Source organism: Rhinatrema bivittatum, chromosome 2 (genome assembly GCF_901001135.1).
Source record: "Rhinatrema bivittatum chromosome 2, aRhiBiv1.1, whole genome shotgun sequence".
In the NCBI taxonomy this organism is placed as follows: Eukaryota; Metazoa; Chordata; class Amphibia; order Gymnophiona; family Rhinatrematidae; genus Rhinatrema; species Rhinatrema bivittatum.
In genome coordinates this window covers 787,569,626-787,641,714 of record NC_042616.1, presented here as the reverse complement: position 1 = coordinate 787,641,714, position 72,089 = coordinate 787,569,626, and the positions used below count along the sequence as shown (strand labels likewise).

Below are 72,089 nucleotides of genomic sequence, written 5' to 3'. Positions count from 1 at the left end.
TAGCCAGCCTCAACCTGGTTCTAAACACCAACAAAACGGAAATCCTTATAATAGCACCGGAACAAGCTGCCCCGCCTACCTCCAGCAATCCTCCAGACACCTCAGGATACACCACCTCACCTCAAGTCAGAGATCTGGGTGTACTCCTAGACAACAGACTCAGCCTCAATAAATTCGTAAATAACACTACAAAAGAATGCTTCTTTAAATTACAAGTTTTAAAGAAACTAAAGCCACTTCTACTCTACAGGGATTTCCGCACAGTACTCCAAGCCATCATTCTCCAGAAATTAGACTACTGCAATTCACTTCTGCTGGGCCTTCCCGCCTGCACCACCAAACCCCTCCAGATGGTCCTGAATGCCACTGCAAGAATTCTCACCAACGCCAAAAAAAAGGACCATATCACCCCGATCCTCCAGCATCTCCACTGGCTCCCCATTAAATACAGGATACAGTTCAAAACCAGCATGATGATTCATAAGGCCTTACATAGCATCTCTCCACTCAACTTAACTTTCCAGCTTCAACTACACACTTCTAAAAAGCCAACTAGAAGGGCATACCAGAACAGAATGGTCACCCAACCAGCAAAATCCTCCCTGAGGAAACGCGCACTATCCACAGCGGGCCCGTCTCTCTGGAACTCTCTACCACCAGACCTCCGCCTTGAGCCGTGCCATACTACTTTTAAAGTGAAACTCAAAACTTGGCTCTTCCTTCAAGCTTTCCCTGAGAGCTAAGAGCAAGAAGAGCAACAACCCTCCTGTTACTACAACAATAATGTAAAGTTCATTTGCTTTAGTTATGTGTTCTAAGTTGATCTTAGTTTGTATTTTACTCTATAATAGATTAATCGTTTGATATGTTCCATGTAAACCGCCATCCCAGCGATAGTTATCTCTGTTACCTGTGAACCGGAGTGATATGTATTGTATACAGGAACTTCCGGTATATAAAAACCAAAAATAAATAAATAAATAAATATTTTCTGGAATGCCCATGCTCTGCCCTTAAAAGAGCAAGGCCCCCGAGGAGCGGGTACCTCTGGTAAGTCCGAGGAGGCAGAGTAGCTTGGAGGAAACGTAGCTGAATCCGTATCCTTATCCTCTCCTTGCTAACTTAGTTTGTTAGCAATAACAGAGACCTTTAAATATTGGAAGCGGATGACGTCATCTCAGGGGGACGCCCCTGAAGTTCGCGACCTTGCTGATACTTCAATCAGAGCGCGCACGCGCGCCCTAAGTCTTCAGGCCACATGACGGATCTGCAAAGTCTAGCCGGTCCAGGGACGCCGGAGGGGCTGGATCGTGGTCCATGGTCTAGCCCTGGACCGGCTAGACCATGCCGCTGGCTGCCGCAGCATGGAGATGCCGTGGTAGCCAGCCGTCCATCACACCCGGAGGGAGTCTCCACAGAGGTAAAGAGGGCGGAGTGAGGGCATCGAGCAGCGACGGATGCAACACCTACAGAACCTCAATCCTGCAAACCAAAAAAGATTACTACTCTCAAAAAATCCACCACTATCAATATGATGCCCAGGCCCTCTTCGCCTACGTCTCACTCCTCACAAAGTCAACCCCCCCTCCATTCACAGACAACGATGCAAAAAACAAATGCAATGAACTAGCAACCTTTTTCCACACCAAAATCAGTGACCTCATCGCAAAGTTCCCTCCCCCTCTTTATACCAGACACAAAAACTCTTTCTTTGCCCTAGACTCCTTCGACACTACCTCCATTTCTGAGATATCAACACTACTAAAGAAAATGAAACCCTCTACTCACCCCGAGGACTTTATCCCTACGAAAGCTCTCCTTACCATTCCCGACACAATAGCCAAACCCTTATCTGAAATTATTAACTGTTCACTTACCATAGGACAGGTCCCCTCTGCTCTGAAACAAGCCATCCTCAAACCTATCTTAAAGAAACTGAACCTAGACACTTTGGACCCAGCTAACTTTAGACCAATATCTAACCTCCCATTCCTGGCTAAACCTTTGGAGAGAGTAGTCAACTTACAGCTTATAGATCACCTTGAAAAACATAACCTCCTTTACCCATCTCAATTTGGCTTCAGGAAATTCTTCAATACAGAAACCCTTTTATTATCCCTAACTGATACCATCCTTAAAGGTATGGACAAGGGCCAATCATTTATCCTCGCCATGCTAGACATTTCCTCAGCGTTTGACACCGTCAGCCATAATATCCTTATTGATCGCCTTACCGACATAGGTATCTCAGGAATAGCCCTGAGTTGGTTTGCATCCTTCCTAAACAATCGTCATTACAAAGTCAAAATTGGTAACCATGAATTGAACCCCATTAATCTAACACATGGCGTACCTCAAGGATCCTCCCTCTTCCCTACTCTTTTCAATATTTACCTTCTGCTCTTATGCCAACTTCTTGCCGACCTTGGACTTACTCATTTTATCTATGCTGATGATGTACAGAAACTCATCCCTGTCACAGATTCACGGGTAGATTTTCAAACAGCGCGATTTGGCGTACTTTTGTTGGCGCATCAGGCGCCAACAAAAGTACACCGGATTTTAGTAGATACGTGCATAGCCGCGCGTATCCGCTAAAATCCTGGATCGGCGTGCGCAAGGCTACCGATTCCGTATAGCCGGCGCGCGCCGAGCCGCGCAGCCTACCTCCGTTCCCTCCGAGGCCGCTCCGAAATCGGAGCGGCCTCGGAGGGAACTTTCTTTTGCCCTCCCCTCACCTTCCCCTCCCTTACCCTACCTAACCCACCCCCCCCCGGCCCTGTCTAAACCCCCCCTTACCTTTGTCGGGGGATTTACGCCTCCCGGAGGGAGACGTAAATCCCCGCGCGCCAGCGGGCTGCTAGCGCGCCGGGACGCGACCTGGGGGCGGGTCCAGAGGGCGCGGCCATGCCCCCGGACTGCCCCAGGCCGTAACCATGCCCCCGGACCCACCCCCGAAACGTTACGTACCGCCCTGAAAACGCCACGCGGATCGGGCCCGCCCCCCGACACGCCCCCCTCGGAAAATCCCGGGACTTACGCGAGTCCCGGGGCTCTGCGCGCGCCGGTAGGCCTATGTAAAATAGGCGCACCGGCTCGCAGGGCTCTTAAAATCCGCCCCTCAGTGTCCAATGCTCTTAAAACCTGGAACAACTGCCTTTCCTCAATCAACTCCCTCCTCAACAACCTCAAGCTGGCCTTAAATACATCAAAACAGATCTCCTTTTCATCTCCCCAGCTCGCCTTAACCAACCTACCTCAGTGCACCCCTTCTCTTTCTCCCAACATGTCAGAGATTTAGGCATCACTCTCGATAACCATCTCAGTTTTCAAAAACACATCAACAACATGACCAAAGACTGTTTTTACAAATTGCAGGTACTAAAGAAACTAAGACCTTTACTACATCATAATGACTGACGAACAGTCCTCCATGCCACCCTTTTCACGAAGATCGACTACTGCAACTCTCTTCTCTTAGGCCTCCCAGCAACCTCAATCAAACCACTCCAAATGCTGCAAAATGCAGCAGCGAGAATTCTAACTAACTCACGCAGATCAGACCACATCACTCCGATCCTCAAAGACCTCCATTGGCTCCCGATCCCATCCAGAATCCTCCATAAGAACCTTACAATTATCCACAAAACCTTGCACAACCAAAACATTCATTGGCTTAATGACTCCCTCCAATACCACACCTCCAATAGACCCTCCAGAACCGCTTACAAAGGATCCTTAGCCACTCCCGCTCACAATCTCTCCCAACTCATATCCACCAAAAAACATGTGCTATCCTTAGCGGGACCAACATTATGGAACTCTAAGCCATCTGAACTCTGCCAGGAACACTGCACTGCCACCTTCAAAAAAAAAGCTAAAGACTTGGCTGTTTGAACAATCCTACACTTGAATTATCTCCCTCCGCCAGGTCACATTCCCCTTCTAATTCCTCCTCCCCCCAAAATCTACAAGCAATTGTAATATAGTTATTGTTCTCTTGCTTGAAAAATCCTCTCCTAGGTCACTTGACCCTTTATTTTCTCCTACTCTCCCAAGTTCATCTATATCCCTGTTACATGTAACTTTATCTTTCCCTCTCAGTTCAAATATTACTCCCCTGTTACCTGTAAACTGATGTGATATGTTTATGAATGTCGATATATAAAAGTTTTTTAAATAAATAAACAAACAACTAAATGACGGACTTCTGAGAGATCCAGTTGAAAGTTTCTCCTGAAGTGTTATGGTGTGGAGAGTACATTTTCAATTCAAGGCTGAAGCAGTGAGCTGATAAACAATCTGCTTTTCCAAATAAGTGTATTTATATTTTTAAAGTAAACAAATATGATTTGGATTTTCAAAAATTGCATTTTCTATATTATTAAATGGGACTGATGAATGATACATCTTTGAACAGAAATCTGTGACTGTGTATATTCTGAAGGTTCCTATAAAACATTGATATGAGTGATGTTTCAAAGTGTTTTACTGACTCTTTTGATTATCCTTTGATAAAGAAAAATAATTGTAATAAATAGGTGTAGTGGATTGACTTCTTTGATCACATGAATAAATAAATACAATTTGGCAACCCTAATTGAATGAAATGAATTATGGAGCCAAATGAACCAAAATAGTGAACAAAACCTACATTTCTTTCCACGCACATCACTACTCTCTCCATCTTGAAGTGTGATGCTTTCAGAAACGTGTTCATTTCTTTTAGGTTAAATATGGCTCTAAACCCTGAAGTTTTTGTCTTCCTTTAGAACTCTAGTCATGACACAGACACAATCCTAGATGCATAGATTCATCCACTGACTTTTTTCAGGACATCTTGGAATTGGAGATGAAATAAAGTGATCCCTTTTCGATACCTGAGTAAAATTCTATTCAATATTTGTCCATCTAAGAACAATTCTACCTATGTAAAAACTGTTTCCCATTATTCTAAGGTTCAATCCATCCACTTCAGAAAAAAAAAATACTGTTCTACACCATATCTCATATTTTGGTCAATTGAGCTGAAAATCTCCTAATTAGGAAAAATATTAAACTCCTGCGACTTCTTTGAACTGGTTCTTGTGAAAATGAATAATCTTCCAACCCTTTCTCTTTAGCTTCTGAAATATCTTACTCATCAAGAATCACATAAAGTACTTCTAAATGTGAAAGAAGATGTAGAAACATGTTTTTTTACTCTTCTTTGACTCTACGAACTCTTTCAAAGAACTTCTAGACCTTCACCAAAAATGAACCCCTTAAATGGAAGATTGAGCAGAAAAGGTTAGGATGTGTTATCTATGGTCATTATCATCACAAAGATAACTTGTTGCAGTGACTATGACTGAAAAACTTTATTTACACCCTTTCTAAAATTCCTGCCAATAACTCTGATTGCAGAGAACATATTTACATTCCTAGAATTCTAGAAACAAACAGTCTGGAAATAACGTTGATAGCACCACAGCTTGTTTCAAAAGACTTCATTCTGGCCAGGTGTGCCTTGTCACTGGTAAAGTCTCTTTGCTTGAGCCAGTGAAAGGGAAATTAGTGTGTCTGGTCACCTCTGAGAATGCTGCATTCCCTTTCAGACCTGACCCCAGTTTCTAGATTCTTCTTGCCCAATTAGGCAAAAGAAAGATAAGACTTCATCTGGGTAATATTTTTTTTATCTGCATTATTTTTATTCTTCTTTTCTCCCAATTCCTTTCTGTGGGCTTGGGCCATGTTAATATTTAAGTGAATCACTGTAGAATTTGTTGTGTAAGTAGGTATTTTGAGCTTCTTGCCCTTAGTTCAACATGGCAGTCCGTGCATGCTCACTGTGCTTTCTCTATCCTTTTCCAGATGTTGCTGACATATTAGAGTGTCTTCAAGAGTGATAGAAGGGTATCCATGTTTTAATGATGCTGAGAGCGCACTGACCTAGTCTGAGCAAGGATCTTCTAGCAAAGCACCTAGAGAGAATTTATACGTTGGGTTTTTTAAGTAAAGGAATTGATCATTTTTATTTGAAGTTGTCAGTGAATAACTTTCTAAAATAAATGTGTCTAAGTGCCAAAGTTGGGAAGAGTCAAGCCCATAATAAATAAAATATATGTGTATAAAAATAAAGAAACATGAAATCAAGAGCAACAAAGGGCAGAACAGAAACAGAACTAGGAAAGTTGATTATTTGAGGAATGTATAAAAACTGTAACTTGAATAATGTGTCCAACACCACTCCCTAGGATCACAGATCACAAATCAGTCACATATGTAAATTACTGCAGCAAATGCAAATTATTGAAATAATAGGTATTATTTAGATAACACTGTGTACAATTTGCATATATAGCAGTTGCCCTTCTTGCTATACCTAAAAAAGGAGTTGAAAGAACCCGATGTATTCAAACTGAATGAAGAAACTGACATTAACTTATATTATGCTGAACTATATCATTCACCACATTTTCTATCTGTTCTGCTGTGGTCTCGTTACATCGATGACATTTTTTTCATTTGGACGCAGTCAGAAACACAATTACTTCAGTTTCACCAATGGCTCAATCAGATTGATCCACACCTTAAATTCACCATATCATATCACCAGGATCAACTTTCATTTCTGGACATTCAAATCAACAAATATCAGTCTGGTATTACTACGACTCTCTTTAGAAAACCTACGGATCGCAACAACTACCTACGCTTTGAGAGTCACCACCCCAGGAAATTTAAGGAGGGACTGCCAGTTGGCCAATTTTTTCGGTTGCGAAGACTCTGTTCAGATAATAGTGACTTCCATTTGCAAGCGCGCCTCCTTTCGGATAGATTTACAGAAAGAGGATATCCATCCTCTGTCATCCGCAAGGCATACAAGAGAGCCTCATTTTCGGATAGAACTCAATTATTACAATATAAGCAACGGAATGAGACGCCGAGTCTAATTTGTGTTCTCCGACACACAGAGCTCACATCTCATATCAAGCAGGCTATCATTTCCAACTGGCATGTTCTGAGTCCGCACTCGGTTTTTCATGAACTTCCCATGTTCGCCTATTCACGAGGCACTAATATTAAGCAAAGAGTTGTCAGAGCTGCATTACAACCCCATCTCACGATTACATCTGGTGAATTTACAGTATGTGGCAGATGTACTTTATGCTCCTTAGCCATCGTTGGTTCTCATTGGACAGATCCCCAAACAGGATATCGTATCACACATAAACACACAGTAAATTGCAACACTGATTTTGTGATTTATGCACTTTTGTGTCCCTGCAACAAAATATATGTTGGACGTACAAGGCGCAAGATCCGGATACGCTTAATAGAACATCGCAGCAGAATTAATAACAGAGATGTTAAATCTCCGGTTGTTTCACATTGTATATCACAAATGCACACTTTTGAAGATCTCAAGTGGCTTATTTTGGAACACGTGCCTCCACATTGGAGAGGAGGGGACAGAGTCTCACAATTGAATTATAAAGAAAACCGCTGGATTTTTCAATTACATTCCACTGAACCTCGAGGTCTCAATGAAAAGGTTGAATGGTTTTCTCTGATCTGACTGACACAGTTCATATTTCAACCCTATCATTAAAATGACAGATTGCAGAGTTGTTACATTGATTGTAGGGCTGATACATTGAATCCCTATCCCTATTATTAGAATCACACGTTGTAAAGATTGTTTCTGCTATGCATAGTTTCTTTGTACTAGGCATAGTTCCTTTGAACATCGATAGTTTTATTTTAAATTCAAAACATCCTTACACGTCAGTATTCACATTCAGCCAGCCCACATTCACATATTAATTTTCCCCGGTGAGTTTTTTTTCAAGATGGCCGTCTGTCAGACGTCATCACCCATATAAGGTGAGTTATTCAAATCACAGCATCCCCAACAGGCATCCCCCTCAAAATGGCCGTTCTCTGACGTCATTTCCCTTATATGGATTTCAAAGTTTTTTTCTGCAATCAGCCCTTCGGCGTCATTTCCGTTCTCTGTCATTACTACACGGAGGATTTTCCTTTAAATACCGGCGTTTTTCTCAGCGCTTTGCCTGTCATCCTGCAGCACAGCCGCCGCGAGGTTTCACTTCTTCAAGTGCCTGTAAGTACTTCTTTGGAGGCTTATTGAGTGCATTTAAGCAAGAATCTTTTGTTTTAAAGTTGGTTTGTTTTCCAGCACATTTTTTGAAGCTTTTTTAGCTCATACAAGTTTACTTTTCTTTGCAAGTTGCTTTAACCTCGAGCACAGTGTCAGCAGATAGCTCAACTAACTGACATATGCCTTTTGCATTTCCATTGAGTTCATTTGGTTGAATGTTAGGCACAACATCAGCACCAGTCTCTGGACACTTATTGCATTTATATTTTGTGTCCTCAGTGAAATTCTACGAGCGTGCGTATTGACTGCAACCAAAAGGCTCAGTAAGTTTTCCTCACCAGCCTGATATTGTTTCATTGTCTCTTTTAGCCCCGTAGGCATATTTAAGAACTGTTTTTTGTTTCCACACAGTATCATAAGCATATCCTGAAGGATCCCTGAGGAAGGAGTCTAACACTCCGAAACACCGCAGTGTTGGAGCAGCCCTTCAGGGTTATATGCATAAATCTTCTACATGTGGAATCAGATAAGTGCTCACACGGTAGTTGTTTGGCACCTAGTGGTAGCACTTTCTAAGATTCTCAGCAACCGATGATTATTCAAGCCCAGTAGCCATACGAGCTTGCATATATAAGCCACTCAGCTTACTGTGGCCATGTATGATGGTTGCTAGAGAACACATATAGAGTTCTCTTTAGCCAAATCTTTCTTTGAACTATAACTCAAGCATAAACCTGTTTCTGCCACAGAGTCAGTGTGGTACCAAGGGGGAGAGGTGCCATAGCCCTTGGGTGCCTGGTGAGAGCACAGGCACCCAGGGGCTGATCATAGGCAGCACAATGAGGGAGAGGCAGAGGTAGTGCTTACATCTCATCAGTGCCAGAACACGGAGCTTCTCTCCTCGACCTCCCTGGTTCCCTCTTCCTCATGCCCTGCAGCCCAATCCCAACCAGCAGCAGGAAAGCAGAGCCAGCAGCTGCACTGTGAGCCGGCTCTTTCTCTAACATAATCTTTATGCTGCAGGCACCTATCCCAACCATGTGGTTCACAGCTGTTTAAACCATGTGGGGTCCCATGGAAACCTACAGAGCACTGCACCATTCAACTAGCTCTTCTGTTCCAGACCTCCTGGATTTGTTGCTTATACATAGGGACTTCTGTGGGTTAATGCAGGTGCAAATTTCATGGACACCTTTTGCAACTCAGCTGTGAATGCTGGAGCATTTTCAAAGGGAAACTCCATAGGGACTTTCCCTTTAAAAATGAGCTTGCAGATGTTTAGGTATGAATGTAATCCACTTTGAAGTGCTGCGAAAAGTGGAATATAAATCTAAATAAATAAATACACTAAATAAATAAGGTATAATATGTTCAGGGTTATGGATTAGTTTTTAAACCAAATGAAAAAATGCAATCTAACACATTTCTTTCCATTTCCTTTAAAAATGAAATGAAAAGAAAACCCCCTGAAATTAGTTTTTAATTCTTCTACTTTCATTTGACAAAATGAAGGAAAAAACCTTAAGATGCAAAATCATGCACATCCATCCCCTCCAGCTTCCAGACCACATGAATTTCTCCCATGGAGGTCTCTGATGTGGAAAAGAGCAGGAGTAATCTCCGTCTTCTGCCTCGCTGGCTCCATTTTGAAAATGGCAGCAGCTGGTCATAAAGCCGGCACCATTTTGTTTTATGGTTGAACAGCCTACGACCATAAAACAAAATGGCAGCAGCCTCAGGGCCAGCTGGCACCATTTTTGAATCAGAAACTGGCAGGGCAGAAGTGACTGGAGATCGCTCCTGCCCTTTTCCACATCAGAAACACCCACAGAATCCTTTTTCATTGTTTCTTTTTTTTTTTAGGGGGGGGGATGGGGGGAGGGTAGTGGTGGTAAAATGTGGATGTCCGTATTTAAAAAGATTATTTTGGACTTAGCCAGATAAATCTGGGGATTAAATATCTGCCCCCGCTGACCAGATAATCTTAGCCAGGAGATCATTACCCAGATATAGGCAGTTAACAAAAATAAAAATCCTAGCAGTTAAGCAGACCTGATCACCCTCCCCCTTTGTTCCCCAAAATAATCCTAAAAAGTTAGGGCTTATCATCTGATCCTCCCGCCCCTAAAAGAAGATGCAAACTCCACCAGAAATTAAAATCAAAGTCCCGACGCAGGGCAACTTCCTGCCCCCCTCCCCCATCCTAGAGCAATGTAGGACACGGTAGGAAGTGTGGGCAGACTTTACTGCCTCCCGGCTTGTCCTTGGGGGCTTGGAGAGAGCCAGGTGGGGCAGGAGGATGAAGTAGGGGTTCGGAGAGGAAAAGGAAGGCGGGAAAGTTTGGAGGGGCAAAAAAGAACCAGAGAAGCAAGCCATTGATTTTAATGTTTATTTATGTATTTATTTATTTAAAGTTTTTGTATTCCGACATTCGTTTAGAAAACATCACATCGGTTTCCATAGAACAAAAAGTGGCCAACAGGGCTTTACATAAAAACAAGGGGATGTACGAGGGGAACAGGTCTCTGGTTGCCATGAGCTGACTTTCTTTTAATTATTTTGGAGGGGGTGATCAGGTTACCCCCAGATAACCTTAGCAGTGTACATTCAGCGCCATATTAAAAAAAAATTATCCAGGTAAAGTTATCCAGATAACGTTAGCCAAGTATATTCGGTGGGAAACTTGAGCTGCTTAATATTCAGTTAAAGCTAACTGGGCAACTTTACTTGGAGACTGCTCGCAATGGGCTTCATAATGTTTATTTCATTTAAGTAAATGAAACAAACCAAAACATACATTAAAAAAAAAAAATCCTCAAAGAACAAACAAAACGACTCCTGTTTTCCCTTGCACATCCCTACAAATTACCAGCAGAGCTGCAAACTGCCCAGAGATTGAAAGTTACCTCCTTAATGAAGTGGATTTCTTGTTTTCCCGTATTGTGATCTGCAATAACATTCATCCACTGTTACTTTGAAATTATCTGCTGACCTAAGTCCACCACTGCTCTTACGCCGTGAGAATCTAAGCCAACCTATTTCATTTATTCGTTAATCGTTTTACTTTGTGCTCTGCATTTTCATTAAAATATCCGGGACTGAAAGCAGGCCCTGCCAGGAGTCTTGCTCGTATTTTCCTGCTCACCAAGTATTTCTTATTGATGACTGCAATGTCAGTGCAATAATTTACTGCTGCATCATCAGGGCTGTATGTTATAATAACTTAATGGAGCAGAAATGCATCACAGATGGACAGATAATTCAGAGCTGGAAAAAAATTAGAGAAAAAGGGATCTCTTTGTATAAATAATGTGTTGTGTTTTTTACTGGAATTAGACTGGATAGGAATGTGATCATAAAATAGTCAACAAGTGCCAAGACATTTTTTTTTTCACAGCAGAATGATCATTATTATCATGCTATGAGTTGTCAATCTCCAGCAGACATTCAATATATAATTATGAATCTGGCATGAGTGGAATATGACTTTTCTTTTCTTTCCTCGTTTTAGTCAGAGGTACATAGCAAAAGATTCCAAATTCCTTTTTAATTTTAGCTCAATACCGGTTTTTTTATTTCAGAGCTTGTTGATATTTATGCCAGACTCCACTTTATTAGGGAGGTGCATTTAAAACAACACATAAGTCATTATTAGTTGTATTTGTTGACCAAAGAAATGAATGGAAGAGTCCCATGAATGAAAAAAAAAATTGTGTCTTTAGTTTATTTTTCCCATTAATTTCTATGACCCATTGAAATCAATGCCTGTGTACTGCTGAGCAAAAAAAAAACCAAAAAAAAAAAACTAGGGATGTACATTTGTTTTAAACAAAATAGACAATGGCAACAAAATTGTCTATTTCATCTTGGTTCAGGAGCACCAAGAAATGAACAAAATAAAAGACAAAATTCCGCAAAAATTAGTATTTTGTGTTAGTGTGAACTAAGGGGACTTAGTGCTCACTAAATGTATGTTAGCATTATCCTTAGTTAGTGCACACTAACTGAGAATGTTACCAATAAGTTAAAAAGTATCAATTGGGGGAGCAGTTTGTTAGCTAGAAGTATGGTTCTGCATTCTCACTGGCTGTCTCCTTAGTTACTTATTTGTGTTGCCAAGGTTGCAAGATGGTGTTTGTGGGGGGTTGGTCAGTGCCTAGTAACAAATGTAAACAAACAATTGATTATAATAATACCATTAAGTTCTAGTCAGCAAAAACAAAAGAAAGTAAAGCAAATGCATATTTTCAATTTGCCAATCACTTTGCATTTTAGGATATGCATATTTTGAATTCCCATGTGTGTGTCTGTGTGTTTGGGTGGGGGGGGGGGGGTGGCTGGTGAGAGGGGACGTAACTGAGGTGAATGTATGATGTGTCAGGTGGGGGAGAGATTGGTTGAGGTGGTAACTGGTAAAATAGAGGCAGCCTGGTACTTGGGGGGGGGGGAGATTGGTGAGAGGGGGAATGAATGGGGGGGCTGTAAGGAGTGGCAGGTGAGAGAGAGATTTATTGAGGTGGTGACTGGTGAGAGAGAAGCAGCCTGGTATGTGGGGGTAAATGGTGAAAGGGGGAATGACTGGGGTGACTGTATGGGGCAATATGAGAGAGAGACTGGTTGCCTTGGTGACTGATGAGAAAGAGGCAGCCTGGTACTTGGGGGAGTGACAGGTGAGAGAGGGAGTGACTGAGGTGACTGTATGGGGTGACAGGTGGGAGAGATTGTTTGGAGTGGTGACTGGTGAGAGAGAGGCTGCAATGTACTCTTGCCCTGCTATCAAGCTAGGGCAAGAGTACATTGTACAAATCTCATCTTTGTGTATCTTACTGTGCATCTAAAACTGCCCCCCAAACCCTAGACCACCATCAAAACCTCGAGTTACTAGTTGGCCTTCCAACAGTGGTATAAATAGATGACAAATATGGGTGTCATCGCAGAGGCTGGCTTTCTCTTTCTCTTTACCTCTACTTCTACTCCACTCTCCCTCTCCTGCCCAAAACAGAATTTGTGATAAATATCACAAATCCCAGTTCAGGCATATCATACATCATAACTCCAAGACAAAAGGTGTAGTTATTTCAAGAGTTAAAACACATGATAACATGCATTATGCTATTGCACGCAATGCTAAACACCCTTCATTTTCATAAACTCCTCCCCTTCAACTAAATTTTCAAAATTTGTATATGTAGCTCATCCTAATGTGATTTGAAAAATGACCCTGTAAGTCATGTGAGTGCAAACTCCAAAATTAGGGAAAACCAAAATAAACATCCCCAAACCATTTTAAAAACAAAATCAGATAACAACCCAAAACAAAAAGGATACAAATTAAATTAGTGCACATCCCTAAAAACACCTGGTAGTTATAGCAACCAGATCTTGCCTCTATGACCTCACCACCATGTCAGAATCCTATCAGAGCTGAGGAAGACTAGCCAGAAGGCAAATCAGAGTGTGGCATCTGTTTAATTAGCATATAGCTGCTATATGGATCAAGCTGCTATATGGATAAAGCTACTCCTTCTGTAAAGTCTGAGGCTGTTAAAAAAAACAAAACAGTCTGAATTTCCTCTTCACAGAGAAGGTTGTAATTGTAGAAGCTCATAGAATTTTAAAAACTTAACTTTTGGATTTGGCACCGGTAAGGAGATGCATTTAATCTTCTCTGGACAAGAGTGGTCTCACCTACTATTCCAGAAAGAAAGACAATGCATTGCTGCTGATTTTGATTTTTCTCTTCACCTAGCTTGGGTCAAGGTGGGAGGCAATGTAGAACTATCAATTGCAGAAGTACTAGTGATTTTTTTTAATCTCTTTCATGTTCATCAATAAGATGAACAGTGATCACTTAGAGAATGAAGAGGAAAGACTTACTAGACTGCCAGTCTTTTTTGTCTGATAGTGTTTTGTTTTTGTGAGTGGAGTCAGTCAGAGCTAGTTCACACAACCCAGCACATATACACTATATATATATAGATGTGTATATGTGTGTATGACAGACATTTTGCAATACAGTGAATGGTACTGAAAATGATGGTACAGTTACAATATCAATAAATTAATTTGGAATATCCAAATCCTCAATAGTACTTCAAAAAATGCCATCAAGTCAGGAAAATGGAGAGGAGGGGATATTGTCAAGATTGGCAGCTTTGGAAGGTGCAGCAATAAAAAGGCATTCCTGCACCTAAATTAAAGAGATATTTTTATTAGGTCCAGAATGGAAGAAAATGAAGGCAGGTTAATGTAGAATAAATTCAAATTTGGAAAGCATATGTCACTCTGCCTATTTCTCTCTTTCATGTTTTGAAGCAGAAGGAAACCGTGGGGCAGTCATCCAAGATAGGCAGTGGCAGGGAAAGAGCACAGACACAGGCAGGAAAAGTGAAAGAGCCAAAACCAGCTGTACACTTCTGTACATTATTTACTGCTTCTGAAGCAATAGAAGCAGTATTTTCAACAACTGATTCTGAGGAAGAAGTTTTCCTGGGATTCCCTGAATCAGTACTTAAAGAGCTTATAGCTGAAAAACATTTGGAAGAATAAGTTATTAGCATCAGCCCCCAGTTCATTGATAGGGGAGATAGATGATGAAAGCAACTCCCATCAAGAGCAGGCATGAGAGGTAAAGAATATGAGCAATTCGCCTGGCATTTTTTCTTAGGGTCCACCCTCTAACTCAACTCTAGTGCTAGCATCAGCCTCCAAGGATGTAGAGAAGGGTTTGAGGAAGAAATCAATAATCTGGAGGTACTTTAAAGTAAGGGAGGATTTGTATTTTGCACAGTGTATTCACTGCAGGAAGGAAATCAGTTGATGGAAGAAAATAGCACATCTCACAAATAAAGGTATAATAGTATCACCTGCAGAAGCAGTTCTTGTTAGCATTGGCATTAGGGGAGAGTGGCAATACTATCCTGGGGACTTCTTCTGCCACTCCAAGTAAAGCCCAGAGGAAAGGGGTTGAAAAGGGGAACAGTTTTATTCAAGCTTATCCCATAGCCCTTTCCACTAGTCCAGTGGCATGCCAGCAGTTCCCAGCCATTCTTCTGAAGCAGAAATCTATTGTAAGAAAAATAGGGTGGTGCTCCTTGGACTATTCTGTGGCAAGTAGAAGGCAGGTTCTTAAATAGTAATTAGGAACATCAAGGAAATGACTGCCCTTGATGACCAGTTCCTGCAGGTAATGGAGAACATGAGCTTTAAGCATCTACTGAATGTGTTAGCCCCCAATTGCCCTCAGTATTACATTTAGTAGGAAGGTCATCTCCATCATGTACAGCAAGTACTGTAGTAACATGCAGGCACAGCTGTCTAAAGTAGAGGGTATGCATTTCACTAGCAATATCTGGACCAATAGATACATGCTTACATCTCCCTGATGGCATACTGGTGGAAATTGGCTGAGGCAGGGGCTGGCAGCAGCTCTAGCATGGATGGAGCCTCAGGGTGCAGGTGGACTTTCCTGTATACCCAGGTGATGCATATCCTTATCCCCTATACTTATGCAATATTCTGTCAGCCATAAGAAAAATCCTAGATGGTTGGAAGCTATACCAGAGAGGCAGGAATTTTCAGGCAAGTTTCTTTGTGACATACAGTGGTATAAATATGGTAAAGGCAATAGAAGATTTGGTCTTTCAGGATATCCATTGTTTTATACAATTGTTGCACCTGGCAGTGAGGGATTTTCTGGAGTTGGGGCCCAACAATGATGGGAAAACATTCCTGAAGAACCTGATAGAAAGGTGCTGGAAAATAGCAGGACACCTACTATGTGAGAAGCAGGAAGAATTCAGGATGCCTTACAAGCATCTAATTCAAGATGTTTGCACCCATTGGAATTCCACCTATATGATGCTGCAGAGGTTAGTGGAGCAGCAGACACCCATTCTTGAGCTGTCACGGGAAACAGAAATAGGTATGTAGTGCCCCCTGGGATATCATGATTGGGTAGTGATGAGGCAGCTGGAACAAATCCTGAAGCTCTTCAAGGATGCCACTGAGGATTTGAGTTCCATAAATACCACACTGAGCAGGGTCATCCCTATAGTAAATATTCTGGAGCAAATGTGAGATGGTTTCCATAGGCAAGAGGAAATAGAAGTAGAGGTATTGCACTTTCTGGACTCCGCAGCAGTAAAATCCACTGTGAGGGGCTGCTTTGTCCTTCTCGTTGTGCCTTGGTGTATTGATGCCACTCTTTATGCTGCTTTGTCCCTTCATCAGTGCCTAGAGTTTTTTTACTGCCACTTTTTATACTTTTTTCATCCTTCGTAGTGCCTTAGGATATTTATACCACTTTTGGTTTTAATTTGCATCTCGTGCTGCATGTGAGGGTTCATGCCACTGTTGTTGGTGCCCTCTTTTGACGCCTAGGAGTGTTCTTCCAACTCTTGGTTCTTCTTTGTTCCTTTCACAGTGCCTTGGAGAATTTCTGCCATTGCTAGGGAGAAACAAAATATGAAATGATTCAAAATTTCCTATTTTGTTTCATTTCATTCTCAAAGCAAAATGATTAAAAATCCAACAAAATTTTATTGGTTTTCAAGTTTTGCTTTGAAAACAAAAAAAGTTAATTCAAAAAACCTAGGCCCCGGCCCAAAGCCGGGCCTCACCTAGGGAAAAAGCTGAGGCACAAAGCGGGAAACTTGGTCTTTGCCTGAACATGATGCCAAGGCTGGGGCCAGTGCCTGAAGATAGGCCCAAGGCTGGGGCCTCGCCTAGGAATAAGCCATGGCCCAAAACAGTAGCTATGGCCTTGGTCTGAGTGCAATGCTGGGGTCTTGGCTGAATCCAATGCCAGGGCCCAGTGCAAAGGCTGGGTCCTAACACTGGGGTCTCAGCCCTGACCCAGGCCTGATGCCAGAGCCCAGCCTGGATGCTTGGTCCCATTACCAGACCCAGAGTCAGGCCCAGGCCTAGCACCCAGGCTTTGGAGATCTTCTTTCTTCTTCAATGAAATGATGCCATTTGCTTGAGAGACACCGGAATTAACTCTGGCACATATTCCCCAGGGGAGGGCTTCATTTTAATGTATGGATCAGGCCCCAGCATCGGGTCTGATTTCAAGCTGAGGCCATGGAGTCAAGACCAGATCTCTGGACCAGGCTGTGGCATTGGACTTGGATCTGGCACCTGACCTAGGCTAAGGCCAAGACATTGGGATCCAGCCACTGGGTCAGACCCTGGCATCAGGACCCAGCTTCTGGGTCAGACGATGGTGTTAGGCCAGGGAATGGATAAAGGAGAACCTTGTGTAGGGGCTTGGCCGAGGTCGCAGTGACCTACCGCTCCCTAGGCCTACACAAGACTGAGGCTTCAGCCTGGGCCTAGGCATCAGGAACAGGACTCAAAGCCTGGTACTGATGCCTAGCCCAGGCTGAAGCCTCAAAGTTGCATAGGCCTAGGATGCAGTAGGTCGTCACGACCTCAGCCTAAGCCTTAGGCAAAGCCCTGGTTTCAGCCTGGGCCTAGGCCTTGGTGTTGAATCCCCCCAGACTAGGTAAATGGGAGCCAGGGAGGATCCTCGCTCCAGCATTTTTTCAGGTGGCAGGGTTGGGGGGGCTGGGTATGGGAAGCCCCGTTTCTTTTTTGTTGTTGTTGCCGTATTCAGGAAAGGGAAGTTTAATGTTTATTTCATTTTTAGTGAAATAAATAAAATAAACATTAGACAAAATGAAATTTGTGTGGTACCACCCCACAAAAACAAAACAAAAAATGAAACAAAAATGTGTCTTCTTCCCACCCCTACCCTTTGCCTTTACAGTGCCTTAGGCTATACCTGCCAGTTTTGCTACCACTTTGCTACATTCTTGGTTCCTTGACAATCTTTCCCCCTTCTGATGAGATCTCCCCACATGTTTCATTAACATTTTTTGAGAAAATCCCAATTTTTGGAACCTAAAATCAGCTGCAGTCCTTCCCCTTTATCTTTAATAGTAAACAAATGAAGAATGACATGAAGAAACGATTTATTTTTTATGAGAAACTAATGAACCGAATGGAAGTGCCCTGCAAAATGAATGAAGAAACCGAAACAAATTTTTTTTCTCTATACAGAGCCTACAATTTATGGCAGGGGTGGCCAGCTCCAGTCCTCGAGAGCCACAAGCAGCTCTGGTTCTCAGGGTATCCGCAATGAATATGCATGAGATGGATTTGCATGCACTGCCTCCATTGTATGTAAATCTATCCCATGCATATTGAAAACTTGGCTGGTTTGCAGCTTTCAAGGGCTGGAGTTGCCCTCCCATCCCCGCTTTACTATATTCTAGTCAATTGAAAAGCCATAAGGGGTCTCAGAATCATTTAGGCTTTATTTACCAGAGTTTTGCTATAGATACCACAGGAAGCATCATCTTTGCATTTCAGTACAGAAAAATGACTTGTCTATCCTATTGCAGTGCTCACAGTGAATTCATTTAGTTCATACTCAGTAGGTGAAACATTACAAGCATGACTGGGGGTCACATTGATTGAGCCACAGAAGAAAAAGTGTTCAGTTCTTCCTTACTTCCTTCCCAAAATATCAACACATCATCAATATAACGTTCCCACAGCCTGATATGTGTATCAAAAGCAGGCCCAGAACCACTAGGTGTGCAAACCGTGCAACTGCAGTGGGCGGCACACTCGGTGGGGTGACGCCGGAGACAGGGAGAGGCCCGTGCTGCCAGCAGTGGACCCGATCCCACCAGCAGCAGAACAAGGTGGTCAGTGGTGCTGCCAGTAGACCTGATCCCACTGGCAGCAGAAGAAGAGCGTCCTTGGTGCTGCCGGTAGACCCAATCCCACCGGCAGCAGAAAAAGAGGAGGTCCGTGGTGCCGCCGGTGGATCCAGTCCCATTGGAAGCAGAAAAGGAGGAGGCCCATGGAAGAAAGAGGTCTGTGCTGCCAAGAAAAAGCCGCAAGGCTCCGCAAAATCAATGGCATGCTCACTCTCACTTTCCCACACACAGGTACACATGTTTTCTCACTCTCCCACACACAAGCACACATGTTTTCTCACTCTCCCACACACAAGCACACATGCTCACTCTCACTCTCACTCTCCCACACAAATGCACACATGCTCTCTCTCACTCACTTTCCTTGACTTAGCAGGCAGCAGCAGCAGAGCCTCCTTCAACCCCCGTGGCCAAGGGAACATCTTCCAGCCACAGGGCATTGCATTATGTCCTGCAGGGTGCGCTCCTCTTCTTCCTCAGCAGCACGGCCCCACCAAAATCAATGGCTTGGTCAGCACTGCCTTAGTAAGTGGAGAAGCAGCACAGCCCCACCTGAATCAGCAATGTTGCCAGCAGGGCTGTGCTGCTTCTCCACTTACTATGGCAGTGCTGACCACGCCGTTGATTTTGGTGGGGCCGTGCAGCAATCAGACCAAACTGTGTCCTATCTGCTAGAGAAGAAGTAAACCTAGGGTCTTTCGTTAATTCAACTAGGTGTCCAAGCAACAGATTGTGATGAATTGTATCAACCACAGAACTTAGATCCAAGAGATCAGAATCCTGTCTGACCCTAACCCAAGAATCCTGTCTGACCCTAACCCAAGGGACTATCATAAATCTGACCCTATAGGGTCAGATTTATGATAGTTCCTTGGGCAATTTATGATAGTCCCTTGGGTTAGGTAACCCAAGGGACTATCATAAATTGCCATCTCCCAATTAAAAAAGAAAAAAAAAACAAAAAACCAGGGATGGGTTCATTGGCTATAGGTATTACCAATTATTAGGCTTATTCAATTACCAATTATTAGGCTTTTCAATATTTGATAGTTAATGTGACTTTCAAGGCATACTTCACTTTCAATGCATATCCAGCATAGCTCCCTGCTTCAACGGCAGGGGAGAAGAAAAACTAATACTTCACACATATCTCTGCTTCAACGGCAGAGAGCTATGCTGCCGCTTACCCAACTAATCAAACTTAACATTTCACTTGGAAGCAGCTCCATCACTGCTCTCTACATTAATAGTGGGGGTGAAAGGGAAATAGAACCTAAGGTTACTAAGAGCCAAGAGAAACAGATACGTATGAGAAAAAAGAAGTGTGAAGCTTGCTGGGCAGACTGGATGGACCGATTGGTCTTCTTCTGCTGTCATTTCTATGTTTCTATGTTTCTATATGTAAATCATCAATCACTGAGACTAATGCGGTCTCCACATTTTGATGGGCCCTAAATTTCACCTGAATGTCATCCAATAGATCAATATCTTCACAAAATTCCTGAAACTGTGCCAATAGCACTTTCTTTCTCATTTTAGCTAGAAAAGACAAGTTTGACACCAGTCAGTCATTCTGTAATTCAGTAACAGCCAGTCATGGTTTCTTAAAAAGTAGGGATGTGAATCGTTTTCCATATCGTCTTAACGATAGAAATCGTGTGGCAGGGCAAGAAAATCGTCTTAGGCACGATTTTTTAGTTAAAAAATCGTTAAAAATCGTTTTTTCCGATTAGTGCGCACTAACTCGAGTTAGTGCGCACTAACGGGAGTTAGTGCGCACTAACTGGGAGTTAGTGCGCACTAACTGAAAATGATACAATTTGACACTTTTCAGGTCAGTTAAGGTCAGTTTAGGAATGAATATGTATTCCTATTGGCTGCCCTCTTATTTATTCATGTTACCAAGTTTCCTACTGACAGTATATGGGGGATGGGAAATGGAAACAGTTGGTAGCTTGACAAAACAAGTAATGTGATCAGTCAATGTGACTAGAACTTGTGCCCTAACCCTGATACCAGGGGTATTGTGATCTTCCTGCACACAGTGCCCTATCCCTATTAATACCAGGAGTGTTGTGATCTTCCTGCACACAGTGCCCTATTCCTAATACCAGGGGTGTTGTGATCTTCCTGCACACAGTGCCCTATTCCTGATACTGGGGGTGTTGTGATCTTCCTGCACGCAGTGCCCTATTCCTGATACCGGGGGTGTTGTGATCTTCTTGCACACATCCCGGTATCAGGGATAGGGCACTGCATGCAGGAAGATCACAACACTCCTGGTATTAATAGGGATAGGGCACTGCATGCAGGAAGATCACAACACCCCTGGTATCAGGGATAGGGCACTGTGTGCAGGAAGATCACAATACCCCGGAGGAGTGAGGGGTCAGGCAGCTCCCCCCTGTCTGTGAAGCCAGCCTCTCACTAGTAATGCAGGGAGGGAGCTGTCTCAGACTTCACCATCCCCCCCCCCCCCCCCCTTACCCACACACCATTCACTAGCTGGGACATGGGGGAAGTCAGGAGTGAGGGTCAGGCAGCTCCCCCCTGTCTGTGAAGCCAGCCTCTCACTAGTAATGCAGGGAGGGAGCTGTCTCAGACTTCACCATCCACCCCCCCCCCCTCACCCACACACCATTCACTAGCTGGGATATGGGGAAAGTCAGGAGTGAGGGACAGGCAGCTCCCCCCTGTCTGTGAAGCCAGCCTCTCACTAGTAATGCAGGGAGGGAGCTGTCTCAGACTTCACCATCCTCCCCCCCCCCTCACCCACACACCATTCACTAGCTGGGACATGGGGGAAGTCAGGAGGGAGGGTCAGGCAGCTCCCCCCTGTCTGTGAAGCCAGCCTCTCACTAGTAATGCAGGGAGGGAGCTGTCTCAGACTTCACCATCCTCCCCCCCCCTCACCCACACACCATTCACTAGCTGGGACATGGGGGAAGTCAGGAGTGAGGGTCAGGCAGCTCCCCCCTGTCTGTGAAGCCAGCCTCTCACTAGTAATGCAGGGAGGGAGCTGTCTCAGACTGGTATCAGGGTTAGGGCACTGTGTGCAGGAAGATCACAACACTCCTGGTATTAATAGGGATAGGGCACTGTAAGAGATGACTGTAGTAGATTGAATAAAGATCTGATGTTTCTGCTCTCCTCACACCAAACAAAAACAACACACAAGCAGAGAAGCCCTTCTTACAAAGCTGAGCTAGTGAGTTAAGTAGGAGGAAAAGTAAACATACTGGTGCCAGTGTGGCTACTTAAAAAATACACTTACCAACAATCAATTACATATATTTGAACTGTGTACAGTTCCAGCCAGGACCACCTTTCTAAAATGCACAGTGATTGGTAAATTCAACATGCACTAGCATTTCAGGTGCCTGCTAACAAAAATAATAAACAAACAAGTTCTAGTCACGTGAGTGCTGATCATTACATTACTTTTTTTGTCAAGCTTCCAACTGTTTCCATTTCACATCCCCCCAACCATATTGGTAACATCAATAGATAAGAGCACAGCCAGCCAATAGGAATACATACATACATATTCATTCCTAAGTGACCTTTACTGACCTGGGAAGTGTGAACACTTTGTTTCATTTTCTGTTGGTGTTCGTTAGTTTCCAGTTCCATTTCCCATCCCCCCAACCATCACCTCAGTGGTAACCTTGGTAACATCAATAGATAAGAGGGCAGCCAGCCAATAGGAACACATATTCATTCTTAACTGACCTTCAGTGACCTGGAAAGTGTTTATTTGTATCATTTTCAGTTAGTGCGCACTAAATCGAGTTAGTGCGCACTAACGGGGAGTTAGTGCGCACTAACTCGAGTTAGTGCGCACTAACACGATTTAACGATTTTTAACGATAAATCGTTAGAATTTCTATTGTATCGTGTTCTATAACGATTTAAGACGATATAAACATTATCGGACGATAATTTTAATCGTTGAAAAACGATTCACATCCCTATTAAAAAGTGGACTGTGAGCTGTTCTTTACATCAATGAGGGGGTGATTACTATTCCTCAATGACCTATTCACAAGCAACTTAAATGTTTTTATGCACTTCTCAATTCTTAATTTAATCAAACGAGATGGGCAAAGGTCTAATTGTGACATTATAGCTTGCAAGTAAGGTATAATATCTGCCAAACCAACCTCAATAAATAAGAACCAAGACTTTTCAACAAGAAAAGCATACACCTCTTTCTAACCAGTCAAAAGAGTAGGGGATAAACTCTTCCTCTCGATCTGAATAGTTAACTCTTTCTAAACCTTTTTCATTTTCAGTACAAAATACTAAGCAAAATTCTCACAATCTAACCTAGGTCCCCACTGCCCTCTCTGGGTGTTACGGTCGTGGACCCTTGGGCCAGCTGGGACGGTGGATGGTATGCTGTGAAGGACCACAGCAAGCGTCACAGCCGGGAGGCGGCACAGAAGAGGCTTCACCACTGGAAGTCCGAGGTCCCCCCAGGAGTAACCCATAGGGACCCTGACCTTGGACTTAGGTGGGATCCTATGCAACCAAGGATCCGGGCAGCGGCTGAAGAGATGGACTGCTGGGCCCCAGTAGCTGGAGAGTCTTCACCCTCGGAAGCCCACGGCTCCCCCGGGAGGAGCCCATGAGAGCCCGAGCTGCTGGGACTTAGGAGAATCCTCTGGGCCAGCAAGTACCGGATACCTGAGGTGATGAAGAAGCCAAAGTCAGTGTCCAAGAGCGAAGTTGGGTCGGAAGCCAGAAGTCATAGATCCAAACCAAAGCCAGGGACAAAAGCAGAAGACGGAGTCGTGGGATGGAGCCGGGTCGGGAGCTTGAGGTCAGAAGACAATACCAAGCCAGGAACGGAAGCTGGAGACAAAGTCATGGGACGGAACCGGGTCAGAAGCCAGAAGTCAGATGTCAATACCAAAACCAGGGACGGAGGCTGAAGAGTAGTCAGGAGACACAGCAGGATCAAAGCCAGAAGACACAAGAGACGATCCAGGATCTGAAGCGGCAACTAGAGACTCAGATAAACTGAGGAACCTCATTGCAAGGCGAGGTATTGCTGCAGCTGCCGGTTTTAAATGGCCCAGCAGCGTCTGACATCAGCAGAGGAGCTGTCCACGTTTCCCGCGCTGGCCCCTTTAAATCTGCAGCCCCAGTGCATGTGCGCGTGTGCGCCTAGGGGGCATGGCCAGCCGCTGATTGGCGTCTCCCTCGCAGGGAGAACGCCGCGGAGGACCGCTCCTTGGGTCTAGGAGACCAAAGTGACGGTGTTCCTGCGGCTGGACCGGGCCGCCTGGTGAGTGCAGGTCCCGGGCAGTGCCCCGGGGCCATAACAGTACCCCTCCCTCCTACGCCCCATCCCTTGAGGCCGGGGTTTACCAGGATGATCCAGATGAAACTGGTGGAGAAGGCCTTTGTCCAAGATGTTGGCGGCTGGCTCCCAGGAATTCTCTTCGGGGCCGTAGCCCTCCCAGGAGAGAAGGTACTCCCAGCACCTGAGGCGGAACCGTACATCAAGTACCTCTTTAACCTGATAGATGGCGTCTTCCTGTGCCTCGGGAGTGGCTGGTGCAGGCAACTTCTTGTGGAAGGGAGAGAGAACCAGAGGCTTCAACAGGGAAACGTGGAAGACGTTATGGACCCTGAGCGTGTGCGGGAGACGGAGGCGGTAGGAGACAGCCCCTATCCTATCTTTGACAGTGAAGGGCCCAATGTACCTTGGGGCCAAACGCATCGAAGGGAGCTGTAAGCGGAGGTGTTTGGTGCTTAACCATACCTTCTCCCCAGGAAGGAACACGTCGCAAATGGTACACAACCTTTTTCATAATAACTGCCGTGCGCTGGAGTCTCTCCCAAGTGGATTTCCAGATCTGGTTGCAACTGTCGGGCGGTGATCTGTACAGCTGGAGACGGCACATCTAACGGTACTGGCAAAGGAGGCCATAGACGTCTGTCATAGACCGTGTAAAAGGGGGACCTTCCAGTGGCGGAGTGCTTGTGGTGGTTGTAAGAGAACTCCACCCACGGGAGCAAGGCCACCCAGTCATTTTGCAGGTCTCCCACGAAGGAACGGAGGAACGTCTTCAAGGTCCAGTTTGTGCATTCTACCTGGCCGTTGGCTTGGGGATGGAAGGCGGTAGTGAAGTCGAGCTGGACCCCAAACCTTTCACAGAGCGCCCTCCAATACTTTGCCATAAACTGGGAGCCCCTGTCCGAGGCGAAATATATGCTGCATAAACAAGTTCACCAGTTCAGGTGCGGAGTGCAGTTTGGCGAGGGGCACAAAGTGAGCCATTTTAGAGAACCTGTCTATAGTAACACAGATCACTGTTTTCCCTTCTGGAACAGGCAGATCTACAATGAAGTCCATTGACAAGTGGGTCCACGGTTCTGTGGGCACAGGTAGAGGCTGAAGGAGATCCCAGGGACGACCGGTGGGAGTCTTCTGTCGGGCGCAGGTCGGGCAAGAGTTAACGTAGAGTCGGACATCCCTCTTAAACTGAGGCCACCAGTAATACTCAGAGTAACTCCTGGGTCCTGGCTACTCCCGGATGGCCAGTGGTTAGGGAGTCATGGGCCCAGGAGAGGACCTTTTTCCGCAGTCGGAGGGGCACCACAGTCTTCCCCATCGGGACCATGTCAGAGGCCGCGAGGAGCATCTTGGCGGCGCGCACAAGCCCCGGGACGTGCGTATGTCCCAGGGCTTTCCAAAATGGGCTGGCCGGGGGTGGAGCCAGGGGCATGGCAGAAGTCCGCAGGTGGTCCCGAGTGCTCCGGCAGCTGGCCGGTGCGCACAAGTTACTCCTGCCTCGGGCAGGCATAACTCCTGAAAAAAAGGTAGGGGGGGATTTAGTTAGGTCTGAGGGGTGGATTAGATAGGGGAAGGGAGGGAAAGGTGGGGGGGATAAAAAAAAAAAAGTTCCCTCCAAGGCCGATCCAATTTCGGAGCGGCCTTTGATGGAACATGGAAAGCCATCAGGGCTCCCCTTAGGCTCGGCGCGCGCAAGGTGCACAAGTGTGCACCCCCTTGCGCGCGCCGACCCCGGATTTTATAACATGCGCATGGCAGCACGTGCATGTTATAAAATCGGATGTACATTTGTGCGCGCCAGGTAGCGCACACAAATGTACCCCGCGCACGCTTCTTTAAAAATCTACCCCTGGATATATAAATTGCTTTGTATTCAACTGTGAGCATATGGTTGATTGTTGATATAAATTAGTATAGAAGTTGTTTAAATTAATAAAAAAATGTAATGTCTGTATTTAGGTATATTTGAAAATTGATTATATACTTACCTTTATTGTGCTGATGAGATACTTTTTTAGGGAAGTATTTTAGCCAATACACGTTCTCACTGTGAAAATACCACATTCCAATTCCATAAACTATATCAATCCTGGACAACATCCTGAGAGAAAATCACATCTAAAGTGTTATCCTAGATATGTGTTTGCATATATATGTTCTGGGAAAAAAACTTGAATTAATCAATTCAGTGCTGACTGCCTTGAGCAGGCTGTTTGGTTTATGCACAACCTCTAACAGTTTAATTAGACGATGGCGGACAATAGTTCAAAGGTCATATTCTGCATTTGTGAAAGAAATTTGCTGAGGCACACTTATTGGTCTCCAGCCATTGTTATGGTGATCCGAGGGCAAGTTGAAACCATGGTATCATTATGCTGTAACACCAAGAAGAGTAACTCTTTTGGTTGTCTCTGAGAAATCCTCTGCTCTTTCCCCTCACATGGCTGAGGTGTTTATTAACAGAATCAAGGAACCAAGACAAGTGTATTTACAGCCTAAGCCAATGCAAAGGGAAGAGGGAACAGCCTGATGGAAAATAAAATTGAAAGTTTTCAATCTAGCAGGCTGAAAAGCACCTGCCAGAACCAAATACTGTTGGTCAGATGATGGTCTGCTGTCAACTATATTGAGAAAATATGATTTAAAAATACTCATAAAAATAACAAATGGACTGGCAAACAAAAAGCTCTTCCATCTTTGCCAGTGAAGAGCGGAATTGCACAGATGGTTTGTCAGAGATTACAATGGCGCGCACACATTTATTTTGGCCCTCTCTGTTGTGGAGGACAAAGCTAATTAGGGTGGCCAACATAGCAGTCTTTCATCTAAAGCTGGGAAGCAAGAAGGCTGAGAAAATATCGATCGGCCAGTACTGATATTATTCTCAAGGATTCAGTGAATTTGGAAGTCATGAAGTTTCAACCTCTTTTTTTCCAACCCCTCCCCCCTCTCTCTCTTTTCTCCCTAATAGTTTCTAAAAGAAGGTTTAATGAGCCTGATCATTAAACCTTGCTCTGTTGGCAGAATTTGATTTGAGATCACTTTCATTATTGCATCAAAGTGACATGCCGTAGTTCTCATGTTTGCTACTGTGTGTATATATGCTTGCAGGTAGATAAATAGAAAGATGCACATTGAGAATTATGTCAGGTATCGAGCTGTGTTTGCAGTAGGTAGGGGCAAATGAGATGACTCTTACAGTCATTGCCTGCCTTTAAAAAGACCCAGCTGAAACAAAGGTTTTATATGTGAATAGAAGTTGACATTATCTTACAATTTTGTATATATTTGCACAAACATTTAACATAAATCAGAAAACTGACACCCAAAAATATCTGAAGAATTGGTTCATTACCAACATCCCAAAAAGTCGGGACCTATCTCAGCTACCCCACTAACTGTCAGGCCTGACCAGGGCCTCCGCAGGCCCCTCTACTTCCCCACCCCCCACTGCCAATAAACTGTGGTTTCCCCATTGCTGTCTAACTGGCCGGGTCCCTCTGCCTCGTCCCACTCCCCCCACCCCTGTAACTAAACCCAGGAGCGGCTCAAGGCACTCTGCTGCCTGAGGCGAAGGATGAAATGGCACCCCTCTTCCTCCATGGCCCGGTGCAGGTGAAATAACCGAGAACCAGGGCAGGGGGAAAGCAATGGAGGGTGAAATGACTTGCCCAGGGTCACAAGGAATGGCAATAGGATTTGACCCCTGGCTTCCCTTGTTTGCTCTAACTACTCAGTTTTTGGGCCTGCACTAGGGGCCACCGGAGAAATGTTTAATGAGGTGGGGGAGGACTCCACCTCTTGGGTCTAGAAATAGGACTCCTCCATTCCCTATTGCCTGCCTCCCACCCTTCTCCAGGATCTTCTCCCTGGTGGTGTGAGAGGTTGGTGAACGGTGGGAGTCTGTGTGTGTGTGATACAAGGGTATTAGAAGCCCTAGACAAACTTTACAGCCTTTCATTCCCCCTTCCCTCCCCTCCCCACATAAATAAAACATCCATTTTAAAATACCTAACCTAAAAAGGCAGATTGCAAATGGAAAATAGAAAGTACAATCTTCTAAAGTAAAAATATCACTTACAACAAGATATATATATATATATGTATATATATATATATATATATATATATATATATATATATTATATAGGCATACACTGCAAAAATACTGTTATTTCTTAACAACTGGATATAAACTGTAGTAATGATATGACAATTTTGTTAAATAATGAACTACGTTATTTAAAGTGCCAATAATATTACACCTATAACGACAACAACCCTCATTCGGGAGACAAATGTTTGCACTGTGGCATGTTTCTTTCTATTCACTTAGATGAATATGGGATTGGTAACCCATTACAAAATGAATTGCTCACCGTGAATAATATATAATTATCGGGTTTGTTGTGGTAGGTTTTTTTTCAAAAAGAATATGAACTTTGATGGTTCCTTTCTTTCAATTTTTTCAGTGTTTTGACAAATTCTTTTTTTATCCGTACACTATATTCATTGCGAAGTGTATCCACAGATAAAAGAAAGAGAAGACACTTATCGTAGTGTTGAATTACAGCGGCACTTTAACTTCTGTGCCCTGTCCAAAACGCCCGACTGTGTACCACAGTTTCAACCTTAAACTGCTTGTTCAACAATGCCCGACACAGCGTGTGTTTCGTGGAAAGAACTTCATCAGGATCTCGGGCTTCAAGTTTCTCTGCGGATAGAACTCTCAGCGTCTTGGCGTATGAATACGCCAAGAGTTCTATCCGCACAGTTCTATCCTCTCAGCGGATAGAACTCTGCTGAGAGGAGTTCTATCCACAGAGAAACACTTGAAGCTCGAGCCCCTGATGAAGTTCTATCCACGAAACACATACTGTGTCGGGCATTGTTGAACAAGCAGTTTAAAGAAACTGTGATACACAGTCGGGCGTTTTGGACAGGGCACAGAAGTTAAAGTGCCACTGCGATTCAACACTACGATAAGTGTCTTCTCTTTCTTTTATCTGTGGATACACTTCGCAGTGAATATAGTATACGGATAAAAAAAGAATTTGTCAAAACATTGAAAAAATTGAAAGAAAGGAACCGTCAAGGTTCATATTCTTTTTGAAAAAAAACCTACCGCAACAAACCCAATGATTTATATATTATTCACAGTGAGCAATTCACTTTATAATGGGTTACCAATCCCATATTCATCTAAGTGAACAGAAAGAAACACGCCACAGTGCAAACATTTGTCTCCCGAATGAGGGTTGTTGTCGTTATAGGTGTAATATTATTGGCACTTTAAATATACTGCAAAAAAGCACACTATCAATAATAATAGTTTAATAGACTTAATAAATTACCTTTTTCATAGTATTCAAGGTGGTTTTCTGGATCCCATATGGTACCTCTCTAACCCATCATTATTTGTTGATTATAACTATGAATGTTACTTTTGTAATCCACTGTGATCTTTACATGGAACAACTGTATATGAAATATCTACATAAATAAATAAATGAATATTAAGCCTATGGTAAAGTGGACTGGGTGTGGCCTTGGCCCACAGAAAGCCAGGAATAAACTGAACTACAATTCCAATGTAGTAAGCCTTCCAATTCATAATTCCCAGCACTCAACCTATGAAAAAGCCATACTGCAAATATTATATCAGGCCCTAAACACCAATATACATCCTATTAGGAAAACAGATTAAAGCCAGGTTGTTGTAAATCCCTACACAGAAACTACATGCTAACAAAATACCTAAAGCCTCAGTCACACAAGCAGAACACAGACTCTCACCAAATACAGAACAAAGAGATCATAAAATATAAATTGAAACGTGCAGACAAAAACTGAACTGGAAATCACAAGAAGCCAAACTCTGTAAGCAATGCAGACATAATCAAGAAATATAAAACATTAAACATAGCAATAAAAAGAATGTCAAATCTGCTGATAAATTCAGCCAATTAAAAACATGTATAAAAATGTTTAAAAGATTACCAAACAATAATAAAATATTTCAAAACAGCAGATACATCACATCCAATAATTAAAACTAACAAGGATAAAAAAAAAAAAATCTCCCTCTCTCCATACCTGGAAACTTTAGATTTCCAGTCCTCCTGAGATTGTCGTAGATTGAAGGAGAGTGAGCAAACTTTAATCTGTCTCACACACACACATATATATATATATATATATTTTGGCCAGCTTGGGGGGGCCTCCTGACCCCCCCAAGCTGGCCAAAAGTTCTTTTTGGGCCGAACGAGCCGTCCGGCGCGAACGAGCCGGGAATCACGTGACGCCGGCGTCACTCGACGTGCCGCCGACGTCACATGCTTCTCGCCAAGGATTGCAGAAATGGCGTCCTCACTCCTCGCTCCATCACCAGGGAGTTGTGGTAAGTCGGGGGGGGGGGGGGGATTAAGGAGGGTGAGGGGGTTTATATTTTTATTTTGGCTCAACAATCGCGATTTCCCACATATCGAACATATCTATGTTCGATATGTGGGAAATCCGATCGTTTATGTCGAATCAATTTTTTAAGTTAAAAAAAAATATGAGTTGCGTTTTACTAATGCGGTCAATCCGAATGCACACCCCTAATATATATATATACAGATATTCTCACACACACACATGTGTGCAGGCACTCTCCCTCATAGACACAAATATATATACATTTATACAACAAAACCCCTTCTCATATATATACAAACACACACAAACAACTTCTCATATATACATCTACATACACACACACCCTCTCATACAGACACCCACCCTTTCATATATACACATACATACACACCCCCACCTTCTCATATGCATATACATACCCTTTCATACCCACTCACAAAGTCAAAGTCTCTTACACACATTTTGGACCTTTTCTCTGGCTGCACAGCAAGGTCTCTTCTGCCGCCAGATGTGGGGAAAACACTGGCAGCATCTCAGATCCTTTCCTGCCGCTGGCTACATGGAAAACGCTGGCCAGTCTCCTTTCACTTTGCCTTCTCAGGCCCCCAAACTCCTTCACCCTCCACTATCTCTCCCCTTCCCCGCTAGGCTCAACCCCTTTCATTCTATCTCCACTTCCAGAGTTTGATCCCTCTCTCAATACTGTCCCTCACACAGACTCCCTCTTTCCCTCTCTCTCATGCACATACCTACCCTCTCGTACAGGCACCCTCTCTCTCTCATGCATACACCTTCACAAAGGCTACCTATGTCTCTTTCTCTCTCTCTCTCTCTCTTTCTCACACACAAACACACACACACACATATCCCTTCACACAGACTCTTCTCTCACACACTCCCTTTTTCAAGCACAAGGCTACCAATCTCTCACAAACATACACATTCCTTCACAATCTCCTCACAAAGACTCCCTCTCTCTGGCACACACACACACCCCCTCATTCATGCTCTTCCAGACACACACACACACACACAGACACTGACTTGTAGTCTTAAACACATAGCTCGACACACAGTTTCTCAGTATCTCACACAACCAGTACACACAGAATCACCGGGCCCTGCTCCACTCACGGCATGCTGGGACATTCACCTCTGTCTTCACTGCGACATGGCACACCAAAGCTGTTACAGTAGTGGATCCTTGGGCCGAAGGGGAGTTGACGCCACCTATGGGGAGGAGGTCCACAGGTTCCCACCGTCAGCTGGCGAGGCCTGAGAATGACTGAGACCCCGAGGAGCCTTCACCACTACCAGACTTCATTCCCCGCAGGTTGAGCCCTTGGGTACCGGGGCTGGCTAGACTTACGTGGGATCTCAGGTACAGGGAGTCTCGTGGTCTAGAAGCCAGGAAAAGATCAGGGCAGGCGGCGGTGATCGTGGTCTAGTAGTCAGGCAAGGGTCAGGGCAGGCGGCGATACTCGTGGTCCAGTGGTCAGGCAAGGGTCAGGTCCGGCGGTGATTCTCGTGGTCCAGTGGTCAGGCAAGGGTCGGGTCTGGCAGTGATTCTCGTGGTCCAGTAGTCAGGCAAGGGTCAGGTCAGGCAGCAATGTACGTGGTCCAAAAGTCAGGCAGGGGTTGAAATCCAGAGAATCCAAAACGAAGACAAGTGTCCAGGAATTCCAAGCAGAACGGGAGCCAGAGGAAGCCAAGGCAAGGTCTGAGGGCAGGCCTTGCATAGATATAGGCCAGGGCCCAAAATAGGAAGTAGGGGCAGCGCCTGCCGCTGTCCCTTTAAAAGGAGGGAGGAAGTGCGCGTGTGCACCTAAGGCAGCTGGGAGGAAGAAGCTGCAGTCTGCTGGGCCGCGCCAGGGGGCCGGGGAGGCAGAGGACGGGCGGCACAGGAGGCCGCAGGTCTGCTGCGGCTCCCCGCCGAGACCACGATCCCTGGAGCGAGAGGAATGCCGGCGCGACGCCGGTAAGTGGAAGGGGTCCGGCCGCGGACCTCCGTGGCTGGTGCCCCTAATAAGAGCCTCCTTCCTCTTCGCCGCCTTGCAGCATGCCGGGGCCTCCTTCCTCACACAGCAAGCTAGGACCTCATTCCTCTTCACCACCAGGGCTCCCTTGATATTCGCTGCAATGCGGCATGTCATAACCTCCTACTTCTTTGCCACCGCGTGGCATGCTGGGGCCTCCTTCCTCTTCACTGCCACGCGGCAAGCCAGGGCCTCCTCGCTCTTCACTGCGACGTGGCTCACCGGAACCTCCTTGCTCTTCACCACCGTGCGGCATGCTGGGGCCTCCTTTTTCTTCACCACAATGTGGCAGGCCGGGACCTCCTTTGTCTTTGCCGCGAACGGGATGGCCGCTCATGGCACAGTTGTGCTTGCTCCTAATTCTGCGCAGAAACTGGAATTTCTGCGTGTGGGGCAATTCTGCAGTCCGCAGCAGCGCAGAATGCCCTCAGGACTAAGAGTTTGCCTAAGGTTTCAGGGGCAATTTTGCCACCTCAAAACCTTGCCACCTGAAGCCGCCTCACCCTGCCTCACTATAGAACTAAACCAGAGCTAGGGAGTCCCCATCCCCCACTTACTGCTTCCTTGATGGTCTTCAGTGAAGTAATGTGAAGAAGCAATTCCCAGTCATTCCTGCCCCAGCAGCTTCCCTTAAAATTGGCCGTAAACCTTGTTTTATTGCTGTATTACTTTACGACTGTAAAACAATATGGTGCCAGCCGGCCAATCCTGAGACCAATGCAATTTTTAAAGGGGAGCCGGTGAGGCAGACACGACTAGGACTCACGCTTGCTCCGTTCTTCACCGAAGACCCCATGGAAGGGGTGAGTGGGAGCTGAGAAGTCCCCGGTCTCAACTGATTTATGCTGGGCAAGAAGCAGAGAAGCCCAATTAGGTCAGGAGTGGCAGGGGAGCCTAATTTTCAGGGGGGAGGGATAGAAGGGCTCATGGAGGGCTTGGTCAGACTAGCTATAGTAGGGAGCCAGGAAGGACCTATTTTGGTTTGATTTGTTTTTTAAATTTAATATTAAAGTTCAGCAAATGAACCTAACTGAAATAAACATTAAAAGAACCAAAACCTGAATAATTAGAATAATAATAATAATAATAAATAAAAAAGAAAAAAAGAAAAATCAAACGGAAACAAAAATGTTCCCCTTGCACATTGGCTGCTGCATCCAGAAGGGTTATAGGTAATGTGGTGTATAGGATAGGGGAGAAATGGCGTAGAAGGCGAGAGAAACAGAGAGAGTAGGAAGATAAAGAGGAGACATACAAACATGTGCTTGAACTCTTCAAAAATAAATCTGCATTTATTTATACAATGCCAATGAATTTCCAAGCAAAAGATTAGCAATGGACAATGTTTCTTCCAGCACTGCAGTATAATTTAAAGGGGCTGATGAAATAAGCCGTGTTGACTCTTGCATTGCGTTTTAACCCATTGCAACAATATGGATTTTTTTCACTCTAAACTAACCCTCACAGTAATGGGGGTTTTAGCACAGAAAAAAACACACGCTAAAATCTAGTTTAAAACCTGCACTACGATTAGCACATGCTTATGCAGACTCCATGCAAATGAGTGAATTTGCTAGTACCCTGCAATGCATGGAGGTGATAGAGCACCTCCTACTGGGCACTCATGGTATAAAAGGACAAAGTCACTGGATGCCAGAGCCCCCCGTTTCCTGTGAAAGATTTTTCAAGATTCTTCAGCAAGCGTTGGCAAATTCTGTGGGAATTTTCTTTCAAAATTTGGTGGCAATTATGTGGCAGTTTTGCATAATTTTGCATATATTTACAATTTAAATATTTTTTTTTAATTTACTTTATACAAATAAAGTTTTCTGACATTTCCGTGTCCAGTTAATTTATTTGGTGATCAGAGCTGGGCAGGAAAGAGGAAAGGGGATTTAGGAATGGGAAGAGAGAGGGGAAACGTAGAGAGATAAGGGAAGGAGGAGGACAGAGGGAACGTGAGAAGAGGAGGGAGGGAATGGAAAAGGGATCAGGAGTGGGGAAGATAAGGGATGGAGAAGTGGGAAGAAGCAGAGTATTGGGGTGGAAGAAAAGGAGGGACGAAGAGGAGGAATGAGAGGAATAGGTAGAGAAAGAAGGTAGGAAGCCACATCCCCTCTTTCCCTTATCCCCCCTTCCAAAGTCCCCTTTGATCCCCTCGCTCTCCCACTTCCTTCCCCACCCATACCCCCCACCTATTCTAGTTCCTTTCCTCCCCCTCTCCCACAAACCCCTCAATCACCCTGGTTCAACTCTCTCCCCACCCCACAATAAACCCCTCATTTTCTCACTGGTTCACTCCTCACCAAAAAAAAACCCCTTCAACGTTCCTCCTGATTCACTCTCTCCGCTCCCCCAACAACCCCCTCACTTTCCCCTAATTCTCTCCCTCACCCACAATAAACCCCTCACGTTCCTCCTGGTTCACTCCCTTCCGCCCAGTGATCCCCAGTTCACTCCTCCCTTCTCCCCCACCGGATCCCTTCACTCACCAGTGTCTACTGTGAAACAGGAGGAGGTCAATGGCAGCCTTGCAGCTCCCCTGGCCCATCCTCTCTCCTCCACTACTGGGACCTGGGCATTGAACTGCTTGGTTGAAAGTGTGCCATTCAGGCCCAGGCAGGGGAGGAGGGACCATGGACCGGAGGCGCTACCAGGCTGCCATCCTCCTCCGCCTGTCTGGAACTCATAGGAGTCAGTGAGCTAGGGGATGCAGGGGGAGGGGCTAGATTGCATCGTCCACTGCCACCAATGATTTGTTTTTTTTGCTTTGAAATGGTTCTCGGTATCCTGCCATACTTTGGCCAGGATTGGCTAATTCTGCAGCAAAATCCTCATCATGGCTGCACTATTGAAAGGGGCTGGAGGAAACTGGATTTATGATGGGTGTGAAGCCCTTAATGCATGCATTAGGAGGGTTTCCTGTTACTTATTGTTCCATGTCACTCACTGACTAGAAATGTCTTCCAGGCGAGGATGCATATTCCTCCCAGAGGCTCACGGCTTCAGCAGGAGTAAGGTGTTCCTTCCATTGCCATTGATTTGGAAGTCTCTCTGTCTCTCAGCTCTTGTCTGTGCAACTGCACAGATTGCACTATAAACCTACATTACTGAACAGCTGAACATTTCCATCTAGTGCATGCTCAGAATACTTTCTGAGTTACTACCACTTGGGCTCTCTCTCTCTGACTCCCATTGTAAATTCAGTTTGCTCTAGCCCCCTTCAAAAGGCCCCAATACACGAGGCCCCCAAGCCAAATGAAAGCTTCTCCATCCACTAGGCCTAACAGATTTCGGCCTGTAAGACAACTCTGCAAAGGAATGTTACAGGACATTTGCTGTGTGTTTGTTTTTGCTTATAATACAGGAAAGTCACCAATTCATCCATGATGTATTGTTGGATTCTGGGTGCCAGAGACAATGTTCAAAGCCAATGTTTTAGCAAGGTGTTGCTCTAGTAGTGTGAAATGAATGACACAGACATGACTATTTCCTCTCTTCTTCTGATGGAAAGGCATCGTAGCTAACTTTGTACAGAAGCCCCATTTAACATCCTGAAAGTGATGTTTCACTTGTGCTACTGTCCTGTTGGAGACTCCAAGGCTATTTGTTTCTAAATATGCTCCTTTGCTGCTTTTCTTGAGTCTATGCCAGACAGGATGCTGTGCTTCTTGAGGACCCATCTCCAGAATGGAACCCTGACCATTGCCTGGATACCGATTCTGCACAACCTCCACCTGCCCTGACATTGGCCTGGCTACAAACTCTACCTGACTGCTTTCCATGGGACCCTCACATAGTGGTGCTGGCCTCAAAACCCAAGGGTGCAACCAGTGGGGGGAAGAGGCTGGTAAAGGTGAAACCTAGCACCTGTCTGAGCGAGTCTGCCTACTGTAGGTGAGGCCCAGCCGGTTCTCTAGCTGTGCAGTGCCAATCCCACCACAGCTGAGGAGCTTACACTTCGTGACAGGTACTTTCCCCAAAGGAAATGAGAATTTCACCCACCAGGAAAGAACTTGCACAGTTCTCTAATGTGGTAAGGACTTCCTTTATACATCTGTGCCAGATTCACCAGTTGTGCAACTATGCTGAAAAACACAATCTTGTTCCCATGATATATACATTAAATCACTAGGGATGGGAAGAAGTAAAATTTTGCTTTGTTATTCATTTTGTTTTGTTTTGGTTTTTTTTGGGGGGGGGACATTAAAAATTGTATTTATGTAATGTTTATTTCATTTATTTAGTTAAAAAAAACAAACAAAAGAAACATTACAAAAGAAATGAAAAAAAAAAAGAAACAGGGCCTCCTGTCTGAAACACCCATCCCTCCTACCTGAAAAAATGTTGGGACCAAGACCTCCCCAGCCTCCACTTCCTGGTCCGGAAGGAATCCAATGATGAGGACTAGGCCCAGGCTGAAGCCCTAGATTGCAGTAGGTCGCCGTGACCTTAACAATTCTGTGGAAGGCTCAGGCTTAAAGGCCTGGTCTTGCCATCAGGGTCTAGGCGTAGACCAAGACCCAGGCACAGGCCCAATGACAGGGCCCGGTCCGGAGGCCAGGTGCCAATGCCAGGGCCTCAGGGTGGAACAAGGACCGACACTGGGGCCTGTCCTGGAGGCCTAGGCCTTGGCTGGGTCCCAACACCTGGGCCTGGGCCTAGGTCAAGATCTTGACCCAGGCCCAGGCCCAATGTCAGGTTCTGGCCTGGGCAGTCCATTTTCCTGTATATCAAAATGGCAACCTTGACTGTAGATGGAGCCACCATAGTTAATCTAGGCCATGCCCTGGTGTCAGGATCTGGCTCCAGACTGAGCCCTAGTGTCAGGCCGGAACCTGTGCCGCAATGTTGGATCCCTGATTGGGAAGCAGATAATTGGAGACAATTTTTGGTGTCTCGGCCAACACATAGACTCTGGCATCATGCTCAGGCCTAGACCAATAATTATTCATTGGCTATAGCCTCCACCTAGGCAAGGCCCTGGCCTTGGACCTAGGCCCAGGCCCTGAGATCATGCTCGGGCATAGACAGAGACCTCTGCTTTGAGCCTTGACCTATTCCCTAGACCCCAGCCTGGGTCCTGGACCTAGGTCTGACGGAATGCTTGTTTTTTTTGTTTTGAAAACAAATTGTGGAAACCAATGAAATTTCATCAGATTTTCAATTGTTTTGTTTTCAGAATGAAATAAAATGAAATAGGAAATGTAATCTCATTTCCTATTTTGTTTGTCCTGAATGCTCATCGCTATTAATTACCAGCCAAATCAACAACTATTGCAACTCTCTATTGATACATCTGATGAAGTGGCTCTGGTCCTCAAAAGCTCATGCATCAATAAATGTATGAGCCTATAAGTTACCTCTTGCTTTTTAATTTTTTTTTCTATGTAATGACATCGTAAAATACAGTCTGAAGTGACTCTAGCTTCTACAGAATGCAGCTGCTAGAAACTTGGTAGGGGCAAAAGCAATCAATCACATAACACCAATACTACACCAGCTACACTGGCTCCCAGTTAAAAGCAGGATACTATTTAAAACCCTCTGCTTCATCAACATCTACAAATGTGTGAATAAACGAGTCACTTAGTATTTTTCTCAGATTCTTTTCCTCTACATATCCTTTAGAAAACTCTGATCCTCCCAAAAGGCTCGTTTCTCCTCCCCTCCTCTAGCTTTGGCTAGACTATTCTGTGCCTCAAGTTATCTTACCTCACTTTCAGGAAAAAAAAAAAAGCTAAAGCATAGCTCTTTAGCTACACTTTCTCTTAGAATACCCTCAGCAGATACACTCAGTCTTTCTGACCTATCTACCTGAATCATCAATGCTTCTCAATGCTATCTATTGTAAATTTGATTCAATTGTCATTGTAAATTATTTTCACTTTTAGTGAAAACGTGTTTTTTAATCCAACTTGAGGCCACTCATGAAAAAATAAAAATATCAGAAATCTATAAATAAATAAAAACCAAGCTCTTTATAGCAGCCTTTTGTTATGGCTGGAGTAGTGGACCCTTGGGCCGGCCGTGCGGAGCGATAGAAGAATGTGAAGAAGACTCCGCAGAGATGAGATGGCCGGGAGGCAGCATGGACCCGGGATACCAGACAGAAGCTTCGCCACTGGAAGCCCGAGGTTCCCCCGGGAGGAGCCTGTGAGGATCCAGGCCGCTGGGACTTAGGAGGGGTCTCCCGCAACGGACGGTCTGCAGAGCGGTGGATGTTCCAAGGTCAGTGCTGGCAGCAGACAAGGATAATTAGTAGACGAACCAGAATCAGTTACCAGGAAATCAGTCCGAGAGCAAGGTGAATGTGAATGAGACTGGAATGAGGCAGGGCCAGGAGCGGGAGCTGGATCAAGGCTGGAGCAGAAACGGAAGCTGGATCAAGGCTGGAGCAGGAATGGAAGCAACTGGATACTCACACCAGAGTGAACCTCATTGCAAGGCGATTTCCTGGAGCAGGGCCCGGGTTTAAATACCCTGCCAGCGTCTGACGTCACTCTGGGGGCCGGCCGAGGTTTCCCGTGCCTGCAGCTTTAAAAGCTGCCTCTTCGTGCGTACGCGGTGGGCGGGGCCATGTCCGGGAACTCAACGGCGAGTCCCTCGTGGAGACGCCACAGCAGAGAAAGGCCCATGCAGGCCTGGAATTACGCCGGAGGGACCGGCAGACTGCCGGGGCTGGTGGGGAAGGTAAGAGCCCGGTCGCGGGAGCCGCGACCGGGATCGCAACACCTTTGACCCTCATTCAGTCACCTAATCCTGACTGGACTGCTTTAATCTCAGTCTGGGACTCTCCTGTCCCAGCTGAGCTGAGCATTGTCTATCTCACTAACCACCAGACTCTAAAGCTTTAGGAAGCCTCACTGTCTGATTTACTGATGTGACATTATACTTGCTGCTTAACCTGAAATCGGCGTGAATTTTTTGTTTTAACGTTCAGCGTCTTTCTGCCGCCGACTGTCAATGTCAAAACAACCGGATGTGCAGATTTAGACCGCAAACGTAAGTTATGAGGGAACTCTTTAATTTAATACAATTCTTTATCACGCTGGTATTATCTGATGAGTCTAACATTCTTTTTATAGTACACAAAGAATTCTTATCGCAGACGCACTATTGACCACCACGAATCAAGTGTCCTATCTCAGTCCACCGCCGTTTATTAGTAGTTGTAGTTACATCACTTCAAGGATTGTGTCATTTGATATTGTTGCAGGTATTTATGACCTTGCCGAGATTCATGAGCTTACAAGTGATTCTCTGATGAAGAATTAATTTTCGAAACTTTGCAGCATCGGGATTGTTACACTGACAGCACGAAGTCTCTATCAACTACGATCCTGGCATTATAACAGAGAGCATAATACAACAGTCTGGTAAAACAAGTTTTATGTATACCAGCACATACCTGACCAACAGCTCTGGGGCAACCAATGATTATAATACATCTAACACCTACACTGGTGGGGATGGAATAACAGTAGCCCGATGGGCACCAGTAGCCTTATAAAGGCACTATATGAGATTTTCCCCAGATGCTTTCACACAATCCCTACCCATACTTGTGCTAGACTTTTTTCATGTATATTACCCTCTATCTGTTGCATTATTTGCTATTAAACTATTTCAAACCTATTTTATTAATTAATGCTGCTGAAAACTACTAGGGAAGGAACCCTGGTAAATTGTCTTAAATCTACCCAAAATATCTTACCCTCAGTTAATTTGGTGTAAGACTACCCTAAAAAACTTTCATTGTTCATCTCAAGGCCCCTACACCAAATAGAACAAAAATAATCACACTGATCAGCACAAAAAATAAAAATTCACCCAGATGTATTGATAAAGTTTCCGAACAGTAAACAAAATATATTTCATAATAGCAAACACGATATATCATCGTACAACTTTATAACAAATTTTTAGCAACCTCCAGTTTGATTTAAAAATCTTATCTCTGGCTATAGCAATTCACAACAATATTCTCAGTGATTCCTAGTTTAAAATCAAACATATATTTGAAAATTATAAGGTAATTTTTGGTATTCTGTTATCTTAAACTTGTGACTGCCTTTTAAAATTGTGTGATCATCTCTGCTTTACAATTTAAAAATCCTACCCTTCGTGGAAATTTCTCATCCACAGGCTGGAAACTGAGAATTGCCAGTGGCTGTCTGTTACCTCCTAAATGTCCTCAAGATCTCTCATGTGGGTCTCTCTCTCTCTGCTATATAGGATACTGTAGCATTTGTATATATATTACTGCTAGTCCTTCACTAGTACTGTGAATCTGTCATACAGCTGGATATAACTGCCCTGGTATTATAGTAACTTGGTGCTGCAGTTATGCACAGCTGGTTGTGTGTTTATAAGTGAATTGGTAGTAAGTAAGAAGTTCTTTCAAGAATGAGTAAGTATTCAAAGTGTGTTCTGCCAGCAGCTGTCTCCTAGTTGCTTATACTTTTCCAAATCAATCAGAGGAAATCTTGCCATGATATCATACCAGCGTTGTTCATGCTAGATATTGAACATAAGAACATAAGAACATAAGAACATGCCATACTGGGTCAGACCAAGGGTCCATCAAGCCCAGCATCCTGTTTCCAACAGTGGCCAATCCAGGCCATAAAAACCTGGCAATTGTTCCCAAATCAGCAAAGGTTAATTGCTATCTGATAGCTGGTGCCTCTAATGTCCGGATTTGAGACAATTCACTTACAAAAGTCATACATTCAGCACTTTGTAAAATCAACAACTATTTTTACAGTTTTTGCAGTTCAAATGTCCATGAGTTGATGACCACTAACATATACTTCTGACAGCCTTTTGCTAATTAGCAGTTCAGCTTGTGATTACTAACAAAACCACCATCTGTCTTAAGAAATCTGGTCTTTCCCCTCTTCCCTATCTCACAGAACAAAAACGTAGAGGAAAACTTGAGATATAGACAACAAAAGGTGAAAGGTCAGCTGGACGGAGGAAAACAAGACATCTGCTAGAAGCCAGCAGAATTCAAAGAGAGAAATGTGAGAAAAACAAGATTACATGGTCTACTTAAAAAGAAATTAACTACTAATGTCTATATAAAAAAGGAATATATAAAAATTAGGCCAAAATGAAATATATGCTGGCCCAAGAAATTTATTCTTATATACTTGTGTCTAGATTATATAACTCTGTTAACTGTAACTTCTACTGGATAAACTCTGTTGATCACTGTATCCTATACCCATTGTTAAGTCCATTTCTGCTTTAATATCAATTGAACCCTGTGGTTGAAAAAGCATGATATAAATAAATGATGATTTATATATTTATTTATTTACTTATTTATTTACTTATTTATTTCGTGTTTTTCTTTACCGACATTCGTCAGGGACATCATGCCAGTTTACATGTAACAAGGGAGACAATGTAGAAAATCAGTTACAAAAAACAAGGATGTAAAAAACTGGGAGTTGCAAACGAGAGAAACATATAAATTGGAGGAAAAGGCATGAGAATGGAAATATGAGAACTGAAACTGTAATATATACAAGAGGAAGGTAACAGGGCAACAAATTATATACAAGTCATGATTCCAATATTTAGGGAGCAGGTAGCCGAGAATGATCACAGTAAAATAAATATACAGAAGACATGTTTCTTGGATTTGGGAATGCAAGCTGAGGTGGGAAAGGATTACTATGTACAGAGATTAAGGGTAGGCTTGCTTAAATAGCCATGTTTTGTGTTTTATTTTGAACTTCTGTGCGCACTGCTCCAGTCTGATTTCGGGTGGCATGGCGTTCCAAGCATAAAGGCCAGCAATAGTTACAGCACACTCTTTTGTGGAGTTGAGGTATATATGTTTCGGAGAGGGAGTGTGGAGAGTACCTTTGTATGATGATCTGGTAGGTCTATTGTATGTGTGGAAGTGTATTGAGTCCTTCAACCAGTGCATATTCTGGTTGTGGAGGGCTTTGTGTATAATAGTGAAAGTTTTATATGTTATACGGTGGTGTATGGGGAGCCAATGAAGATCCTTGAGTATGGGTGTGATGTGGTTGAATTTGTGTGAATTGGTGAGTATTCTGGCAGCGGCATTCTGAAGCAATTGAAGTGGTCTAATCGAGGCTTTGGGTAAACCAAATAGGAGGGAGTTACAATAGTCAATTTTTGATAGAATAGTGGCTTGCAAGACTGTACGAAAGTCACCAAGGTGGAGGAGAGGTCTGAGTTTTTTTAAAGTGTTGAGTTTATAGTAGCAGTCTTTCATAGTTGAGCAAAGTAATTTTTGGAAGTTGAGATGATTATCTATTATGACGCCTGGATCTCGTGCTTGGAGTGAGAAGGAGATGTTTTGGGTGGGGGAACTGTTGGAGTGATGCGGAGGTGCGATTATGAGGAGTTCAGTTTTGGATGAATTAAGGGCTAGGTTTAGGGAGGTGAGGAGGCTGTTTATAGAAGATAGTGCGTTTTCCCATCTTTCAAGGGTGGAGGTTAGGGAGTCAGTAATGGGGATGAGAATCTGCACGTCATTCGTGTAGATGAAGTGGGTGAGGTAAAGGTCGGATGGAGGACAGTGAGGGTGGAGGACAGTGAGGATCCTTGTGGAACGCCTCTGTGGAGGTGGATAGGTTTGGATTCATGTTCATCAATTTTAACTTTGTAGAGTCTATTGGAGAGGTACGATTTGAACCATAGTAAGGGGGCACCAGTAATACCAATTTCACATAGATGTTTTAGGAGTATGTTGTGGTTTACGGTATCAAATACTGAAGAGATGTTGAGCAGTGCCAGTAAGAAAGAATGACCTTTGTCAAAGCCTTTTAGAATGGTGTCTGAGAGGGAGAGTAGGAGGGTTTCAGTGTTGTATAGTTTTCGGAATCCGATGATGATAAGTATGTCTTTTCCACTACTTGTTTTAAGGTGAATATCATTCACCATTACCAACAAATCTGTCTCTGTGCTCTGGTTTTTTGTGAAACCCAGATTGCTATGGATGAAGAGCATGGGTTTCATCAATAAAATTTAGAAGTTCCTTCTAAACTATTTTCTCTAGAAATTTAGACAAATAGGCCAAGTCTGAAGTGCATCTAAAAAAAGCAGTAGGGCCTGATCCCTCCTTGTAGCTTTCTTTAGACACTGAAGGACTATGTCCTACTCTAGGCTGGTATTAATAGTACAGGACAGGTTGGGAACCAATCCTAAGAACTGATTGTCAGTTTACAGGGAAGCTGATCAAGTTTAGAGGTGATAAGATTTATGTACCTTGTCTATAGCCAGATCCAAGACTTTGCTGAAAGCTAAAAATGTACTGCCTAGCGAAGTAACATTACAATCAATCAATGCAAATTTCTTAGCAACATAATCTATCTCAGGGATAAGTGAGGGGAATTATTTATGAATGGTAAGGATCATATTTTGAAAAAAAGGCAGCAAATAAATCTGCTGACAAACTAGACAGGTCAATATCAAGTGTATTGTTCTTTGGAATAATCAACTCTGTTAAGACTGGTGATTTCCCACCTTTATTAGTTGTAATGGAAAACAGTTCCTTTATGCCATTCGAATAGCAGTCTTATACGTTGCAATATTTGATTTCCAATGCTGGAAATTTAACAGGGTTTTTTGCTTTCTGCCATTTTCTTGCTTTCTGATAACATTGCCTTTTAAGTAGCTTTAATCCAGAATGATACCATGGAGAATGGTGACAAGGAAATATTGATTTAGTTTTTAGAGGTGTGGTGAGGGGGGGGGGGCATCTTATCTAATGCAGTTTGCAGTGTAGTGTTCCACTTCTACACCTGGGCATCAATACTAAGCTCAGAGACGTTCTCCACAAAGTCTTTGCAGGAGGCCAGAGTTGCTATGTCTAAGTTCTGAATATTATCCTGACTGATATGACAGGTCTTCCTTGAACACTATTATCTTCTACAAAAATAGTGAAATCAATCAAAGAATGGTCTGATAAAAAAAGAAAGATGAGTCCCTGCCACACCGACCAGCAGTCCCTTGTACCAAACGTCCTTCTTCACTGTTTTGAAACAATGAGAAGGAGACATGAGGAAAGGACAACCAAACATGTCTAGTTAAGCTCTTGTATACTATTTTGTGTAACTTCCATATGCTATGTAGCAATCAAGTGGCTAAAATGCAAACTTGCTTTTTTTTTGGGGGGGGGGAGGGGCAATAGTACACTATTGAGGCCACTGACGTCTTCTTTCTAAATGCTAAAATGTAGCGCATTTCCCTTTAAATGACAGTTTAGCGCGCAAGCTAAATTATTAATGACTCACATGATAACATTTTTGCTGTGTGCTTTAATACATAGGTCCTTTGGTGGTGAAATACATTTCAACAAATTATTTCTTCTTCTTTCACGTCCAGCAAAATATACCAAGACTTCCAGGAAGGGCTTGACTACTTATATCTGTTTTCATCTCCTCATGCAACTACAGCAGGGAGAACAACCCGTTTGTCCTGAATCCAGCTTTATCACCAGTCACCGAACTCTGTGTTTGGCCGGGAATTTGCAGCTTTAAGAATGAGAACAACATTTATGTAAATCGGAGAGAGAATATGTTAATTTAAAAAAAAAAAATCTGCTGCCATTAATACAAGAGAAAGCAACACATGTTAACCAGAGCTATCCAGCTTGCACAGATGTTTCCGAAAGATAGCAGTAAAGACAGATAAAAGTGATGGATGAATGCAAAAGAACAAAAGAGAAGAATAAAACTATAGAAAAGAAAATTTTACAAACTTTTTTTTTTTACATTAAATACTGAAGATCTCATTTACAGTAAATGCAGAAAGCTATTTTCAGATTCGACAGTGCTAAGAAGAGCAGCGATTGGGGGAAAGTGTGAGGTTCCAACCTGAAACCTGATTTTTTTTTGGTTGAGATTTTTGCAAGAGCGGCACAAATTCCATTTGATGGGAAAGTCCTCAATTTATTATTATTATTTCATATCCGCCTAATATTTTGAAGCAAGGGAAAATAATCAAAAGCTTTACACAAAATATCAATGCAAATACAGACATGATGAAAGCAAAGAAACATGAAAGGAAATCAACCAGATTTCCCAGTTGAGTGGAAAAAAAAAAAAAGGTGAGCCCGGTTCAGTCATTCTGTGTGGTTTCTTCACTATGCACAACATGAGAAACCAGAACCCTTTGACTGCTAACATCTTTGTGGCAGAATTAAGAAAAGCTATCGCTGGGCACTGAGATAGATACCGAGTCATATGTTTATATGTCTCACTTTACGGAAACCTTGCCAGGCCAGGCATCGGAAAGTCAATAGAGAAAGCATATATTGCTGTAAAAGAGGCCAATTACAATAAGTTTTATTTACTTTGTGGGCAATATTCAAAATACTTACAGGTCGATACTGTAACGTGCTGGGAGCGCACAATTCGGACGCGTAAGGCGATCCAGCGATACAGTCTCCAGTTTCACGCGTCCTTAGCGCTTCTTAAAACAGACGCATAACCCTTTCCGCACGCAGCATGTATATGATATGTAAATGAATGAATTAGCTGTATAATGAAGGAATTAGCTATTCCCCTCCGATACTGTGACGCGCGCTCAGATTATCTCCTTTGTAACCCGCTATTTTGCCGCGTCCTTAACCTGTTAGTTTACCGCCTACCCTCTACTTGGTGTTAGTGTGGTGTTCGAAAATTAAAACGGGAATAAAGTGTAAAAAATGGGGGTAAAACCAAAGGGAGTAAAGTGTAAAAAACATTGCAGCGTAAGTTGTTTATATATATGTATAAATACCTGTCACTTTCCTGTCACTTTCCGAATCCCCCAGGCGTGCGGTCATCGAGGCGGCAGCGGGAGCAGGGCGGATGGGCGCCCGTTCATCCAGGCAGCGGCGGCAGGAGCCGGTGAGCGGGTGGGCGCGCGTTGGATCCAGGCGGCGGTGGGAGCGTGTTCGATCCAGGCCGCGGCCGGGTGGGCCTGCATTCATCCAGGCAGAGGGAGCTGGCGGCGAAAGCGGCCTCTGGCTCCCTCTGCCTGGATGAATGCACGGCCCCCGCCGGCAGTGAATGAATGCCTGTGCGATTTCGGCACTCAAGGCAGTCACATGTCGTGACGTCACGCGCTAACAAAAACTAATAAAACGTAACAAAATCTACCGGTTTTTGTTAGCACGCACTAACTCCTGTTAGAGAGCAGTAAACCGAAAAAATATTTTTCGCGAAAAAACAGGAAAATCCCGATCGTTTTTCGGGCTCCCCGAAACATGCAGAATTGGACAATTTTGTTGAAATTTTCCAATTCGGCAAAAATGAATGCACATCTTTAATGAGCCATAGGGCGTGCATGGGTCATCCCCAATATTCTTTTTTTTGGGGGGAAGAAACATCAAAAGGTGTTTTGTTCTTTGAGGGAACTAAAATAGGTAATAAGGACCCCAGAGAGCAAAGAGATATATACAAAGATGAGAAAGCTGCCTTGTAAATTTGAACTTGAGGTGGGAAGGACTGGATATGCAGTCCAAACAATTTGGGTTCAGTTGTTTTTTTCTTTGTTTTGGTCAGGGGTTTCATTTCTCAGTTCGTTTATTGTTATTTTCATTTGTTTCATTTCCCAAACTGAAAAAAATAAATAAATCTAAAAGCCCTTCCAAAAACAAAAACAACAAACCAGGGTTCTCCAAGGTCCTCCAACCTAGATTGTACTAACATGAACGGCCATTTAAAGCAGATCATTAATATTAAAATGAATCTAATGCAAATTATGGGAAGGAAATGCAAAAACCTAACACCTCTTTGAGCTGTAATTTTTTTGTATTAGCCTTCATGAGCTAATGCAAGGCCTGTTGTGGACCATAGGCGTCGGAACGGGGAGGCCGCAGGGGGCCATGCCCCCCCCCCCAAAAAAAAAACAACCCAAAAAACAACTCTTCAGTGGAAGCCTCATTGGTGGCAGGTGGGATGGCACATTATGTCCTTTCCACCGCTGCTCCCTGGTGCTGCCATGATCCCCTCCCAGATCCTGAAGGATCGCAGCCTTGCAGTGCCTCGAAATGCTTCCTCCTTCTTGGGAGGAGGAAGGAAGCAGCCCATGTGGCAAGGCCGCGATCCTCCACGAGCAGATCTGATTGGGCCACCCCAAAGCCAGTCCCACAGTGGCCAAAGAAGTCCACGCTGAAAATGAGGCCCTGAGAGTACCTTTCCTGCCTGCGTGTGCATAAGTTTGAAAGAGTGCCTGCCTGCCTCTGGGTGGGTGAGTGCCTGCCTGTCTGTGTGTGTCTCTGTGTGTGTGTGTGTGTGTGTGTGTGTGTGTGAGAGAGAGAGAGAGACAGTTTCTACCTGTGTGTTTGTGCGAGAAAGAGTGCCAGCATGCCTGGCCTGAGCCTGAATACCTGTGTGTGTCTGTGAGGGAGTGAGCATGTGGGGACTGTTTTAGATAAGGAACATGTGTGAGTGTGAGAGAGTGAAAGGATAACATTTGTATGGCCACCCTCCCACCATTCTACAACATTCTCAAGGTGACTGGCCGTCAAAAGATCCCAAGTTATAGAGAGCAGGAAACGTTTTAATCTTTACTGGTTTTCATTTTGGGGTGTTATTTGATGTGTCTGCTGTTGTGAAATATTTTATTGGTTTTTTGGGGAAATATTCAAACAGTTATGTGAGTTTTTAATTACTGGATGTTTTATTCAATGGCTGTTCTGAAATTTTTATTTCTTTTATTAATATGGCTTTACTATTATAAATGGGTGGAGCTTGGGGCAGAGTTGGGTGCAGAGCTTAGTTGGGCCCCCCCCCTAATCAAAACGGCACTCTGCCTCCCATGTCGTGGACTGTGATGCCCCTTCATCCATCTCCCACATGCACCCAAGAAAAAAATCCCCTCCCCCTACTTTCACTCCTCTCTTCCACCTAGGAGTGCGGAAGATTCTTACAGCTTCTGACAAAGAATCTGCCATGTTTCCGGCAGCCCTGGAGATTTCGTGGGATTCCAAGTGGGCTGGGAGGCTGGAGTTAGGGACTTCGGGGGAGGGGGCAGGGGGAGTGTGCAGGTTTAGGATAGGACCTGTAACTACGCCTGTAGTTTTGATATAGCGGCAGTCCTTGGCCCGCTGCCCAGCCATTTTTAAAATTTTCTTTTGGGGGTTGGGGCACGGACAGATTTAAGATTTTGCTGTCCCTAGGCACTTCTGCTGTTTTCACTCCTCCCTCTCCCTCCCCCTTCTCCCCCACCTCCTGCCGCGAATCGTTTTTCCGTACGGAAAAACAATTCGCGGCAGGAGCGTAGGAGATCGCTCCCGGACCCCCGCTGGACCCCCAGGGACTTTTGGCCAGCTTGGGGGGGCCTCCTGACCCCCACAATACTTGCAAAAAGTCCAGCGGGGGTCCGGAACGACCTCCTGCAGTCGAATCGTGTTGCCGTACGGCCGGCGCCATTTTGCGCAAAATCCATTCCTTTTTGTTCAGGTAGGAGTGTGTTCAGTAAAATTTTTTTTATAAGAACTATAGGTTTTAATGAAATATGAGTGTTCATATAAAGAATAATTTATTATTCTATGTAATGTGGATGATATAGTGATATTAATACTCTATATGTTATATATGTGATATTACTAAGTGGGATGAGAAAGGTAGATAGTAAAACTATGTTACTTTGGAATTTCTAACTGATAGAGACAAATAATACATTATAGAGTTTACAGTGTGGTTAGTAATTCTACTTTTGTTTGTTGATAGAATCAAGAGGTGGGAGTGATTTATTCATTGGTGTTTGGTCTCTTTGAGTCAATTCCCCTGAAGAAGCCAGGAAGGCAAAACAAGGGCCTTGTTGGGACTGAAGAAAATAATATAAGCGGGAACACCACGGACGAGGGATTAACAAATGTATTTTGAATATCTACATGTGGCAGTGTTGATTATAAATAGTAACTTTTACATCAAGCTATAGTATGGTTTAAGGGTTACACAGTATTATCATGTGGATACACATATAAGTTATTTACTAGGGATGTGAATCGTTTTTTGACGATTTAAAATATTGTCCGATATATTTTAAATCGTCAAAAATCGTTAGGGCCACGATACAATACCAATTCCCCCGATTTATCGTTAAAAAATCGTAAATCGGGGGAAGGGGGAGGGCAGGAAAACCGGCACACTAAAACCCCCTAAAACCCACCCCCGACCCTTTAAATTAAATCACCCACCCTCCCGAACCCCCCCCCCCCAAATGCTTTAAATTACCTGGGGATCCAGCGGTGGTCCAGAACGGCGGCGGTCCGGAACGGCCCCCTCAATTGAATCCTTTTGTCTTCAGCCGGCGCCATTTTGCAAAATGGCCACCGCAAAATGGCGGCGGCCATAGACAAAAACGATTCGATGCAGGAGGTCGTTCCGGACCCCCGCTGGACTTTTGGCAAGTCTTGTGGGGGTCAGGAGGCCCCCCAAGCTGGCCAAAAGTTTCTGGGAGTCCAGCGGGGTTCAGGAAGCGATTTCTTGCCGCGAATCGTTTTCCGTACGGAAAATGGCGCCGGCAGGAGATCGACTGCAGGAGGTCGTTCAGCGGGGGTTCCGGACCGCCGCTGAACGACCTCCTGCAGTCGATCTCCTGCCGGCGCCATTTTCCGTACAGAAAACGATTCGCGGCAAGAAATCGCTTCCTGAACCCCGCTGGACTCCCAGAAACTTTTGGCCAGCTTGGGGGGGCCTCCTGACCCCCACAAGACTTGCCAAAAGTCCAGCGGGGGTCCGGAACGACCTCCTGCGTCGAATCGTTTTTGTCTATGGCCGCCGCCATTTTGCGGCAGCCATTTTGCAAAATGGCGCCGGCTGAAGACAAAAGGATTCAATTGAGGGGGCCGTTCCGGACCGCCGCCGTTCTGGACCACCAGGTAATTTAAAGCATTTGGGGGGGGTTCGGGAGGGTGGGGGATTTAATTTAAAGGGTCGGGGGTGGGTTTTAGGGGGTTGGCTCACGATTTTAACGATTTTTCACGATATTTTTAAAACCCAAACGGCAACAATACGATTCCCTCCCCCTCCCAGCCGAAATCGATCGTTAAGACGATCGAGGACACGATTCACATCTCTATTATTTACCATAGTGTGATGTTCTCTGATATAAAAGACCAACCACAATTAAAATCAGATGATCGGAAATGCAAAGTATCTCAGGGACAGATCGAGGTTAGGAGTAGAATAGTGTTGAGCGCCATTAACAGCTGGGTTAAGGTTGATATGGTTTTTGGAAAGTTGTTAAGGTGTTTGTCTGAAATAATAAGCATTATATCATCATAAGGGATTAATAAATATGATTGGTTTTATGTAAAAAATATTGAAAAAAATCTATTGTTTTAATGTATTTGCAAAATTAGATTCTTGGTATGCTGTGTTTGAAAGCCCAAGTGCTTTTTTACTTTTTTCTCCAATAATTTGTTTTTGGTTTTTTTTTTTTGGGGGGGGGGGTTTGCGTATATATACAATCAAATGGAGCTAGTAATTAATATAGAGAAGACAGAATTCCTTCATTTAGAAAGAAAAAAAAACATGGAGATCTCACACAACCCAATCACACTCAATAACAACAAACAAATAATACTTGCAGAGAAAGTACGGAATCTAGGAGTAATAATCGACACAGAACTAAGCTTAAAACAACATATTTCCATAAAAGTAAAGGAAGGATACGCCAAACTCATGGTCCTCAGAAAACTTAAACCACTTCTAACAACCGCCAACTTTCGATCAGTACTACAAGCACTAATATTTGCAAGCACTGATTATTGCAATACCCTTCTACTAGGTTTACCATACACCTCCATAAGACCACTACAAATATTGCAGAACACGGCTGCAAGAGTATTAACTGGAAAAAGGAAAAGAGACCACATTACGGAAACACTGGCTGAGTTGCACTGGCTTCCCATTGAACAAAGAATACAGTACAAAACGCTATGCACCATACACAAATTAATACACAACGAAAACGCAGACTGGCTTAACACAGCCCTTCGCGTACACATCCTCAATAGAAATCTAAGATCAGCCAACAAAGCACTTCTAACTATTCCATCAGTCAAAACAGCAAGACTAACCCAGGTAAGAGAAAGGGTGGTATCCTTAGCGGGACCCATACTATGGAACTCCATGCCCTTGGAATTAAGACTACAAAGAGAAAACAAAACATTTAGAAAAAATCTAAAAACTTGGCTATTTAAACAAGCCTTTCAAAAAGAGAAGGGAGAATACAATCCAGGGAAATGCAAGGTTCAAACCAGGGAAGTGCAAGATACAAAACACCCACATAAACAGGAATCACTAAGGGTGTATGTTTTTAATAGAATTCATCACTAAAGGATAAGTTACATTTATAGAATGAGTCCTAGACTCAAAACTGCTATAGAATTGACCTGGACATGATTGTGTTCACACTCATTTAACAACAAACATTGATTAAAAACTATGTTACCGAACCTTATGGAACCTGTGTAAACTGATTTTAATAGCATTACTTTTTGTGTCTTACTATAAACTAGGGATGTGAATCGTTTTAGGACAATTAAAATTATCGTCCGATAATTTTAATATCGTCTTAAACCGTTATGGAACACAATACAATAGAGATTCTAACGATTTATCGTTATAAATCGTTAGAATCGTGAGCCGGCACACTAAAACCCCCTAAAACCCACCCCCGACCCTTTAAATTAAATCCCCCACCCTCCCGAACCCCCCCCCAAATGACTTAAATAACCTGCGGGTCCAGCGGCGGTCCGGAACGGCAGCGGTCCGGAACGGGCTCCTGCTACTGAATCTTGTTGTCTTCAGCCGGCGCCATTTTCCAAAATGGCGCCGAAAAATGGCGGCGGCCATAGACGAACACGATTGGACGGCAGGAGGTCCTTCCGGACCCCCGCTGGACTTTTGGCAAGTCTTGTGGGGGTCAGGAGGCCCCCCCCAAGCTGACCAAAAGTTCCTGGAGGTCCAGCGGGGGTCAGGGAGCGATTTCCCGCCGCGAATCGTTTTCGTACGGAAAATGGCGCCGGCAGGAGATCGACTGCAGGAGGTCGTTCAGCGAGGGTTCCGGCGCCTCGCTGAACGACCTCCTGCAGTCGATCTCCTGCCGGCGCCATTTTCCGTACGAAAACGATTCGCGGCGGGAAATCGCTCCCTGACCCCCGCTGGACCTCCAGGAACTTTTGGCCAGCTTGGGGGGGGCCTCCTGACCCCCACAAGACTTGCCAAAAGTCCAGCGGGGGTCCGGAAGGACCTCCTGCCGTCCAATCGTGTTCGTCTATGGCCGCCGCCATTTTTCGGTGCCATTTTGGAAAATGGCGCCGGCTGAAGACAACAAGATTCAGTAGCAGGAGCCCGTTCCGGACCGCTGCCGTTCCGGACCGCTGCTGGACCCGAAGGTTATTTAAGTCATTTGGGGGGGGGGTTCGGGAGGGGGGGGGATTTAATTTAAAGGGTCGGGGGTGGGTTTTAGGGGGTTTTAATGTGCCGGTTTTGCGATTTTACGTTTTTTCGATTTTTCACGATTTTTCACGATATTTTACCCCCCCAAACGGCAACAATACGATTCCCTCCCCCTCCCAGCCGAAATCGATCGTTAAGACGATCGAGGACACGATTCACATCTCTACTATAAACCATTGTGATGGTACCCACCTTAACGACGGTATAGAAAAAGATTGAAATAAATATATATATATATATATATATATATATATACATCATACTGAACATCTGGGCATGAATGTTGTAAACTGGGAGTCAGCCTATGATGTGATCCAAAAAGGATCCAGCTGATCAGGTGAAAGGAAACACAATCAACAGATCATGAAGTCATTTCTAAGTAACATGAATATGTATGCATGGACGGATTTAGGATTTTGCTGCCCCTAGGTACTTTTAGTGCTTTCATCCCTTCCTTCCTTCCTCCATCCCCACCTCAGCTAAGGGTCTGTTGCAGAGTAGCGAAGGGCTGAGCTCTGTTGCATGATAGTCAGCAGAGCTGGAAAGCAACAAATGTTAGCCAGCCCACTGCCCCTAAATGTTTGCCACCTTAGGCCCAGGCATAATGGATGCCTATTGACAAATAGAGCCCTGGAGATAGGCATTCTGTAATGAAATGTTTCCCTCAGTATGGGGAGTGCAGGTGTGCAAACCGTGTTCTTATGCAGGTAACCGCGTGCTTCCCCATGTAAGAGCTCTTTGTTTTTGCCTTCATAACTTCCTGCACCAGTGGTTTTCAAACCAGTCCTCAGGATGGTGCTAGCCAGCTTAGTTTTCAGGATATGCCTAATGAATATGCCAGTGAATGCAAATATGAATATTTGCATTCACTGGGTCTAAGAACCAGGTGGATGCATGCAGATATTTGCCATTCATTAGGAGTATCCTGGAAAGAAAGACTGCCTAGGAAAGAACTGGTTTGGGAACCACTGTCCTATACTCTTGTCTTTAGTAATCTTGCATTATCACATTTTTATGTGTAACTTAGTGGAGCGAATATCAAAGAACCTATATGAGGGAATATTATGAATCTGATTTGCTAACTCCACCCCCTGCCTCATTAAATACTGAATAATAGAAAAGCCTAAGAAAATCAGTCATTAAGTCAGAGAAGCAAACCTTTATCCTTCCATTGATGCTATATCATGCATGCATTGACACATCGTTAAAATGGCTGGCTTGAGTAGCCTTTGATACCCCTCCCCCCCCCCTCCCATCTTCTTTCCTTCAATTTTAAAATTTCCATTTCCAATCTGGTGACCTGAGAACATATCTTATGTGGCTCTGAGATGCTACTGTTATGTCATTCTTAATGGGGCAAAAAATAATCCAAATAATAAAGGGATTAATTAGAGGGCATGATGCGTAGTGACAGCATACGTTTTGGGGATTTTGTTTTGCAATTTCTCATTTTTCTGTGCTAGCTTTTGGGAAAATAGGGGCATTGGTGCTTTTAAAACGCAGAGCCTTTGGAATTATAATGAGATCCCACTGCAAGTAGAGTAATAAAAAAAGCAATCACCTAGCTAGCCTGATGGACATTATTATTTTAGCATCCATTGCGATGGGTTTTTAAAAAGCTTTTGACATGCTGGGAAACCCAACTACACGTGTCCTGTTCCTATCCGAGCAGCATTAAACACCAAGGCACCTGTCACAACAAGCAGTCCAGGGACTAAACTCTAATTTTCTAAACTAAATAAAACGGCTCGACGGAATGGTGGGACATCTGTGAGGATATTGGCTTCATTGCCAGTCATTGCTCTCTGCAAGGGATTTAGAGCTCAGACCACAGATTGTACTTCTCTGGTTTGACCCGCTCATGCAACGCATCATTTCAACAAAAATGATTATTTTTTTTCCCCTTCTATCGAGTAGAAAACAAGAATATACAAAGGGGTGGGAAGGGTAGGCTCACTTGTTATTAGAATTATTTTATTTTGTATGGTAGGGTGGGTGGGGGGAGGGGAGGGGGAAAGTTGTAGATGTTTTCCAGATTTTTATTTGCTATGTTACTAACGTTAGTGAGACAATTAAAAAGGACATGCTTCACTTGAATTCTTTGATGAAGTAACCAGAGCAGTGAATAAAGCATGGAGAATGGTGGTGGTGGTGGGGGGGAGGGGATTGATGGGGGCTGCACAGGTGCAATAGAAATGGCCTATCTGGATTTCAGTAAATCCTTTAAAACTACCAGATAGAAGACTGCAGAGCCACCTAGTCAATCTGGAAAATGGGTGAAAAATAATGAGCTGAACAGGAAGCTTGCAGTGCCGGGGGGCAGAACAACACATGGTATTCTAAACACAGCACTTTATCACTGCATTAGCCCATTTACCACATGGTAAACATTGTTTACTGCAGGGTAAAGGCTTAACATAGCTTAGTAAATGAGCACCTACGTTAGCTGGACAAGTGTCCCTGCCCAGAATTCTCTCGTCCTGACCCGGTCCTCACTGACTAGGAGATGCATCAAGCTGCAATAGGGCTCTGTCGTACATTAAACAACATATAATCATGTGACATGTGCTGTTCATGGCAATATCACACTTCATACACAATATTTTGCATAGCCCAGCCCAGATTACCTCCACTATTACTATGAAATGCTTTGCATGTGATTTGAATGCATGGATTTTACAAATCCATGCAAAGCAGCTCAGTAATAGGAGATTTGATGGTAATAAAGCAGCCAACTCAGAAAGTTGTAAAATGCATTAACAATACCTCTTTGAAAAACATTAATCTATCAAGGGAGCCCTGGGACCCTAATGTGGGTTCCGAGCTCCCACATTAGATTTAAAGGGCCATGGTTAAAAAATCTTGCACCTAAAATAAAAAAAGTGTGGGAGGAGTCCAAGCTGACATCCCCTCACACACACACACACACACACTGCTCATCCTGGGGCTGCCACTCAAGGTGGCACTAAGAACCAAATTAAAAAAAAAAAAAGTTAAAGTAGTCACCTGACAAAGGCCGCCCCAATCTCCAACCCCAACCCTGTCAACTTAAAAATAAAGTATGTCCCCTACCCCCCCCCCCCCACACACCTTCCTTATAAATATGTCCTGGCAGTTGTCCCCTTCCTCTGCACCCACCCAATGTCAAAAAATATTGGGGTATAGTGTCCTCCTTATCTCCCCCCCCCCCCGATCCCCCCTAGTCATTGTTGGTATCTAGCGTAAATCCCTGCTCAATCTCCATCCTGCAACCCCTAACATTCAAAATGAAAAATTGGATCCAGTGGATCCAGTGGAGGGGCCCCCCTAGCCCCCGGGCTTTTGGGCCATTTTCCAAAATGACGCCAACCTGACCTTGCCCCATTCACACAATTTAAATTCAATTCTTTGACAAATTATAACCCGCCAATCCAAATGACAATTTTCAAAAGCCATTTAGACGGATAACTTACAACAGATCTCCTTTTTTATATCGGCGCACACTTTCCAGTTTGCTTGAGCCTCATGGCGCACTGAACCATATTTTACAATGTCACATATATTCATACCTGCTGGTCACTGGTCATGTGACTGTGAGAATGGTAGGAAATGTACTTTTAACTAAATTGAACAGCACTACCTTCCCTCCCCAAAAGCACTCTTTTTTCCTCTAAACCCAACCCCCTTCAAGATCCAATCCCAATCTGCTTCCCCCCAACGCCAAGTGTTCCCTTTAAAGATCGGTTTGCTGTGTGCAAATATTTTTGTATATGAGCAAACATTTTTTGTTACATTACCCTGTGAATACTACTTTCTTTGAAGCAAAAAGCCAATCACTTTTATGCTCACAGCAACCCAGTCCTTAAGTGGAACATTGGCTAAGTACATCCCTTGCTTAAAATTATCACCTAATATCTACTAACAGCAGTTAAAATAAAATTTCTATGAAAATTATTTTCAGCAATAACATTCAAAACTGCTTTCTGAATGCAGGTGAAATTAATAAAGAACAATCATTTGTTAAAATAGATATGACGAAGGGATGACCATAATACTGTAAAAAGCCAATGATAATAAGTATCATCATTTTCACAGCAAGAATTAATGTTACACAAGACAGACTCTCACCAAACAAAATAGAAAGGCCATAAAGTATAAATAGAAATGTGCCAACAAAAACTGAACTGGAAACCACAAGCTCAACTGTTTTATGGAGTGCAACAATGGAAAACCAGAAACATTATCATTCATCACAAAATATCAAGCAATAAGATCAAGACATAATACATTCATAATATTAAAATCATACTAATAAAAAATAAATGTTAAAAACCATCAACAAACATTCAATAATTTAATAAAATGTTTTATAAATTTCCTGAAACACCAACAAAACATCAATAATTTAAATAATAAGGATTGAAAAATCCCCTGTTCTCCTTACCTTGATTTCCAGTCACCCTGAGATAGTTGTGGATTGGGGAGGGAGGTCTGCACCAACTTTATCTTCTCTCTCTCACAAACACACACACACACAATAACATATTCATTCTCTCACACTCTCCCTCTCTTATACATACCTATGCTCTCACACACACTTGCACTCTCTCATATACACAGGCTCTCTCTCCCTCATAGACACATTATGTGTGGTGTGTGTGTGTGTGTCTGTGAGAGCCTGTATGTAACATATAGGCTTTCACAGCCATGCACACTCACACAGGCATACAAACCAGGTGGTCACACAGGTACACACACAAGCAGACTCCCAATCTCTCTCTCTCACAAGCATATGCAAATGCAGGCTCCCAATCTCTCTCTCATACAGGCACACATACAAGCAGTCTACCAATCCCTTTCTCTCTCTCACAGGCATACATACAAGCAGTCTACCAATCCCTCTTTCTCTCTCTCTCTCTCTCACACACACACACACACACACAAGTAGGCTCCCAATCTCTTTCTAACATGCAAGCAGGCTCACAGGCTCTCAATCTCGCTCACAGACACACACATACAAGCAGGCTCCCAATCTCTCTCTCTTTCACAGGAGCACACTAGCAGGCTTCTAATCTTTCTCTCTCACACAGGAAAACTACAAGCAGTCTCCAAATCTCTGTCCCTCTCTCTCTCTCCCACAGATACACACACAAGCAGGCTCACAGGCCCTCAATCTCTCTCTCTTGCTCTCTCTCTCACAGGCACACATACACAAACAGTCTCCAAATCTCTCTCTTTCACACTCACGGGGACATACAAGCAGGCTCCCAATCTTTCTCTCTCACACATAGGCACACAGAAGCAGGCTCCCAATCTCTCCCTCTCTTTCACAGGCACACACACAAGCAGGCTCCCAATCTCTCTCTCTCCCTCACACACACACACACACACACACACACATGCTCTCTCTTCCTCCCTCCCTCTAACTCATATAGGCTCTCTGTCTCCCTCACATACACACCCCCTCTTACTTTCTCTTACTCACTGGTTCTCTCTTTCTCATATACACATACAGGCACTTTCTCTTTCTCTCTGTCTCACACACACTCTGCAAGCCTCAGTTTCAGCTAGGGATGTGAATCGTTTTAGGACAATTAAAATTATCGTCCGATAATTTTAATATCGTCTTAAACCGTTATGGAACAATACAATAGAGATTCTAACGATTTATCGTTATAAATCGTTAGAATCGTGAGCCGGCACACTAAAACCCGCTAAAACCCATCCCCGACCCTTTAAATTAAATCCCCCACCCTCCCGAACCCCCCCCCAAATGACTTAAATTACCTGGGGGTCCGGAACGGCAGCGCTCCGGAACGGGCTCCTGCTACTGAATCTTGTTGTCTTCGGCCGGCGCCATTTTCCAAAATGGCGCCAAAAAATGGCGGCGGCCATAGACCAACAGGATTCGACGGCAGGAGGTCCTTCCGGACCCCCGCTGGACTTTTGGCAAGTCTTGTGGGGGTCAGGAGGCCCCCCCCAAGCTGGCCAAAAGTTCCTGGAGGTCCAGCGGGGGTCAGGGAGCGATTTCCCGCCGCGAATCGTTTTCCGTACGGAAAATAGCGCCGGCAGGAGATCGACTGCAGGAGGTCGTTCAGCGAGTCGCCGGAACCCTCGCTGAACGACCTCCTGCAGTCGATCTCCTGCCGGCGCCATTTTCCGTACGGAAAATGATTCGCGGCGGGAAATCGCTCCCTGACCCCCGCTGGACCTCCAGGAACTTTTGGCCAGCTTGGGGGGGGCCTCCTGACCCCCACAAGACTTGCCAAAAGTCCAGCGGGGGTCCGGAAGGACCTCCTGCCGTCGAATCCTGTTGGTCTATGGCCGCCGCCATTTTTCGGCGCCATTTTGGAAAATGGCGCCGGCCGAAGACAACAAGATTCAGTAGCAGGAGCCCGTTCCGGACCGCTGCTGTTCCGGACCGCCGCTGGACCACCAGGTAATTTAAGTCATTTGGGGGGGTTCGGGAGGGTGGGGGATTTAATTTAAAGGGTCGGGGGTGGGTTTTAGCGGGTTTTAACGATTTTAACGATATATCACAATATTTTACCCCCCCCAAACGGCAACAATACGATTCCCTCCCCCTCCCAGCCGAAATCGATCGTTAAGACGATCGAGGACACGATTCACATCTCTAGTTTCAGCATGCCAAGGGACCCTGCCACCCACCTGCTTAAATAGATCAGCATGCTGAGCGCAGACAGTCCCACTGGGCTTATTCATACATGCTGCGGGAGGGAGGGAAGATTCCTGCAGCCCCACTGGGCTAATATCTGTCTGCCAGCATGCTGCACATGGAAGGGAAGATTACTGCAGCCCTGCCAGACTAATACCTGTATGCCACGGGCAGGTGAGGACTAAGTTCTGGCAGCCCGCTGGGCCTTTTCATTTGCACCATGGGTGAGATATGAGTTGTTGATGTTACCACTGGGTTGTAGAGTTAAACACAGCTCTTTCTGGCCAGGTTTGAAGAAGCAGGCTGCTCATGGGTAGAAGGATAGGTGCAGCACTGAACTGGAGGGTTAAAATCCAAACCGGTTCCAGAAACTTTAACCTTCCATCTGGTTTCCATACACTTCTTTGAATTTCTGTACTGTCTGGAGAAAATCTGGACAGTTAGCAACCCTACTCCCATGGCACAGCGTGGATCTTGCTGTGGAACACCAGTGCGCCATGGCACAGTAGTTGAGAAGCTCCGACTTACAAGTTATCCATCTAAATGGCAAGTTCTGGCATATTCAGTTCCTTATCCAGCTAGATTTTATCCAGATAAATCATTGTCCGGCTAAAATCTAGCTGGATAAGGGACTGAATATACCAGATAAAAAAAGAGGCCATATAAAATGAGGCATTCCAGGGGTGCTTTAGGGAAAAGTTAAGTTATCCAGTTAACTTAGCCAATTTTTAATTATAATTATAAGTCACTCACCCTCCATTGCCTCAGGTACAAACTTAGATTGTGAGCCCTATGGGGATAGGAAAATACCTACAGTACCTGAATGGAATCCACTTTGAAGGGCAAAAAGCAGAATATATATCAAATAAATTAAAAAAACCCAGCTAAGCAGAGCTGTAAAACAGACAAAAAAAAAAAAAAGAAGAAGAAGAATTAGTGGGCCTGTCTTCCCATACAAAAAAGCCATATCTGGCCCTCTCGGGACATTCACTCCCCCACCATCATACCCTCTTAAAATTACTAAAACTTGCTCATGAGTCCATGGGTGCCTACTCCTCTTACCCCCTGACCTGGTTCCTTCTAAACTATCTTTTGCTGCTGCTGCTGCCACTTCTCCCCCATAGTTTAAAGATTCTGTGCCAAATTCCTCCCCCCTCCCCCCGCCTGGACTGTCCCCTCATCCCCATGAAGCTTAAAAATTCCATGCTGGGAGCAGGGTCTGCTCAGCCACTTCTGGCACTCCAGCACTGCATCTGTCAGAAAGAAATAGCCCTTCACCTTTTTTCTGAAACTGATTTAATTTCTTTCCTGTTCTAAGTTCCACTGGCAATGAATTACATAAAGCGGGTTCCACTACTGAGAAAGATCACATACATGACTCCGAAAGTCGAATTTGTTTAACTGAAGAAACTGCTCAGAAAGATATAAATCAAATAGAGGCCAGACGGCAGCTACTAAAACAGTCAACAGGGTTTCTGATAAATCAAGGGGAACAGACTTAAAGATCTAAACATGTGTGCCTTAGAGGAAAGGCCCGAGAGAGGAGATATGAGAGAGAGATTTAAATATCTTGAAGAAATAAATACACAGGAAGCAGGCCTCTGTCAACAGAAAGATTCTGGAGTCAGGGAACATGAAAGGAGAGTAAAAGGGGGCAAACTCAGGAGTAATCTAAAGAAATATTTCTTTACAGAAAGGGTGATGAACACATGGAAAACCGTCCCCTTGGAAATGGTAGAAGCAAGAACAGAATCAGGGGCACTTAGAGAAGATTAAGATTGTGGAAAGATTAAACAATTTCTTTGCTTCAGTGTTTACTGAAGAGGATGTTGGAGAGAGATACTCAATCTGGAGAAGATTTTCATAAGTGATGATTCAGATCAACTGAACCAAATCACGGTGAACCTGGAAGATGTAGTGGGCCTGATTAACAAACTGAAGAGTAGAAAATCACCTGGACCGGGTGGTTTCACTGCAGGGTTCTGAAAGAACTAAAAAATGAAATTTCAGAAATATTAGTAAAAATTTATAACCTATCATTAAAATCATCCAATGTACCTGAAGATTGGAAGATGGCCAATTTAACCCCTTTATTTAAAAAGAGATCCAGGGTTGATCCAGGAAACTATAGACCGGTAAGGCTGACTTCAGTAATGGGAAAAATCATGGAAACTCTTATAAAGAATAAAATCACAAAACATTTAGATAGACATGGTTTGATGGGGCATAACCAACATGGATTTGCCCAAGGGAAATCTTGACTCACAAACCTCCAACATTTTTTGAAGGGGTGAATAAACATGTGGACAAAAGTGAACCAGTAGATGTGGTGTAAGGTCTTTGACAAAGTCCTGCATGAGAGACTTCTAAGAAAACTAAAATGTCATGGGATAGGAGGTGATGCCCTTTTGTAGATTGCAAGCTGGTTAAAAGACAGGAAACAGAGAGTAGGATTAAATGGTCGGTTTTCACAGTGGAAAAAGGTAAACAGTTGAGTGCCTCAGCGATCTGTACTTGGATCGGTGCTTTTTAATATATTTATAAATGATCTGGAAAGGGATATGACGAGTGAGGTTATCAAATTTGAAGATTTCACAAAATTATACAGAGTAGTTAAATCTCAAGCGGATTGTGATAAATTGCAGGAGGACCTTGCGAGACTGGAAGAATGGGATTCCAAATGGCAGATGAAATTTAATGTGGATAAGTGAAAATTGCATATAGGAAAAATGTTGCACTCGGGGGTGGACCCTTGTCCTGGGGCAGTGGAGCTGCGCCTTCTGGTAGGAACCAGAAGGCAACTGCCCCCAGGGGGTGAAGCATGGGAAGAGACAGAAGCTAGAGAGAGCTTCACCACTGGAAGCCCGAGGTCCCCCTGTGAGGAGCCCTTAGGGACCCGGGCCACTTGGACCTAGGTGGGCCTTGCAGGGTCTCTAGATAAAGTGGAAGTCCGGCGTGCCCACAGACAGGAGGAGAGTGCGGTCAGGTTGGAGACTGGAGGTCAGAAGGCAGGCAGCAGGCAGACTGGTCAGGGATAGTTGAGGACAGATGGCAGGCAGAGGTCTGGTTCCAGCAGCGGTCAGATGAGGTCTTTTGACAGGCAGTGGTCAGGTTCCAGCAGCGGTCAGATGAGGTCTTGGGACATGCAGAGGTCAGGTTCTGGCAGCAGTCAGACGAGGCTGAAAATTGAAACACAAAGAACAAGAAGCCAAGACAACTAAGGAGGGAACCAGTTGTAAAGGAAAGCTCTAGTTGTCAGAGCTTGCCTTAAATAGACCCAGGGAAATGACGTCCTCAGGGGAGGCCCATCAACCCTATCACGTCACGGTCCCTTTAAACCTCAGGGAGTGGCGTGTGCGCGCGCTAGGGAACTCCCCAGCAGAATGGAGCTTGGCGGTAGATGGGCCACGCGAGTAGGCCTGGAGCTGAATGGTGACGGTGTCCCCGCCATGCCACGGAGGGGGGGGGGTCGCCTGGGCAGCAGAGAAGAGGTGAGGAGAGCCGACCACGGAACCCGTGGCCGGCCTTCACAACAAAAAAGTAATCCTTGCTGTAGTTACACAATGATAGGTTCTATCTTAGGAGTTACCACCCAGGAAAGAGATCTAGGCATCACAGTGGATAATACATTGAAATAGTTGGCCCAGTGTGCTGGGGCAATCAAAAAAATAAACAGAATGTTAAGAATTATTAGGAAGGGAATGGAAAATAAATGTATCACTCCATGGTGAGACCACACCTTGAATACTGTGTGCAATTCTGGTCACCGCATCTCAAAAAGGATATAGTTGCACTTTAGAAAGTGCAGAGAAGGGAGACCAAAATGATAAGGGGCATGGAACGGCTGCCCTATGAGGAAAGGCTAAATAAGTTAGGGCTGTTCAGTTTGAAGAAGAGATGACTGAGACAGGATATGATAGAAGTCTACAAAATCATGAAAGCACTAGACCAAGTTAATGTAAATCAGTTATTTACTCTCTCAGATAATAGAAGAACCAGGAAGCACTCCATGAACTAAAACAAAATGAAGAAACTTCTTTTTAATTCAGTGCATAATTACGCTCTGGAATTCATTGCCAGAAGATGTGGTTACAGCAGTTTGTGTAACTGGGTTTAAAAGAAGTTTGGATAAGTTCCTAGAGGATAAATCCTTAAACTGCTATTACGGTAATTAATAAGCAATAGTAGCTTCTGATCTATCTAATTTTTGGGTACTTGCCAGGTACTTGTGACTTGGATTGCCCACTGTTGGAAACAGAATACTGGGCTTGATGGACCCTAAGTCTGACCCAGTATGGCATGACTTATATTCTTACAGAATTCACAAAAACATAGGGCAAGCAGAAAGGACACCTGAGGGAGAGGAATGGACTATAAAGCTGAGCAGGAGGTGTAAATAGACAGACTGGATGGTCAATATGACCTTTATCTACTGTCATGTTCTATGTTTCTATATCATAGTTTAAAACTCATGCCATGGAATTGGTTTTAAATAAGGAACATGGAAGATTGCATTTCATGTGTAATAGGAAGGAGTCAAGAGGATTGCATTTCTGTAGTTTAAGTGAAAACAGAAAAGCAGAAAGTTGAATGAATGAGATTGTCTAAACTGAAATGTAAAGCTAAAAAGTCTAAAATCAAAATTTATTGCATGTCCGGGCAAGTTCTGTCCTTGTAGCCCATTTGGGAAGCATGAAAAAGCATGAACAAAGGACCACCTGGGGAAATGATAGATTATTCCTTGTAACTTTACAAAAGTAAGTTGTATGGAGGAAAACGTGGTGATCATTTAACCAATCAGCAAAACTGGGGAAATGTATTTGCTGAGCATTTATCTCATGTGTAAGTAGTCTATTACTGGTAACACACAAAAGCAGAAAGTGAAGCAGCTAATGGACATATTCTGCTACTATTTTCCAAAGTGTGTCTGCATAAAACGAATCAAACTTGGATGTTCCTGTCATCTTAGAGAATTTTGTGAATTGGGAACAATTTGCTGCTGCGGAAGTTAATTATCAGCCTCTCTGTGGTGCTCGCAGGCCGTGGGCCTGTCAGCCCACTTCCTGTGTGGGCTAAATTGGTAGAAGCCGACATGAGGATTTCAAAATGCCTTGCTTGCTCTTCCCCTTTTTCCAGTGGTGCAAAGGATGTGCACTGCCCTCAGGAGGCATATTTTAACCCACAAATAGACCGGGGTAATTTCCAAAGCGATCATTACTCTGTGGGTAAAGGCCCATCTACCCTCAGAAAATACCTTTGAAAATCGCCTTCTAAAAAGATTATCTGAGTATCATTCACAACACATTGTGGTGATTAAAAGCAAAGAAATATAATAAACTCAAATACTTACATCAGTTACCTAATTTGTTTAAATGTAATTAATGTGGAGAATGACCCGTACAGACAATTTTGAAAGGCCCACCTGGCTGTAAGATGTGCACGGCAGGCATTTTAGCACGTGCAGGCTTTGTAGAAAATGTTCCTAGGGCATCTACCCGGGCAGTATCCCCTTTTGAAATTTGCATGCATGGCCGGTTGTGGCTAAATCAGCGCATGCACCGTTGAAAACAGTCATGTTAATGCGTTGCTTCCTCCTCTGACCCCCACACCCCTTTGGGAGCACCTCTTTTCATCCTGGCCAGGTGGTCCACACTGTGAAAGTCCACATGCGCTTTTAGCTGCTGTGAGAATAGCAATCAGGGTAATCTATCCAGGTAAATACTTATATACCAGGGCAAGTCACTCTGAAAATTACCCTCAAAGTGGGAACGTTTTGTGGAACATCTGGTCTAAACTAAAAGAAAAACTTTAACATATGGGCTGCATCCCTGCAGCATCATCCCTTCCCTCCTTCTCTGCCTTCAATGATCTCATCCCTCCGCAATCTATTCCTACAACTCTTACAGCTTCACCCTCTTGCTCTCACCCCAGTGCCTACCCTTTCCATGGACTCAGCTCCTTCCAAAATCACTATTTGCAATTTCATATCGTTCTTTCAACCCATTCCCTGCTCTTCATTCTTCTATTTTTTATTCCACCTACATCCCCTTCCCCAAATCCCTACAGTCTCACCCCTTCCTTCCCCCTTCCTATATAGAAACATAGAAATGACGGCAGAAGAAGACCAAACGGCCCATCCAGTCTGCCCAGCAAGCTTTCACACTTATTTTTTTAATACTTATCTGTTACTCTTGGCCCTTATAAGTAACTTTTTGATTCTATCTCCCTTCCACCCCCGCCATTGATGTAGATAGCAGTGCTGGAGCTGCATCTAAGTGAAGTATCTAGCTAATTGGTTAGGGGTAGTAACCACCGTAATAAGCAAGCTACTCTAACGCTTGTTTACTCAGCCTGTGCAATTCAGTCTTTGTTGGTTGTCTGAATATAAATCATCTTTTCTTCACCCCCCTGCTGTTGAAGCAGTAAGCTGAGCTGGATATGTATTCCAAGTGAAGTATCAGGCTTAATTGATTTGGGGTAGTAACCACTGTAACAAGCAATCTACACCCATGCTTATTTGTTTACCCAGACTATGTAATTCAGTCCTTGTTGGTTGTTGTCTGAATATAAATCATCTTTTCTTCATTCCCCCTGCCGTAGAAGCAGAGAGCTATACTGGATATGCATTGAAAGTTAATTATCAGGCTTATTTGGTTTGGGGTAGTAAGTGCCATAATAAGCAAGCTACTCCCCTGCTTTTTTGTGGATGCAAATCCTTTTTTCCACATTTCCTCTTGCCGTTGAAGCATAGAGCAATGTTGGAGTCGTATTCGCCATGTGTATGTTTATTGAATAAGGATATTAATCTCCAGGTATTAGCTGTCATTCCTGCAAGCCACTCCCATGCCTCTTCTCTTCATTCACATCCTCTAGACTTTATGGATCCACAGTCCCTTTGAAATCCTTCACAGTTTTGTTCTTCACCACTTCCTCCGGAAGGGCATGCCAGGCTCCACCACCCTCTCCATGAAGAAATACTTCCTGACATTGGTTCTGAGTCTTCCTCCCTGGAGTTTTAAATCGTGACCCCTGGTTCTGCTGATTTTTTTGCAATGGAAAAGGTTTGTCGTTGCCTTTGGATCATTAAAACCTTTCAAGTATCTGAAAGTCTGTATCATATCACCTCTGCTCCTCCTTTCCTTCAGGGTGTACATATTCTTCAATCTCTTCTCATAAGTCATTCGATGAAGATCATCCACCTTTTGGGTCACCCTTCTCTGGACCGCCTCCATCTTGTCTCTGTCACTTTGGAGATACGGTCTCCAGAACTGAAAACAGTACTCCAGGTGAGGCCTCACCAAGGACCTGTACAAGGGGATAATCACTTCCCTTTTCTTACTCGATATTCCTCTCTCTATGCAGCCCAGCATTCTTCTGCCTTTAGCCAACGCCTTGTCACATTGTTTTGCTGACTTCAGATCATTAGACACTATCACCTCAAGGTCTCTCTCCTGCTCCGTGCACATCATCCCTTCTCCCCCATCAAATACAGTTATTTCGCATTTCCACACCACATAGTAACCCCAACCCATTTCCCATTTAGAGTATATTATTGAACTATGTAACCGTAAAATATTGGCACCCTATGGACAATTTAGAAACCAAGTCAAACCTATTTCGTGCCTAACTGTAAACCGTTGTGATGGTGCATTACTAAACGATGGTATAGAAAAGTTTTTTAATAAATAAATAAATAAATATGCATGAATCTGCACGTCTTGGCATTGAATCTCAGCTTCCATATCTTCGACCACTCTTCCAGCTTCCTTAAATCCCATCTCATTCTCTCCACTCCTTCCAGTGTGTCCACTCTGTTGCAGATCTTAGTGTCATCCGCAAAAAGATGAACCTTACCTTCTATCCCGTCCGCAATGTCGCTCACAACGATATTGAACAGGACCAGTCCCAACACCGATCCTTGCGGTACACCGCTTAAAACTGCTCTCTCTTCAGAGTAAGTTCCATTTACCATCACACATTGTCTTCTGTCTGTCAACCAGTTTGCAATCCAGGCCACCACCTCGTCACTCACTCCTAAGCTTCTCATTTTATTCACCAGTCTCCTGTGCGGACTGTATCAAAAGATTTGCTGAAATCCAAGTAGATGACATTCAGCGCTCTTCCTCGATCCATTTCCTTGGTTACCAAGTCAAAAAAGTCAATCAGATTTATCTGACAGGACCTTCCCCTGGTGAATCCATGCTGCCTCTGGTCCAGCAATTCTCCCAACTGTAGATAGTTCACTATTCTTTCTTTCAACAGCGACTCCATTACTTTTCCCACCACCAAGGTGAGGCTAACCGCTCTTCTCCAGTCACTCGGCACCACTCCCGTTTCTAGGGATCTATTGAACAGGTCACACAGCGGACCCACCAGCACATCTCTGAGCTCCTTCAGTATCCTGGGATGAACCTCATCAGGCCCCATGGCTTTGTCCACTTTCAGTTTCCCCAGCTCTTCCCATACATTTTCTACTGTAAATGGAGTTACTTCTACTCCATTCCCCTCCAGTTTCTTGTTAACTAGCGATGGTCCTTCTCCAGGGTCCTCTTTAGTGAACACAGAACTGAAGTATTTGTTTAATATTTCTGCCATTTCTTCATCTCTCTCCACACATTGATCCTTTTCACCTTTCAATTTCACTATACCACTTTGAACTTTTCTCTTTTCACTGATGTATCTGAAAAATGTTTTGTCACCTTTCTTTACCTCTTTGGAAATCCTTTCTTCCGCTTGACTTTTTGCCGTCTTGATTACGTTCTTCGTCTCCCTCAGTCCTACCAGATATTCTTCTTTGTGCTCCTCCCTTTGGGATCTTTTATATTTCTCCTTTGAGAACCAGCTAGGTTTCATTTTTCTTTTGCTTTTCTTTACCTTTCTAACATATAGATTAGTTGCCTTGGTAATTGCTCATTTTAGTTTGGTCCACTGTTGTTCCACATCTCTCTTGTTCTCCCAGCCTACTAGTTATTCCTCCAGGTACTTCCCCATTTCATCAAAGTCTGTGTTTTTGAACTGCAAACCTTGGGTCTTTGTGCTTCTTTTCCGTATCCTTTTTGAGATATTAAACCATACCGTTTGATGATCACTGGTGCTGAGGTGGGCACCCACCTGAACATCAGAGACATTATCTCCATGAGTGAGCACTAAATCGAGTATAGCTCCCTCTTTCGTGGGTTCCATTACCATTTGTTTGAACAAAGCTCCTTGCAGGGCATCCACTATTTCTCTACTATTGTTAGATTCTGCAGATGGGATTCTCCAGTCTACATCCGGCATATTAAAGTCTCCAACAATCACCACTTTTCCCTTCTTTCCCATCTTTTGGATGTCTTCAACCAGATCTCTGTCCAGCTGTTCCTTTTGCTTTGGAGGCTTGTAAACCATTCCAATAAAAATGGATGCCCCATCTTTTTTTAGGTTGGCCCATAGTGCTTCTTCATTGCCCCATCTTCCTTGCAGCTCAGATGCTTGGATATTGTTTCTGACATAAAGAGCCACTCCTCCCCAAGTTATAGCCCATTATTGCTGTATCCCAATCATGAGATTCCGTGAACCACGTCTCCATGACAGCAACAACGTCCAAGTCCGCCTCCACCATTAGGGCTTGCAGATCTGGGATTTTATTGCCCAAACTACGAGCATTTGTGCTCATAGCTTTCCAGATTTCCTCATTCAGGTTACTGCTGTTCCTGGACTCCTTTTATTACTTATTTAGTTGAGTTTTGTTATCCACTTCACCTTTTCCCTTTGCATTTGTGCTAAGGAAAAGATTAGTGCCTCTGATGACAGAGTCATCCATCACAGTGTGCTTTTTCTCTTTGGTTTTTGATCTGGAATTTCTGTATGATTTGGGTTTCTTCTTTCTTTTCAGATAACACGTCAATCTTTTTCTTAAGAACTTTTTCAGTATTTAATACAGAGAAGGGATTTTGTACTTGTTGCACTTGATACAGTGTGTGTCTCCACATCACAGGTCTAATTCTACCAGAGTCCACTGTAATACTGTTGTTTTTTGAGTTCCTTAATGCCCTGTGTGAGTGGGGGCACAATCTCACTTCTCCTCCCCTAATCTCATCCTATTCTTAAAAATGGCAGAAATCTATCCTACTGCATTTGATTCTTATACAGTACAAGCACAGTAGCACTTTTAAAATGCCTATACCATAGGTTCCCATAAAGTTTTGCAGAAATTGCTGGTGATAGTTTTAAAAGCAAGATCACTTCTGTACAAGCAAAGTTAAAGGCATAGGAGTGAGACAACAGTGGGCAAAACTAAAAGGAGCAATTACAAAGGCAACAAATCTATATGTTAGAAAAGTTAACAAAAGTAAAAGAAATAAGAAACTGATCTGGTTCTCAAAGGACATGGCTGATAAAATAAAGGCAAAAAAAGCAGCGTTCAAGAAATATAAAGGATCCTAAAAAGAGGAATAGAGGGAAGAAAATCTGGTGAAACTGAAGGAGACGAAGAAAGAAATCAAGAAAGCAAAAAGTCATATGGAAGAAAGGATTGCCAAAGAGGTACAGCGAAGTGACAAAACATTTTTCAGATATATCAGAGAAAGGAGAAAGGCCCAAAATGGTATAGTGAAATTGAAAGGTGACAAGGAGCAATATGTGGAGAGAGACGAAGAAATGGCTGAAATATTAAACAAATAGTTCAGTTCACTGTTCACTAAAGAAGACCCTGGAGAAAGACCATCACTGGTTGACAACTGTAGATGGGGATAGTGTAGATGAAACTCCATTTACAGAACAGAATGTATGGGGAGAGCTAGGAAAACTGAAAGTGGACAAGGCCATGGGGCCAGATGAGATACATCCCCGGATACTGAGGGAGCTCAGAAATGTGCTGGCAGGTCCACTGAAGGACCTGTTCAATAGATCCCTAGAAACGGGAGTGGTGCCGCAAGACTGGAGAAGAATGGTGGTGGTCTTGCTTCATAAGAGTGGGAGCAGAGAGGAGGCTGGAAACTAGGGATGTGCATTTGTTTCATTCATTTAATTCGTTTCATACATTTCCCATTACATGTCAATTAGATGTGCATTCGTTTCATATGTTTCATACATTTCATATTACATGCTTGTATAGGAAACGTATGAAACATATGAAATGAATGCACATCCTTACTGGAAACTATAGGCCAATATGCCTCATCTTTGTGGTGGGAAAATTAATGGAGACTCTGCTGAAGGAAAGGATACTGAACTATCTACAATCCGGTGGGTTGCTTGACCCAAGGCAGCATGGATTCATCAGGGGAAGATCCTGTCAGACAAATCTGATTTATTTTTTTGATTGGGTGACTAGAGAATTGGATCAGGGAAGAACGCTGGATGTGATTTACTTGTATTTTAGTAAAGCTTTTGATACGGTCCCACTAAAGAGACTTGTGAACAAATTGGGAAGCTTGGGAGTGGGTGCCAAGGTAGTAGCATGGATTGCAAACTGGTTGACTGACTGGAGACAGTGTGTAATGATAAATGGAACCTACTCTGAAGAAAGAACAGTGCTAAGTGAAGTGCCACAGGGATTGGTTTTGGCACCGGTTCTTTTCAATATTTTTGTGAGCAACCTGGTGGAAGGGATAGAAGGTAAAGTTTGTCTATTTACAGATGATACTAAGATCTGCAACAGAGTGGACATGCCTGAAGGAATAAAGAAAATGAAAAGTAATTTAAGAAAGCTTGAAAAGTGTTCGAAGATTTGGCAGCTGGAATCAGTACCAAGAAATGCAGAGTCATGCATCTGGGGTACAGCAATCCAAAAGAGCTGTATGTGATGGGCGGTGAAAGACTAATGCACACGGACTGGGAGAGAGACCTTGGTGTGATAGTGTCTGATGATCTGAAGATGGTGAAGCAATTTGACAAGGTGATAGCTAAATTCAGAAGAATGATGGGATGCATAAGAAAAAGAGGTGATAATGCCCTTGTACAGGTCCTTGGTGAGGCCTCAGCTGGAGTACTGCGTTCAATACTGGTGCCAATATCTTAAAAAGGATAAAGACAGGATAGAGGCGGTTCAAAGAAGAGCGACCAAAATGGTGAGGAGTCAGCATTGGAAGACTAATGAGGAGAGGCTGAAGGATGTTAATATGTTCACCCTGGAAAAGAAGAGATGCAGGGGAGTTATGATTCAGATTGTGCATCATTAAAACCATTGGAAAGAAATCATTAGAACTAGAGGTCATGAAATTTAACTCAAGGGAGGACGACATAGAAACAATATCAGGAAATATTTCTTCACAGTGAGGGTGGTGAATGCCAGGAATGCCCTTCTGGAGGAGGTGGTGAAGACGAAAACAGTGAAGAATTTGAGAGGGGCATGGGATAGACAATGTGGATCCCTAAATGCTAGAGGATGGAAATAAAGA

At 43.9% G+C, this 72,089-nt stretch overlaps 1 long non-coding RNA gene across 1 annotated transcript; it reads left to right on the top strand.

The window, feature by feature from the left end:
• Window positions 1–32,404: 32,404 nt before the first annotated feature.
• LOC115085736 lies at window positions 32,405–41,917 on the top strand. Its single transcript, XR_003854948.1, has 2 exons — window positions 32,405–32,543; window positions 41,520–41,917. It is a non-coding gene; the product is annotated as an uncharacterized LOC115085736 (long non-coding RNA).
• Window positions 41,918–72,089: the final 30,172 nt, after the last annotated feature.